Here is a 72,089-nt window from a genome sequence, read left to right on the forward strand (position 1 = left end):
TAAATTTTTACTGGAGTGTAGGTGATTTACAGTATCACGTTAGTTCCAGGTGTAACCACAGAGTGAATCAGTTACACACATACATACATCTACTCTTTTTCAGATTCTTTTCCCATATAGGTTATTACAGAGCATTGAGTAGAGTCCCCTGTGCTATACACTAGGTTCTTGTTGACTGTCTATCTTATATATAGAGGTGTGTATACATCCACTTGACTAAACTTTGGACAGACTTCTCCCAGGCTCTAGGCCCCTCCACCTCTGATTTTAAAGAGCATTTCCTTTAGAAAAGTTGTCGTTTCAAATTCCTCCTCTGCTCCTTTGAGATGTAGATCTTCTCCCGTCCTCTCTCCAGTTTTACAGCCCAGGAATGGGAGCCATCCCACTTGAGATGTCATCAGCAAGAAAGACAGGGACCCAGTCTCCCAGGCTCTGTGGAAGGTCAGGAGCCTGGCTTCCAAGAACAGTGAGCAGGAACAACTGAGCCGTCACCGTGGCGGTCTCCCCACTGGCCTCACCCAGCGCTTCTCCACTGCACGTAAACCCTCTCGCCTTTGTTTCCGTGGCGTCGAGTTCAGCCTTTCTCCTCTGGTGCAGGAGTCTTTTTTTGAATTGGAGTACGGTTGATTTACAGTGTTGTGTGAGTTAGGTGTGCAGCAAGGTGATTCAGTTATACACACACACATATATCCTTTTCCAGATTTTTTTCTGTATAGCTTGTTACAAGGCATTGAGTACAGTTCCTTGTGCTATACAGTAGATCCTTGCTGGTTATCTGTTTTATATAAAGTAGTGTGTGTATGTCAGTCCCAAGCACCTGATTTATCCATCCACCTTCCACATTTTCCCTTTAGTAACTATAACTTTGTTCTCTATGAGTCTGTTTGTGTTTTGTGAATAAGTTCATTTGTATCATTTTTTAGATTCCACATATAAGTGATATTATATGATATTTCTCTTTGTCTGACTTCCTTCACTTAGCATGGCAATCTCTAGATCTATCCATGTTGCTTAAAATGGCATTATTTCATTCTTTTTTATGGCTGAGTACTATTCCATTAGACGTATGTACCACACCTCCTTTATCTGTCAGTGGGCATTTAGGTTGCTACCGTGTTTTGGCTATTGTAAATAATGCTGCTATGAACATTGGGGTGCATGTATCTTTTAGAATTAGAGTTACTGACTTTTCCAGGTACGTGCCCAGGACTAGGATTCCTGGATCATATGATAGCTCTACTTTTAGTTTTTAAAGGAGCTTCCATTCTGTTGTCCATATTGCAGTAGTCTTGAATGAAGTCTTCCTTGTTTGTTTAACTCTATCTGTTCACAACTCAACAAAATATTATGTTTATTTTACATCTCCTGAATGATAGAGTAACTTAGAAGAAAACTGAGTTATTTTTCTCTCTGCACATTAAAGATATTATTATTGAAAACAGTATAATCTAATGCTATTTAAGTGTTTTGAAGCAAATGCCTTTGGGGACACAGATCTTTAAAATATTTAGAAACTGTGGTAGAATACGCATAGCATTTCAGTCATCTCTGTGTGTGCACTGCCATGACATTAAGCCTGTTTGTACCGCCGTGCAACTACCATTGCCGGGATCTTTCGTCCGCCCACACTGAAGCCTCGCCCCCACTGAGCTGTGCCTCCTCGTCCCCGTTTCTCCCGGCCCCCGGCAGCCGCCATCCTGCTCCTCCTCGTCCCCGTCTCTCCCGGCCCCCGGCAGCCACCATCCTACTTTCTGTCTCTGTGAATTTGACTACTCTAATTATTTTATAGAAGTGGAATTACACAATATTTGCCCTTTGAAAGTGAAAGCGAGGGTGTTAGTTTCTCAGTCGTGTCTGACTCTTTGTGACCCCATAGACTGTAGCCCGCCAGGCTCCTCTGTCCATGGAATTTTCCAGGCCAGAATACTGGAGTGGGTTGCCTTTCCCTTCTCCAGGGGATCTTCCCAACCCAGGGATCAAACCTGCGTCTCCCATATCGCAGGCAGATTCTTTATCGCCTGAGCCACCTGAGAAACCCCATGTATCCTTTAGGGTCTGCTATATTTCACCTAGCTTTAATGTCTTCAAGGTTCTTTCATGTTGTGGAGTGTCTCAAAATGTAATTCTCCATTTCAAATTCTTCTGTATGTATACTCCATTCTTTTTACCCGTTCCTTCTGCAGTAGAAATTTGGATTGTTTCCACTTTTGTCTACTATAAAAAACACTGCTAATGAACATGGACGTACAAACATTTCTTTGAGAGTCTGCTTTTCAGTTCTGGAATTTATGTTCAAAAATGGAATTACTGGGTCATATGGTAACTCTGTGTTTAATTTCTTAAAAACTTGTCATTATATTTTCCGCAGAAGCTGCACTATGCTACGTTTCCGTCAGTACTACATGAGCTCCAATCTCTCCACTCTTGGCAGTACTTATTTTATCTCTCTCTGTGTTTAATAAAAACCATCTTAATGGAGTGGTGTCTCCTGGTAGTTTTGATTTGCATTTTGCTAACGATTAGTGATGTTCAGCATCTTTTTATGTACTTACCATATGTTATTTTCTTTAAAAAATATATATATATATAAGTCTTCTGCCCATTTCTAAATCAGATTAAGTTTTTATTGTTGAATTGTAGAGGTTCTTTTTTTAAACAACATCTGTGTATATTTGTTATTGAAGTATAGTTGACTTACAATGTTTCAGGTATAGAGCAAAGTGATTCAGTTATACAAATACACATACATTATTTTTGAAATTATTTTCATTATAGATTATTACAAGATATCAACTACAGTTCCCTGTGCTAACAGTAAACCTTTGTTGCTTGTTGCATATCTATTTTTTAACTAGAAACCTAGCATTCTATTCATGCGAAGTCAAACATGTGGAATCCAATGTCATAATTCATACGTTTTCTAAAATATATGTTATACATATTTATGTATCTAAAAGCTTTTCTACTACACTTGATAAAGGCTTAAGAAAGAACATCAAAAAAAAAGAAGAAGAAAAGAGAAAAGATGGAGAAACTGGAGAACAGAAGTGAAATGGGAGCACTGAATATGAGACAGAAAAAGTGAAACAAACTAGAAAAAAGTCAAAGATCATCATATAGTCCAGTTGTTTTTAAGCACGACTGTTCACTGGAAACATACCTGGAGCTCTGGAGAAAAAAGCGATACCTGAGCATTTGTATTTTTCAAAAAGTTTCAAGATAATTCTGATATGCATCTGAATTTTAAACAGTGATTACGTTTTTCTATTAGATCCTAGTTTTGGTGATATAGAGATCTATTATTTTTCTGTTGACCAATCATGATACAAAGGTATTAAGTGAGTAATAGTTACATAATCACAATAGTAAAAGATGTTTATCAGTTTACAAAATCAATAGCCAGACAAAAAATAACAGATAATGACAATTGCAAGGCATAATGGGAACATGATTAGCTTAATAATATGAAATAATTACATACAGCTTGGTGAGGGGGAGTCAAGCAGAGTGGTGTGGTGAGTGGAAGTGCCTGCATGCACGTAATTTCATCCACCCAGCCAGCCTATGTCTTTTGATTGCATTTAATCCATTTACATCTAAAGTGATTATTGATATGTATGATCCTCTTACAGTTTTCTTAATTGTTTTGGGTTTATTTTCTGTAGGTCTTTTCCTTCTCTTGTGTTTCCTGCCTAGAGAAGTTCCTTTAGCATTTGTTGTAAAGCTCATTTGGTGGTACTGAGTTCTCTTAACTTCTGCTTGTCTGGAAAGCTTTTGATTTCTCCCTCAAATCTGAAGGAGAGTCTTCCTGAGTAGAGTATTCTTGGTTGCAAGTTCTTCCCTTTCATCACTTTAAATATATCTGGCTTGTAGAGTTTCTGTTGAGAAATCAGCTGATAGCCTGATTTCCCTTGTATGTTAATTTTTGTTTTTCCCTTGTTGCTTTTAAATTTTCCCTTGTTGTCTTTAATTTTTGTCTGTTTGGTTACTGTGTGTCTTCGTGTGTTCTTCCTGGGGTTTATCCTGCCTGGAACTTTCTGTGCTTCCTGGACTTGGTTGACTATTTCCTTTCCCATATTAGGGAAGTTTTCAGCTATTGTCTCTTCAGATATTTTCTCAGGTCCTTTCTCTCTCTCTTTTCCTGCTGGGACCCTTATAATGTGAATATTGGTGCATTTAATGTTGTCCCAGAGGTCTCAGGACGTCTTCATTTCTTTTCATTCTTTTTTCTATATTCTGTTCCATGGCAGTGATCTCCACCAGTCTGTCCTCCAGGCTATTTATCCATTCTTCTGCCTCGGTCATTACGCTGCTGATCCCTTCTGGTGTATCGTCCATCTCTGTTTGTTCATGACGCTGCTGATCCCTTCTGGTGTATCATTCCTGTCTGTTCATGACGCTGCCAGTCCCTTCTGGTGTGTCGTCCATCTCTGTTTGTTCATGACGCTGCTGATCACTTCTGGTCTATCATTCCTGGCTGTTTGTTCATGACGCTGCTGGTCCCTTCTGGTGTATCATCCATCTCTGTTTGTTCTTTATTTCTTCTAGGTCTTTGGTAAACATTTCTTATACCTTCTCAATCTTTGCCTCCATTCTTTTCCTGAGATCCTGGATCATCTTTACTATCATTATGCTGAATCCTTTTTCTGGAAGGTTACTTATCTCCACTTTATTTAGTTGTTTTTCTAGGGTTTTACCTTGTCCCTTCAACTGGGACATGACTTTCTGCATTTTCATCCTGACTAACTTTTGTAATACGGTTTTTGTTTTAGCTGCTGTGAGATTGTGCTTCTTGCTCTCTTCTTCTGTCTGCCCTCTAATGGAGGAGGCTAAGAGGCTTGTGTAAGCTTTCTTATGGGAGAAGCTGGGTCTTGGTCTGGTGGGCAGGGCCTTGCTCAGTAAAGCTTTGTTTTATTTTTATTTATTTATTTATTATTATTATTTTAATTTTAATTTTTACTTTATTTTACTTTACAATACTGTATTGGTTTTGCCATACATTGACATGAATCCACCACAGGTGTACATGCATTCCCAAACTTGAACCCCCCTCCCACCTCCCTCCCCATAACATCTCTCTGGGTCATCACCGTGCACCAGCCCCAAGCATGCTGTATCCTGCGTTGGACATAGACTGGCGATTTGATTCTTACATGATAGTATACCTGTTACAATGCCATTCTCCCAAATCATCCCACCCTCTCCCTCTCCCTCTGAGTCCAAAAGTCCGTTATACACATCTGTGTCTTTTTTGCTGTCTTGCATACAGGGTCGTCATTGCCATCTTTCTAAATTCCATATATATGTGTTAGTATACTGTTTTGGTGTTTTTCTTTCTGGCTTACTTCACTCTGTCTAATTGGCTCCAGTTTCATCCATCTCATCAGAACTGATTCAAATGAATTCTTTTTAACAGCGGAGTAATACTCCATTGTGTATATGTACCACAGCTTTCTTATCCATTCATCTGCTGATGGACATCTAGGTTGTTTCCATGTCCTGGCTATTATAAACAGTGCTGCGATGAACATTGGGGTACATGTGTCTCTTTCAATTCTGGTTTCCTTGGTGTGTATACCCAGCAGTGGGATTGCAAGGTCATAAGGTAGTTCTATTTGCAATTTTTAAAGGAATCTCCACACTGTTCTCCATAGTGGCTGTACTAGTTTGCATTCCCACCAATAGTGTAGGAGGATTCCCTTTTCTCCACACCCTCTCCAGCATTTATTGCTTGCAGATTTTTGGATCGCAGCCATTCTGACTGGTGTGAAGTGGTACCTCATTGTGGTTTTGATTTGCATTTCTCTAATAATGAGTGATGTTGAGCATCTTTTCATGTGTTTGTTAGCCATCCATACGTCTTCTTTGGAGAAATGTCTATTTAGTTCTTTGGCCCATTTTTTGATTGGGTCATTTATTTTTCTGGAATTGAGCTGCAGGAGTTGCTTGTATATTTTTGAGATTAGTTGTTTGTCAGTTGCTTCATTTGCTATTATTTTCTCCCATTCAGAAGGCTGTCTTTTCACCTTGCTTATATTTTCCTTTGTTGTGCAGAAGCTTTTAATTTTAATTAGATCCCATTTGTTTATTTTTGCTTTTATTTCCAGAATTCTGGGAGGTGGATCATAGAGGATCCTGCTGTGATTTATGTCGGAGAGTGTTTTGCCTATGTTCTCCTCTAGGAGTTTTATAGTTTCTGATCTTACATTTAGATCTTTAATCCATTTGAATTTATTTTTGTGTGTGGTGTTAGAAAGTGATCTAGTTTCATTCTTTTACAAGTGGTTGACCAGTTTTCCCAGCACCACTTGTTAAAGAGATTGTCTTTACTCCATTGTATATTCTTGCCTCCTTTGTCAAAGATAAGGTGTCCATATGTGTGTGGATTTATCTCTGGGCTTTCTATTTTGTTCCATTGATCTATATGTCTGTCTTTGTGCCAGTACCATACTGTCTTGATGACTGTGGCTTTGTAGTAGAGCCTGAAGTCAGGCAAGTTGAATCCTCCAGTTCCATTCTTCTTTCTCAAGATTGCTTTGGCTATTTGAGGTTTTTTGTATTTCCATACAAATCTTGAAATTATTTGTTCTAGTTCCGTGAAAAATATGGCTGGTAGCTTGATAGGGATTGCATTGAATCTGTAGATTGCTTTGGGTAGTATACTCATTTTCACTATATTGATTCTACCAATCTATGAACATGGTATATTTCTCCACCTATTAGTGTCCTCTTTGATTTCTTTCATCAGTGTTTTATAGTTTTCTATATATAGGTCTTTAGTTTCTTTAGGTAGATATATTCCTAAGTATTTTATTCTTTTCGTTGCAATGGTGAATGGAATTGTTTCCTTAATTTCTTTTTCTACTTTCTCAATATTAGTGTATAGGAATGCAAGGGATTTCTGTGTGTTGATTTTATATCCTGCAACTTTACTATATTCATTGATTAGCTCTAGTAATTTTCTGGTGGAGTCTTTAGGGTTTTCTATGTAGAGGATCATGTCATCTGCAAACAGTGAGAGTTTTACTTCTTCTTTCGCAATTTGGATTCCTTTTATTTCTTTTCCTGCTCTGATTGCTGTGGCCAAAACTTCCAGAACTATGTTGAATAGTAGCGGTGAAAGTGGGCACCCTTGTCTTGTTCCTGACTTTAGGGGAAATGCTCTCAATTTTTTACCATTGAGGATAATGTTTGCAGTGGGTTTGACATATATAGCTTTTATTATGTTGAGGTATGTTCCTTCTCTTCCTGCTTTCTGGAGAGTTTTTATCATAAATGGATGTTGAGTTTTGTCAAAGGCCTTCTCTGCATCTATTGAGATAATCATATGGCTTTTATTTTTCAATTTATTAATGTGGTGAATTACATTGATTGATTTGTGGATATTGAAGAATCCTTGCATCCCTGGGATAAAGCCCACTTGGTCATGGTGTATGATCTTTTTCATGTGTTGTTGGATTCTGATTGCTAGAATTTTGTTGAGGATTTTTGCATCTATGTTCATCAGTGATATTGGCCTGTAGTTTTCTTTTTTTGTAGCATCTTTGTCAGGTTTTGGTATTAGGGTGATGGTGGTCTCATAGAATGAGTTGGGAAGTTTACCTTCCTCTGCAATTTTCTGGAAGAGTTTGAGTAGGATAGGTGTTAGCTCTTCTCGAAATTTTTGGTAGAATTCAGCTGTGAAGCCGTCTGGACCTGGGCTTTTGTTTGCTGGAAGATTTCTGATTACAGTTTCAATTTCCGTGCTTGTGATGGGTCTGTTAAGATTTTCTATTTCTTCCTGGTTCAGTTTTGGAAAGTTGTACCTTTCTAAGAATTTGTCCATTTCTTCCACGTTGTCCATTTTATTGGCATACAACTGCTGATAGTAGTCTCTTGTGATCCTTTGTATTTCTGTGTTGTCTGTTGTGATCGCTCCATTTTCATTTCTAATTTTATTGATTTGATTTTTCTCTCTTTGCTTCTTGATGAGTCTGGCTAATGGTTTGTCAATTTTATTTATCCTTTCAAAGAACCAGCTTTTGGCTTTGTTGATTTTTGCTATGGTCTCTTTTGTTTCTTTTGCATTTATTTCTGCCCTAATTTTTAAGATTTCTTTCCTTCTACTAACTCTGGGGTTCTCCAATTCTTCCTTTTCTAGTTGCTTTAGGTGTAGAGTTAGGTTATTTATTTGACTTTTTTCTTGTTTCTTGAGGTATGCCTGTAGTGCTATGAACTTTCCTCTTAGCACTGCTTTTATAGTGTCCCACGGGTTTTGGGTTGTTGTGTTTTCATTTTCATTAGTTTCTATGCATATTTTGATTTCTTTTTTGATTTCTTCTTGATTTGTTGGTTATTCAGAAGTGTGTTGTTCAACCTCCATATGTTGGAATTTTTAATAGTTTTTCTCCTGTAATTGAGATCTAATCTTAATGCATTATGGTCAGAAAAGATGCTTGGAATGATTTAGATTTTTTTTAATTTATCAAGTTTAGATTTATGGCCCAGGATGTGATCTATCCTGGAGAAGGTTCCATGAGCACTTGAGAAAAAGGTGAAATTCATTGTTTTGGGGTGAAATGTCCTATAGATATCAATCAGGTCTAACTGGTCTAATGTATCATTTAAAATTTGTGTTTCTTTGTTAATTTTCTGTTTAGTTGATCTGTCCATAGGTGTGAGTGAGGTATTAAAGTCTCCTGCTATTATTGTGTTACTGTTAATTTCCCCTTTCATACGTGTTAGCATTTGTCTTACATATTGCAGTGCTCCTATATTGGGTGCATATATATTTATAATTGTTATATCTTCTTCTTGGATTGATCCTTTGATCATTATGTAGTGGCCTTCTTTATCTCTTTTCACAGCCTTTGTTTTAAAGTCTATTTTATCGGATATGAGTATTGCCACTCCTGCTTTCTTTTGGTCTCTATTTGCGTGGAATATCTTTTTCCAGCCCTTCACTTTCAGTCTGTATGCGTCCCTTGTTTTGAGGTGGGTCTCTTGTAAGCAGCATATAGAGGGGTCTTGTTTTTGTATCCATTCGGCCAGCCTTTGCCTTTTGGTTGGGGCATTCAACCCATTTACATTTAAGGTAATTATTGATAAGTATGATCCCATTACCATTTACTTTATTGTTTTGGGTTCGGGTTTATACACCCTTTTTGTGTTTCCTGTCTAGAGAATATCCTTTAGAATTTGTTGGAGAGCGGGTTTGGTGGTGCTGAATTCTCTCAGCTTTTGCTTGTCCGTAAAGCTTTTGATTTCTCCTTCGTATTTGAATGAGATCCTTGCTGGGTACAGTAATCTGGGCTGTAGGTTATTGTCTTTCATCACTTTAAGTATGTCTTGCCATTCCCTCCTGGCCTGAAGAGTTTCTGTTGAAAGATCAGCTGTTATCCTTATGGGAATCCCCTTGTGTGTTATTTGTTGTTTTTCCCTTGCTGCTTTTAATATTTGTTCTTTGTGTTTGATCTTTGTTAATTTGATTAATATGTGTCTTGGGGTGTTTTGCCTTGGGCTTATCCTATTTGGAACTCTCTGTGTTTCTTGGACTTGGGTGATTATTTCCTTCCCCATTTTAGGGAAGTTTTCAACTATTATCTCCTCAAGGATTTTCTCACGGTCTTTCTTTTTGGCTTCTTCTTCTGGGACTCCTATGATTCGAATGTTGGAGCATTTCATATTGTCCTGGAGGTCTCTGAGAATGTCCTCATTTCTTTTAATTCGTTTTTCTTGTTTCCTCTCTGATTCATTTATTTCTACCATTCTATCTTCTATTTCACTAATCCTGTCTTCTGCCTCTGTTATTCTACTATTTGTTGCCTCCAGAGTGTTTCTGATTTCATTTATTGTGTTATTCATTATATATTGACTTTTTTATTTCTTCTAGGTCCTTGTTGAACCTTTCTTGCATCTTCTCAATCCTTGTCTCTAGGCTATTAATCTGTGATTCCATTTTGATTTCAAGATTTTGGATCATTTTCACTATCAACATTTGGAATTCTTTCTCAGGTAGATTCCCTACCTCTTCCTCTTTTGTTTGGTTTGGTGGGCAACTCTCCTGTTCCTTTACCTGCTGAGTATTCCTCTGTCTCTTCATCTTGGTTATAGTGCTGCGTTTGGAATGGCCTTTTTATATTCTGGTAATTTGTGGAGTTCTCTTTATTATGGAGCTTCCTCACTGTGGGTGGGGTTCTATCAGTAGCTTGTCAAGGTTTCCTGGTTAGGAAGGCTTGTGTTGGAGTACTGGTGGGTGGAGCTGGGTTTCTTCCCTCTGGAGTGCAGTAGAGTGACCAGTAATGGGTTATGAGACATCAAAGGTTTTGGAATAACTTTGAGCTGCCTGTATTTTGAAGCTCAGGGGAGTGTTCCTGTGTTGCTGGAGAATTTGCATGGTATGTCTTGCTCTGGAACTTGTTGGCCCTTGGGTGGAGCTTGGAGGCATTTGATGAGCTCCTATTGCTTAATGTTCCCTGAATTCAAGAGTTCTCTAATGTTTTCAGGCTTTGGACTTAAGCCTCCTGCTTCTGGTTTTCAGTTTTATTTTTACAATAGCCTCTAGACTTCTCCATCTATACAGCACCGATGATAAAACATCTAGGTTAAAGATGAAAAGTTTCTCCACATTGAGGGACACTCAGAGGTTCACTGAGTTACAAGTAGAAGAGAAGAGGGAGAGGGTAATTAGAGGTGACTGGAATGAGATGCGGTGAGATCAAAAGAGGAGAGAGCAAGCTAGCCAGTGGTCACTTCCTTATGTGCGCTCTATAGTCTGGACTGCTCAGAGGTATTTACGGAGTTATACAGGGAAGAGGAGAGGGAGGAAGTAGACAGAGGTGGCCAGGAGGATAAGAGAGAGGAATGAGAAGGAGAGAGACAAATCCTGCCAGTAACCAGGTCCTTAGGTGTTCTCCACCGTCTGGAACACACAGAGATTCATAGAGTTGGATAGAGAAGAGATGGGGGAGGAAAGAGACAGAGGCCACCTGGTGGAGAAAAAGGAGAGTCCAAAGGAGGAGAGAGTGGTCAAGCCAGAAATCTCACTCTCAGGTAAAATTGGGTAGTGAAGTTTGGGTTTTTAAATGTACAAAATTGACAACAAAAACCAAAGAGCAAAGATTAAAAATCTAGAGTAGAGGTTGGATTTTAAAAAATACAATATTAAAGAAAAGAAGCAGAAGGATAAAGGAAGAAAGAAAAAAAAAGAGAGTAAAAACAAACAAACAAACAAAAGAATTATTAAAACAAAAACAAAAAACACCAACAACCATCCAAAGACTATATATGGTGTTTGCCTTAAAAAAAAAAGTAACAGTAGGTTATAGAAATAAAAATTAGCAGAGAAATAAAAGACTTAACAATAAAAAAAAGTTAGAAAAAAAAAAAAGAAATGATTTTAAAAATAGTAAAGATATTTCTGGCCCTTCTCTGATGTGGGCAGTGTGGGGTCACTTCCAAGGTGGTTCCCTCTGTTTAACTTCTTCTGTTTGCTGGTTTTTTAGGCTCACTAGTTCAGTCGCGCTGTGGGGAGGGGGGATGCTGCAAACAAATAGCACTGTCGTGTGCACACAGTGTCTCAGCCCCGCTGGACCTGTCCCTTCTCGCAGCGCACAAACGCTCCGGCTCTACGATGCTCAGCCGGGAACCGTCTGAGGCCGGCCCTAGGCTGCGTGCACTTCCCTGGTCTAAGCCGCTCAGGTTCGGCGCTCAGGTAGCCCTCAGAGGCACAGATTCAGGTGGGACTGCGTTTTGTGCCCTTCCCAGGTCCGAGTAGCTCAGGCGTTTGGCGAGCGCGATCGCTACGACTTGTCGCCTTTTCTGCCTCTGCTGCTCAGTTTTCTGGGTGGACCGCTGGCGCCCCCCGTGAGGCAGATTGTGATTGTCCAGCACCCCCAGAAGACTTAGCAAAGAAGCCTGCTTGCAGTTAGGTAAGTAAAGTCTCTCCGGGTCTGCAGTTGCCCCTTTCCAGTCTTTATGGCTCTGGCTGCCTGTCCCTGGAGGGGGATGGTCTGCAGCCGGCTTTTTCTGTTCCGTCCTTTGTTCTGTGCTCGGTCCTGGCGGTGTCTTGTGTTTGAGCTTTTCCTGCGGTAGCTCTCCCACAGTCTGGTTTGCTAGCCCAAGTTAGATCGTTCTGGTTGCGCGTGGGGCGTTCCTGCCCGATTGTTACCAAGCACTGCAGCCCGCGCCTCCCGCGCCTCCCTGCCCTGCCCCCACTAGCTTGTGGCAGATGCAGGCGTCTGTGCTGCTTTTCTGCTGGGGGAGTTACTGTTGGGCTTGCAATCTGTTGGTTTTAATTATTTATATTTTTTTCCCTTCCTGTTATGTTGCCCTCTGTGTTTCCAAGGCTCGCCACAGACTCGGCAGGGAGAGTATTTCCTGGTGTTTGGAAACCTCTCTTCTTAAAATTCCCTTCCCGGGACGGGCTTCCCTTCCCGGGACGGAGCTCCCTCCCCACCTCCTTTGTCTCCTTTTCCATCTTTTATATTTTTTCCTACCTGTTTTTGAAGACAATGGTCTGCTTTTCTGGTTGCCTGATGTCCTCTGCCAGCCTACAGAAGTTGTTTTGTGGAGTTTGCTCAGCGTTGAAATGTTCTTTTGAGGAATTTGTGAGGGAGAAAGTGGTCTTCCCGTCCTATTCCTCCGCCATCTTTCTCCGCTCAGTAAAGCTTTAATCCAATTATCTCCTGATGGGTGGGATATTATCTCCTGATGGATGCCCTCCTTCCCTGGTAGTTTTTTGGCCTGAGGTGACCCAAAACAAAATCCTGGGGTCTAGGGGCTCTGTGGTAGGGTTAGTAGCAAACCCCAAGAGGGTTTACACCAAGGGGGACCTTCCAGTGCCCCCGGCCCTGTGGTGAGCTCCTGCCGGCCCACGCCTCCACAGGAGGCCCTCCAACACCAGCAGGTGGTTTTGGTTCAGTCTCAGTGGGATCACTGCTCCTCTCCTCTGGGTCTTGGTGTGCACAAGATTTTGTTTGTGCCCTCCAAGACTGGAGTATCTGTTTCCCCCAGTCCTCTGGAAGGCCTGTAATCAAATCCTGCTGACCCTCAAGGCCAGATTCCCTGGGGATTCCCAGTCCCTTTGTCAGATCCCCAGGCTGGGAAGCCTGACGTGGCGTTCAGAACCTTCGCAGCAGTGGGAGAACCTCTTTGCTGGTATTGTTCTCCAGTCTGTGGGTTGCCCACCAGCAGGTATGGGGTTCGAGTTTATCGTGATTGTGCCCTTGCTGCCACCTCACTGCGGCGTCTTTGTCTCTGGATGTGGGGCGTCTTTTTCTGTGGGCTCCAGCGTCCTCCTGGAGTGGTGGTGATCAGCAGCCAGTTGCAGTTCTGGTGCTCCTGCAGGCGGAGATGAGCACATGCCCTTCTCCTCTGCCATCGTGTCCTGCTGTAGAAGTTCTTTGTATATTCTGGATATTGACCCTCCATTAGATAGGTGATTTGCAAATATATCCTCATGATTTAAAAGTTTTTATTGACCTGTAATAGAAACTTCTTGGGCAGAGGTAGAACAAAATAAATTGCACCGATAGTATTTCAATCAAACCAAAATAAAAGTCATTCCAGAACGTGCTGCACATATGTAAGTCTTAAGGCAGGAACCACTGAGTGACTGACTTAGTCACTTAACATTTTCTGAATGCATGTCATATATCTTGATGTTAAAGGTCTGGTGATTCAGAGTTGGGGGACAGTGTTGCTGTCTTTAAAGACCTCATAGTAACCAGGCAACCTAATGATAATGAGGCAAAGGAGAATATGTACTATATGTTTGTTTAATGTGGCACCAACATACTTCTCAAGTCTAATCTTTCTTTCAGTCTGTACTTACAGCCATGCTTCTGTTCTTGCCTGGCCTCTGCACAGCTCCCATACTTAAAATTTCCCCATGTTTCCCTCCCAGACACTATCCTAAACATGTAATTCCAAATCATTTCTTGGGCTCTAGTTTTAAAGGTCATTTCTTCAGTGAGTTCCCTGCTGCTGCTGCTGCTGCTGCTGCTGCTGCTGCTGCTAAGTCGCTTCAGTCGTGTCCAACTCTGTGCAACCCCATAGACGGCAGCCCACCAGGCTCCCCCATCCCTGGGATTCTCCAGGCAAGAACACTGGAGCGGGTTCCCATTTCCTTCTCCAATGCATGAAAGTGAAAAGTGAAAGGGAAGTCACTCAGTCGTGTCCGACTCTGTGCAGCCCCATGGGCTGCAGCCCACCAGGCTCCTCCGCCCACTGACCTTCCAGTTCTTCTGGTAGAGTCTTCCCAGCAGATCTTATGACCCTGTTTTGACTTTCATCACATTCATTCCTTCTTCAGTGTCTGTTTCCCTCTCCCAGTTCTGGATTCTTTCCAGTCGAGGAATCAATTTACTGTCGTATTTGCTCAGCTGCATCTCACTCTTCCATTTCATTTTAATTTTTTTGGCTGCAGCGCATGTGGGATCTTAGTTACCCAACCAGGGATCAAACCCATGGGCCGTGCATTGGAAGTGCAGAGCCCTAACCACCAGATCGCCAGAGAAGCTCCTCACGCTTCCATTTCCGAACATAGGCAGTGGCTTCGGGGTGGACCAGCTGGGCCGGACTGAACCGCGTGTCCTGAAATCCCTCTGCTGCATGCTTCTCGCTGAGGAGGACTGTTAGGGAGATTCTCCCACTACAGCCGGAGCCTGGGGAGGAGGCTGTAGCCACTTTGCGCGCAGTTTGCTCATCTTGTTGCTGCTGACTCCTGGCTCCCCGCCATGGTGCGAAGCATCAGCTGGGCCAGATGCGCGTGGCTCAGCCTCGGAGGGTCCTGGCTTCCTCAGGGCTCTCTTACCATCAAGTCAGAGGCCACGAGAAGAGACATGTGTTCCCCTCTGTCCTTGTAGGGCCCCAGCCTGCTCCCCATCTCCCCTGCCTGCCTGCCTGCTGTGCGACTGCAGCCTCAGACGTGACGGCAGCATATGTATCTCCCACTGGTTCTGCTTCTCTGGCCGAGCCCTTACTGAGATAGAGCAGATTTTTATTTTCCTTCACAGCTCACATAAATAGCATGTTGGCTTATTAACTTATTTATTGGCTGCTTCTTCCACTAGAAGAAATACAACATAGTGGTTAAAAGCACAGATTCAGAATGAAAATGGTTATAGTTCATCTTGGCTCAACCCCCCACCAGCTGTAATTTAGTTCCCTCATCTATAAAATGGAAATATTCATAACATCTACTGATAAAGTTGTTATAAGGATTAAAGGAAGTATTATTTTATAGATCAATGTCTGGTACACATAAGCAGCACATATGACTTTGATAAATAAAAATATAAGAAAAAATAACGGGCTGTGAAGCTTTTCAGGAGAGCAGGCATCTTTCCTCTTGTTCAGCACCTGTGTTCTAGCACCCTGAAGAGTGTTAAGCGCACAGTAGGTGCTCAAGAGGAGAGTGAAAAGGTTGGCTTAAAGCTCAACATTCAGAAAACAAAGATCATGGTATCCGGTCCCATCACTTCATGGGAAATAGATGCGGAAACAGTGGAAACAGTGTCAGACTTTATTTTTTGGGCTCCAAAATCACTGCAGATGGTGATTGCAGCCATGAAATTAAAAGACACTTACTCCTTGGAAGAAAAGTTATGACCAACCTAGATAGCAAATTCAAAAGTGGAGATATTACTTTGCCAACTAAGGTCTGTCTAGTCAAGGCTATGGTTTTTCCAGCAGTCATGTATGGATGTGAGAGTTGGACTGTGAAGAAGGCTGGGCACCAAAGAATTGATGCTTTTGAATTGTGGTGTTGGAGAAGACTCTTGAGGGTCCCTTGGACTGCAAGGAGATCCAACCAGTCCATTCGGAAGGAGATCAGCCCTGGGATTTCTTTGGAAGGAATGATGTGAAAGCTGAAACTCCAGTACTTTGGCCACCTCATATGAAGAGTTGACTCATTGGAAAAGACTCTGATGCTGGGAGGGATTGGGGGCAGGAGGAGAAGGGGACGACAGAGGGTGAGATGGCTGGATGGCATCACTGACTCGATGGACGTGAGTCTGAGTGAACTCCGGGAGTCGGTGATGGACAGGGAGGCCTGGCGGGCTGCGATTCATGGGGTCGCAAAGAGTCAGACATGACTGAGCGACTGGACTGAACTGAACTGAGGTGCTCAAATGGTTGAATTTCAGAATAAAACAGTCTCGAAGACCAACACTTTTAATTTTTTTTTTGCCAAGGTGTGTGGCCTGTGGGATCTTAGTTCCCTGACCAGGGGTCAAACCTGCACCCCCTGCAGTAGATGTGTGGAGTCCTAACCACTAGACTGCCAGGGATGTTCTGAGGACTAACACTTATCCTATATTGAGTTTTTCTGTTTCTCAACTTTCTGTCCATTCAAGCTGCCAAAGAAGTATACCACACCCCTTCCAGTCCCGGTAGGCCACAAAGGCAACGGATCCCCCCAACGCAGATGATTCAGAATCCTAGGATCTGGGGTTCAGGAGGCAGAAGTTGAAAAATCTCCCTGGGTGATGCTGTGTACAACTTCGTGCAATTGTGCCCTCCTATGGGATGGTTTCTTTGTTCCAAGGTCAAGGGTATTAGACTTTCCACAAAGAAGTAAGTATTGTAAAAATAATTTCATCAGTAATGAAATGTAAACATATCCTCTTTAATACTCATTGGAATGCCCTATTCAATAAAGATGAGAAGTTAAAGTCACAGGTGCCTATACTATTAATATTATTGTAACTAGAAAGTGATGTATTTAGTCAATAATTCTTATCCCTTAAAATCTTCCTCTTTTTTTTCCTGAAGGTTTTTAGCTTTTCAAAGTTTGTCTTGAGTTTGTTTCCTAACTACAAGAAAGCAATATATGAGTGTCTAAATTTCTCCAAAATCAACCAGATGCAAGTCATCTCTGTCCTTCTGGTAGCTTACTTTCATCCAAAGGCTCTTTTATTACTAATTAAGCATGCTAAATCAGTTATTTGCATAAACTGTTTTCCACTCTTGTAATTGAGTTTAAAAATGACAGCCTTAACAATATCCAATACAGAGAAACTAATTTCAATTTCAGTGTTCCCTCATAAGCCAAAATGTCATCTAAATAAACAAAGTCACTTGACTATAGTCAGTCACACAAAATATTTTCTCATTAACCTTTTAAAAGTTGCTGCTCACTTTACACCCAAGAAATAGAGAAGTCTGATTTTCATTTGTAGCCTGGTTATTGTTCAGATGCTAAGTCGTGTCTGACTCTTTGTGACCCCAGGGGCTGCACCCTGCCAGGCTTCCCTGCCCTTCACCATCTCCTGGAGTTTACTTATACTCCTGTCCATTGAGTCAGTGATTGAATAGTCTAGTGCTGTCTTAAAGATTTTTTTTCTTATGAAGTGAAAACTGAAGCTGCTCTCTGGAGATTCCCATGCCTGTTCTCAGCAGTTCCTGACTGGGGCCTTACTGGGTAGCTACGGTCACTCAGTCATGGCTCTGCTCCTGGAGTTGTGGAGAAATCCTAACCAGATTCTAACCTAATGGGAAGTGTCTTTATCTCTGGTGTTAAATCATCTGGATTCGGTTCCTGCTCATCCACGTGGAGCAGGCCTGCTTTCTACACTCGCTGCAGCAAGCCGGTGTCCTCAGACCTTTTCTCTGCCGTGTTTTCCTGGCCGTGCTCTTTCTGCTTCCAGCTCAGGAAAGTAAATCTCAGTTTGATATTTGCCTAGAGCAAAGACAAATAGGAGAATAAACCTGCTTAACTAAAGCAAATACAAATTATTTGCAGATGATCTGTTGGTTTGTGTTATATATGGCCTTCCTTCCCTCTATTAGCCCAGCTAATTAAATGGACTTGCTTGAAGGCCTTCTTGAATCTTTTATTTCTCTTGTGCAGCTTCCCAGTTCTATTCATTAGAAACTAAAGGGGATGCATTTGTCTTGGTTTTGTCTTCAGCTGGAAGATTACTTATTTCCTGGACACTTCAGGGGAAGAGTATTGGATACAGGAATCTAGACCAAAAGAGGGCGGTTCTTTGACTTAAACGTGGACATGTCATTTATCTGTATTTTTTTCTTTTTTTTAACAAAACAAATTCTAAGTAGTTTTCAATCTGCTTCTAAAGGAACAGATGGCAGTAGCCACTGGTTCCTCCTCAAAGCAGCCACGAACCCCGAGACTCCTGCTGAGTCTGCGGACGTGAGCTGCCTACCGGTGGTCAGGGTGCCTTTCGAATCCCGTTTCTTAGGTCAGTTCCCCCAAACAGATCCTGGGATGAGATTTTGTGTGCCAGTTTTTTATTATAAGAAGTGTTTGAGGGAAGCTAGGAAAGGAATAGGGCTTGGGGCGGAAAGCAGAAGCTAAAGAAGCGGACTTGGATCACAGAGGAGAGCTTGGCCTCAGCCCTTTGGCAGAACGCTGGGGTATGAGATCCACAAACCAAGGCAAAGAAGGCGGGCGAGGGCAAACTCACCCCTGTCTGTCACCGGCTTAAGTCTAGTCCAGGTGAACATGGGCACTGAAGCCCCTCTCTACAGGCCAAGTGGTCCCTGTGACCCCAGGGCCATCCTTCTCCTGCAAAGAGATACAGCTCCTACTTACCAAAAACACCCCACTTGTGGTGTGGAGTACACAAAAATGGCATAACATAGATGTGAGAGGATCTGAGCGGAGCCCTGACTCTCTCCACCGTTCCAGGGCAACACAACCTGGGGCTTGAGCTGTGGAGGCGTGACCATCCCTCTTTCGCTCTTCCCATTTTTGTCATCTCAGAGAAGTCCCATCATGGAAAAAGGACCGAAACGTTTCACTGGGATGCTCAGATACTCTTCCTGGTTTTGACTTCCCATGGTCCTGATTGCCGTCTGCTAAACAAGGTGGGCCTGTGTAGGGGCCTGTTTCCTATATCCCTGGTATGAAGTCAGTCCTGACCCCAATCATATTTACGGACTTAAGGCTCCCTAGAATAGGGTCCCTTTTCTTTGCTGCTTTTTGACTATGAGAAATATTTTTTACAAGCAGACTCCTTTTCCCATATTCAAAAGAAAATATATGACTGAAAATATTCGGAGATGGAAACTGGGTTAAACCTGTTCCCAAGTCCTTATTAAGTAAGGAACCAATAAAGCAAAAGATATTATGGAACTTAACATTAGGAAAGACTATACGCAATTTCGACGGGAGGGAAAGAGAAAAACAGACCAAAATAAAGTCAGATCATTTACATTTTCAGCCTTTAATTATGCACATAAAACTGTACTATTTTGTATATTTCTCCATGAACTTTTTGTGAAATTCTGATCACATTGTATAATTTTCAAATCTTCTGTCTTCTGATCATTTACACCTTTTGCACAATTTGTGAAAACAACATCATCAACCCCTCTTTAACTTTGAAGTTGGCTTGAAGCTGGCATGGACCAGTAAGGTTAAAGTGAGGGTTTCTACTCAGAATGTTTTCTGTGAACCTTTCTTCTTCAGCCTTTTGTTCTTGTTCTTTCCCGGCCTGTTCTTAAAGAAAGAAGAGAGATAGCACTAAGTCGTGTCTGACTCTTGCGACGCCATGGGGTGTAGCCCGCCAGGCTCCTCTGTCCATGGGATTCTCCAGGCAAGAAGCCTGGAGTAGGTTGCCATTCCCTTCTCCAGGGGATCTTCCTGACCCAGGTTGAACCCACATCTCCCATGCTGCAGGCAGATGCTTTACCTACTGAGCAATGCAGGAAGCCCCAGCCTGTTCTTAAACTCTTTCTTTAAAAATTTTTTTTTCCAGCTCAGCAATAAAAATCGTGGTAATATCTGTTGTTCTCTTTCTGACTTACTTCCCTCTGTATACAGGCTCTAGGTTCATCCACTGCACTACAGCTGACTCAAATTTGTTCCTTTTTATGGCTGAGTAATATTCTGTTGTATTTATGCACCAAATCTTTATTCATTCATTGTGTGTAGAATAGATAACTAGTGGGAAGCTGCTGTTTAACACAGGGACCCTAGCCTGTGTCTCTGTGATGATCTAGAAGGGTGGGATGGGAGTGGGGAGGGAGGCTCAAGAGGGAGCTCATATATGTAATTATGACTGATTTGTGTTGTATGGCAGAAGTTAACACAGCATTGCAAAGCAATTATCCTTCAATTAAAAAAAAGAACTGCCATGCCATCACTTTCCTCTTAAAAATCCACAGAAGTTCTTGAGGAACAGATACATATTCCCTGAACGAGGAGTGTCCAGTTTCAGCGACCTTCCCATTCAAATGCTTCAGGTGCTGGGGGCTGATGGAGCTTTTGGCTTCGAGGAGCTGCACAGAGCTTGCAATTGAGCCTGGCTGTATGACTGGTTCCCTCCCTCAGCTCAGAAACCATCCTCTGATTTCAGACGTGCTCCCATAGCCCGAGGTCACAGGCACCTGGAGAATTTCTATACTCTCCCCGTGGTGTGAACAGGGAGCAGGTTGATGTTATCAGCTGTGAACGGTTCAGTACTATGGCTGGCCTCCTGTTTAATTGTTTGGCATCCAAATGGGGCTGAGTGCCCATGTTGGACCATTTGTGAGATATTTGGATTATTATGCTTCATCCACAGTGACTCTTGACGTCTTTTGAGATGGAGTGCTTTTAATGAATTATTATTTAAAAAGTTACTGTTATATATCAGAATATTTTCGTTGTAATCAAAATAAGATTACAATGGCAGGACTTACCACTGCATGATTTGACAAGAGTTTGCTCAGGCCTCAGTGGCTTTGCAGGACAAAATCAGTATGGTGAAATGGCCCCAAGGGGCTGGGAACTGGGGATTCTCACTAGGGGTTTATGGTGCACTCCAATAACCAGAAGTTTTCCCTATCACAATTCTCTCATTTGAACTTACTGCAAATGAGAAATGAATAACAACTGCTGTGTTTGATTTGTTACTTTTTTGTGTTTTAACAGCTGCTACTGCTGCTGCTAAGTCGTTCCAGTCGTGTCCGACTCTGTGACCCCATAGATGGCAGCCCACCAGGCTCCCCTGTTCCTGAGATTCTCCAGGCAAGAACACTGGAGTGGGTTGCCATTTCCTTCTCCAATGCTTGAAAGTGAAAAGTGAAAGTGAAATCTCTTAGTCGTGTCCGACTCTTCGCAACCCCATGGACTGCAGCCCACCAGGCTCCTCTGTCCATGGGATTTTCCAGGCAAGAGTACTGGAGTGGGTTGCCATTGCCTTCTCCCATGTTTTAATAGCTAGTCTTGTCCTAATAAATAGGCAATACTTTCTTCCTCTCCTTTGGATGAATCTTGTGGAGGTTAAGTCTTGCCAAGTATGTCAACCAACTGATGAGGCATTGTGTATCCAGAGCGCAAATATGCCAGGCAAAAAGGTTTTGATTAGTTCCCTGTTCTTTTCTCTTTTAGCTGCTAGAAATGTATTCTGCTTCTCAGTAGTATGTTTCAGCCAATCTCCAAAAGTTGCTTTGCAGGAATTGGCACAGTGTACTGTAGTATTTAAGATTTTTGTTTCCACAAGATGGCTGATGCTCTTTTTTTTCACTCTTTGTCCCAGAATAATAATCACCTTCTCACATTGCAATCACAGGTTAAGGTCTTCAGAAGTCATCTCTCACTTCAGTAGTCAGCCACGTTAGCTTATGACCTGCTCTTTTTCAAGACAGTCTCTTTAGACTTCAGCATTTTATGTTTGGAGTTAATCAAATATGGAGTCCTTTTGAAGAATACTATATGCAGATTGAATGTTCTGTGGAAGTTGAAAATGTCTGCTTTAAAATATTACAGTCCATTGGTACATTCTCAAAAGGAATGATCTCTAACAATGTATGTTTATACCGGTGGGTGAGGAGAACACAAGGTTCTGGCCAGGGTCATTGGAAAAGTGTCAGAGTGGGAAGCAGACTGCAGAATAGATGGCTGCGGGCCCAGAACTTGACATTGTCCTGCGAGAGCGCGGCACGTGGAGGCCAGGAAGGAGGCGGTGCAGGTCCAAGAGCCCACATCTCTAGTGCTCCATGCTCCTCGTCTCTCTTTCACATGAAAGTTGCTCTCTCTCACGGCACACTGGTGAAAATGAATACAGCTCCCCTGTCCAGTCCTCCTTAGAAAAATGTTAGACACTAAACCAAAGGTGGGTTCTGCAGACCAAGTACCTCTGTGCTGACTTAGCTTAGACTCTGTCCAGCAATAGTCTTCCATCTCGGAGACAAAGCAACACAGTCTAAATCTTCCATTGGGATGTGTAAATAACAGGTTAGAAAAGAGAGCCAAGTCCCTAACCTCACGGTGGATTCCAGCAGTTCAATTCAGTCGCACACTCGTGTCTGACTTTGCCACCCCATGGACTGCAGCACACCAGGCCTCCCTGTCCATCACCAAATCCTGGAGCCTACTCAAACTCATGTCCATCGAGTTGGTAATGCCATCCAACCATCTCATCCTCTGTTGTCCCCTTCTCCTCCAGCCTTCAATCTTTCCTAGCATCAGGGTCTTTTCCAATGAGTCAGTTCTTTGTATCAGTTGGCCCAAGTATTGGAGTTTCAGCGTCAGCATCAGTCCTTCCAGTGAATATTCAGGACTGATTTCCTTTATGATGAACTGGTTAGATCTCCTTGCAGTCCAAGGGACTCTCAAGAGTCTTCTCCAACACCACAGTTCAAAAGCATCAATTCTTCAGCACTCAGCTTTCTTTATGGTCCAACTCTCATATCCATACATGACTAATGGAAACACCATAGGTTTGACTAGATGGTCCTTTGTTGGTAAATTAATGTCTCTGCTTTTTAATATGCTGTTTAGGTAGGTTGCTGGGAGCCAGCATGAGGAACTCCACCCATGGCAAAGGTCATGAGGAAGGAGGCATCGGCATATACAAAGGCGGGATCGAGGCTCAGGAAACCCCCTGTTCCCGAGCATCTACCCCCAAAACCAGAGTCTACCTATTTTACTGTTTCATGCTCTCACCTACACCTCTGACTTTATGGGGGGCTGTTCCCCACCGGCTCTCTCGGAGAAGGAGTAAACTTGCAGCTCCAGTCAATAAAAATTCCTGGGCGTGACAAGGGTGTCTCTGGTCAAACCTCTCTGCTGGCAGACTAGCTTGTATGACAGGATTATCCACACTCCTGGCATTACACACATGATTGTTTACTACCTCTCAACCATATACAGCACAGAGAGTTAGGAGTCTTTTGAAAATCTTAATTCAGTTCAGTTCAGTTCAGTCGCTCAGTCGTGTCCGACTCTGCGACCCCATGAATCACAGCACGCCAGGCCTCCCTGTCCATCACCAACTCCCAGAGTTCACTCAGAGTCACGTCCATCAAGTCAGTGATGCCATCCAGCCATCTCATCCTCGGTTGTCCCCTTCTCCTCCTGCCCCCAATCCCTCCCAGCATCAGAGTCTTTTCCAATGAGTCAACTCTTCATATGAGGTGGCCAAAGTACTGGAGTTTCAGCTTCAGCATCATTCCTTCCAAAGAAATCCCAGGGTTGATCTCCTTCAGAATGGACTGGTTGGATCTCCTTGCAGTCCAAGGGACTCTCAAGAGTCTTCTCCAACACCACAGTTCAAAAGCATCAGTTCTTCGGCGCTCAGCTTTCTTCACAGTCCAACTCTCACATCCATACGTGACCACAGGAAAAACCATAGCTTGACTAGACGGACCTTTGTTGGTAAAGTAATGTCTCTGCTTTTGAATATGCTATCTAGGTTGGTCATAACTTTTCTTCCAAGGAGTAAGCGTCTTTTAATTTCATGGCTGCAATCACCATCTGCAGTGATTTTGGAGGCCCCCAAAATAAAGTCTGACACTGTTTCTACTGTTTCCCCATCTATTTCCCATGAAGTGATGGGACCGGATGCCATGATCTTCGTTTTCTGAATGTTGAGCTTTAAGCCAACTTTTTCACTCTCCTCTTTCACTTTCATCAAGAGGCTTTTTAGCTCCTCTTCACTTTCTGCCATAAGGGTGGTGTCATCTGCATATCTGAGGTTATTGATCTTTCTCCCAGCAATCTTAATTCCAGCTTCTGTTTCTTCCAGTCCAGTGTTTCTTATGATGCCTATAAGTGCATAGAAGTTAAATAAGCAGGGTGACAATATACAGCCTTGACGTACTCCTTTTCCTATTTGGAACCAGTCTGTTGTTCCATGTCCAGTTCTAACTGTTCCTTCCTGGCCTGCATACATATTTCTCAAGAGGCAGGTCAGGTGGTCTGGTATTCCCATCTCTTTCAGAATTTTCCACAGTTTGTTGTGATCCACACAATCAAAGGCTTTGTCCTAGTCAATAAAGCAGAAATAGATGTTTTTCTGGAACTCTCTTGCTTTTTCCATGATCCAGCGGATGTTGGTAATTTGATCTCTGGTTCCTCTGCTTTTTCTAAAACCAGCTTGAACATCAGGAAGTTCACAGTTCACATATTGGTGAAGCCTGGTTTGGAGAATTTTGAGCATTACTTTGCCAGAGTGAGATGAGTGCAGTTGTGCAGTAGTTTGAGCATTCTTTGGCATTGCTTTTCTTTGTAATTGGAAGGAAAACTGACCTTTTCCAGTCCTGTGGCCGCTGCTGAGTTTTCCAAATTTGCTGGCATATTGAGTGCAGCACTTTCACAGCATCATCTTCCAAGATTTGAAATAGCTCAACTGGAATTCCATCACCTCCACTAGCTTTGTTCATAGTGATGCTTTCTAAGGCCCGCTTGACTTCATATTCCAGGATGTTTGGGTCTGGATGAGTGATTACATCATCGTGATTATCTGGGTTGTGAAGATCTTTTTTGTACAGTTCTTCTGTGTATTCTTGCCATCTCTTCTTAATATCTTCTCCTTCTCTTAGGTCCATACCATTTCTGTCCTTTATCGAGCCCATCTTTGCATGAAATGTTCCCTTGGTATCTCTAATTTTCTTGAAGAGATCTCTAGTCTTTCTCATTCTGTTCTTTCCCTCTATTTCTTTGCATTGATCACTGAGGAAGGTTTTCTTATCTCTTCTTGCTATTCTTTGGAATTCTTCATTCAGATGCTTATATCTTTCCTTTCCTCCTTTGCTTTTCACTTCTCTTCTTTTCACAGCTATTTGTAAGGCCGCCCCAGACAGCCATTTTGCTTTTTTGCATTTCTTTTCCATGGGGATGGTCTTGATCCCTGTCTCCTGTACAGTGTCATGAACCTCATTCCATAGTTCATCAGGCACTCTATCTATCAGATCTAGTCCCTTAAATCTATTTGTCACTTCCACTGTATAATCATGAGGGATTAGATTTAGGTCATACCTGAATGGTCTAGCGGTTTTCCCTGCTTTCTTCAATTTCAGTCTGAATTTGGTAATAAGGAGTTCGTGATCTGAGCCACAGTCAGCTCCTGGTCTTGTTTTTGTTGACTGTATAGAGCTTCTCCATCTTTGGCTGCAGAGAATATAATCAATCTGATTTTGGTGTTGACCATCTGGTGATGTCCATGTGTAGTATCTTCTCTTGTGTTGTTGGAAGACGATGTTTGCTATGATCAGTGCATTTTCTTGGCAAAACTCTATTAGTCTTTGCCCTGCTTCATTCCTCATTCCAAGGCCAAATTTGCCTGTTACTCCAGGTGTTTCTTGACTTCCTGCTTTTGCATTCCAGTCCCTTATAATGAAAAGGACATCTTTTTTGGGTATTAGTTCTAAAAGGTGTTGTAGGTCTTCATAGAACCGTTCAACTTCAGCTTCTTCAGTGTTACTGGTTGGGGCATAGACTTGGATAACTGTGATATTGAATGATTTGCCTTGGAAACGAACAGAGATCATTCTGTGTTTTTGAGATTGCATTCAAGTACTGCATTTCGGACTCTTTTGCTGACCATGATGGCTGCTCCATTTCTTATGAGGGATTGCTGCCCGCAGTAGAAGATATAATGGTCATCTGAGTTAAATTCACCCATTCCAGTCCATTTTAGTTCACTAATTCCTAGAATGTCAACGTTCACTCTTGCCATCTCCTGTTTGACCACTTCCAATTTGCCTTGATTCATGGACCTGACATTCCAAGTTCCTATGCCATATTGATCTTTACAGCATCGGACCTTGCTTCTATCACCAGTCACATCCACAGCTGGGTATTGTTTTTTCTTTGGCTCCATCCCTTCATTGTTTCTGGAGTTATTTCTCCACTGACCTCCAGTAGCATATTGGGCGCCTACTGACCTGGGGAGTAGCTCTTTCAGTATCCTATCATTTTGCCTTTTCATACTGTTCATGGGGTTCTCAAGGCAAGAATACTGAAGTGGGTTGCCATTCCCTTCTCCAGTGGACCACATTCTGTCCAACCTCTCCACCATGACCCACCCGTCTTGGGTTGCCCCACGGGCATGGCTTAGTTTCATTGAGTTAGACAAGGCTGTGGTCCTAGTGTGATTAGATTGACTAGTTTCTGTGAGTATGGTTTCAGTGTGTCTGCCCTCTGATGCCCTCTTGCAACACCTACCGTCTTACTTGGCTTTCTCTTACCTTGGGCGTGGGGTATCTCTTCACAGCTGCTCCAGCAAAGCGCAGCTGCTGCTCCTTACCTTGGATGAGGGGTATCTCCTCCCGCTGCCCTTCCTGACCTTCAACGTGGGATGGCTCCTCTATGCCCTCCTGCGCCTGCACAGCCACCACTCCTTGGACGTGGGGTTGCTCCTCCTGGCCGCCACCCCTGGTGTTGGGCGTGGGGTTGCTCCTCCCGGTCGCCGCCCTGGCCTCGAATTCGGGGTGGCTCCTCTTGGCTGTTGCCCTTGACCTTGGATACAGGGTAGCTCCTCCTGGCCGCTGCCCCTGGCCTTGGGCATAGGGTTGCTCCTCCCGGCTGTTGCCCCTGGCCTCAGGCACTGCCCCTGGCCTCGGACGTGGGGTGGCTCCTCTCGGCCGTCGCCCTTGACCTTTGATGCAGTGTAGCTCCTCTAGGCCGTCGCCCCTGACCTTGGACACGGGGTAGCTCATCTCAGCCACCACCCCTGACCTCGGACGTGACATAGCTCTCAGCCACGCTTAGTGTGACAGGTGCCACGGGCGCCGCCTGCACTTAGTGCTTAGTGTGCCGAAAATCTTAATTAGCATAGGACTTTTCTTATTGTTGAGTCAGTGATTGCCACCAGGCCTCCATATCCTTAGGCACCTGGGAATATATTAATGTGTTTGGAATATAGAAAAGGAAATACAGTAGTTTTTGATGTTAGCAATACTAGACTTTTTGAGTTAATGAATTTTCTCTTTTGTTATAGATCACGGTTCAGTTCAGTTCAGTTCAGTCGCTCAGTCATGTCCGACTCTTTGCGACCCCATGAATCGCAGCACGCCAGACCTCCCCGTCCATCACCATCTTCCGGAGTTCACTCAGACTCACGTCCATCGAGTCCGTGATGCCATCCAGCCATCTCATCCTCGGTTGTCCCCTTCTCCTCCTGCCCCCAATCCCTCCCAGCATCAGAGTCTTTTCCAATGAGTCAACTCTTCGCATGAGGTGACCAAAGTACTGGAGCTTCAACTTTAGCACCATTCCTTCCAAAGAAATCCCAGGGTTGATCTCCTTCAGAATGGACTGGTTGGATCTCCTTGCATCCCAAGGGACTCTCAAGAGTCTTCTCCAACACCACAGTTCAAAAGCATCAATTCTTCAGCGCTCAGCCTTCTTCACAGTCCAACTCTCACATCCATACATGACCACAGGAAAAACCATAGCCCTGACTAGATGGACCTTAGTCAGCAATGTAATGTCTCTGCTTTTGAATATGCTATCTAGGTTGGTCATAACTTTTCTTCCAAGGAGTAAGCGTCTTTTAATTTCATGGCTGCAGTCACCATCTGCAGTGATTTTGGAGCCCCAAAAAATAAAGTCTGACACTGTTTCTACTGTTTCCCCATCTATTTCCCATGAAGTGATGGGACCAGATGCCATGATCTTCATTTTCTGAATGTTGAGCTTTAAGCCAACTTTTTCACTCTCCTCTTTTACTTTCATCAAGAGGCTTTTTAGTTCCTCTTCACTTTCTGCCATAAGGGTGGTGTCATCTGAATATCTGAGGTTATTGATCTTTCTCCCAGCAATCTTGATTCCAGCTTCTGTTTCTTCCAGTCCAGCATTTCTCATGATGTACTCTGCATAGAAGTTAAATAAGCAGGGTGACAATATACAGCCTTGACGTACTCCTTTTCCTATTTGGAACCAGTCTGTTGTTCCATGTCCAGTTCTAACTGTTGCTACCTGGCCTGAATACATATTTCTCAAGAGGCAGGTCAGGTGGTCTGGTATTCCCATCTCTTTCAGAATTTTCCACAGTTTATTGTGATCCACACAGTCAAAGGCTTTGGCCTAGTCAATAAAGCAGAAAAAGATGTTTTTCTGGAACTCTTTTGCTCTTTCCATGATCCAGTGGATGTTATAAATCACTGTGTCCTTGCTATGTAAAAATGTAACTTTATCACTATCTTAAGACTAAATAAATCATAAGAGAAACATTGGTGAAGGGTTTTCATTTGTTGGGCTGATGTATGCTGCTAAATCTCCATATTCCCTGCCCTTATAATGAATATAACTAGCATATAGGAGAAATAAGTATTAACCTTTAAGATTAATCATGTTAACCTTAGGTTAAATGAATTCCTTTCTTAGCTGTAACCCACTACACCCTCACCCTTTAGGAATGCAACTTTATCTGGTACCTTCAGAGGGTGATGCCTAGTTTAAGAAAAAACATCCTTGGAAAAAATAAGTGTTCTGGTTAACTGACCATTATCAGAAAGAAAGGGTCATAAAATCTCAGCAGACCTCATGGCTAGAAGATGATGTAAAACCCCTAAGACCTTTTTTTAAAATATATTTATATGAAGCACTTGATTTTGATAAAGGTCAGGACTGCTGACCCCCATGTGACTTTGAAATTTCCATTTGTCTCTATGTGTAACAAAAGGTATATAAGCAAACCTGAAAATAAAGAAAACGGATCAGTTTCTGCAAAGACTGATTCCCCCATGTCGTTTTCTTTCCCCTTCTGGCTGAATTCCCATCTGGAGCATGGATACTCGGCAAACTCCTTGTCTTGGAGTTTTATTGGTATTCAGTTCTTTTTCTCCACTAATATTTCCTGCTACACTATTCTTTTCTAATCTCTCTTTATATATCAGTAATTAAATAGCTTTTTCCTAGGACGCCGATTCCATCTCCCCTTTGAATAACCCTGGATCCACCGGGGCTGGACCCCGGCAGTTGGTCATAGCTTTTCTTCCAAGGAGCAAGTGTCTTTTAACTTGATGGCTGCAGTCACCATCTCCAGTGATTTTGAAGACCCAAAAGTAGAGTCTCTCACTGTTTCCACTGTTTCCTCATCTATTTGCCATGAAGTGATGGGACCAGATGCCATAATACTAGGTGACCACAAATAAGAGATGTCCACTACAGATCGCAAGTGATCTTATATTATAGGGGAGAATTCCAGTAATACTATTATAAATGAAAATAAAACTAGTGATAGTAGTTTGGAGAAGGAAATGGCAACCCACTCCAGTATTCTTGCCTGGAGAATCCCATGGACAGAGGAGCCTGGCAGGCTACAGTCCATGGGATCGCAGGAATCAGACATGACTTAGTGACTAAACCAGCCAGCAAATAATAGCAGTTAGCATTTATTAAGCATTTCCTTTGTTTTAGATACTGTGGTAAATTCTGTACACACTTAATCCAGTTTTATAGTTAAAACAACACTGAGGATGTTTTAAAATTCATTTTAAAGAATAGAGAACCAAACCTCAATGAGATTAAGAAATTCATCAAGGTCAATGATTCAAATCCAGGTTTGCCAAATGCCAGCAGCTATGCTGTGCTCTCTTCTTGTTCTTTTTTTAAATTTAAAGGCAATATTTCTAAGAATTTGCTTAAAGCTTCTTTAAAAAACAAGAATTCCCATAAAGCATATGGTGTATTAGACCAAATCATTTGGCTCATTAAGACTGTGCTGAAATCTGTATCCTAATAGCCTTTAAAGTGTGTCTACATTTATCTCAAAACTATTAATTAGATGAATTTGCCTTTTTCAGAAAATGAACATTCCCCATTATTTGGTGGTTTTTTTCCCCCAGCCCCAGATTTCCAAATGGTTTTCCCTCTTACTTATCTTCTGTCCTCTTCTGGACTGCTAACACTTTCCGTGAGAAGGCTGTAAATTCCTCTGCAGCCATTCTTTGAGCATTATCAAGTGAGGGGATAACACATTCTAATTCATTTTGACCTTATTGCTTTCCTAGACATGTGCTATATTGTTTGAAAAGCACAGTTTTTCCAAGAAATGAAGTGGTCTATCTCAAATAGGGTAGAAGGAGATGCGTGGAGAGTAGAGGTGGAGAAGTATGAAGGAAGGGACACAAAGCCCTGTGTTTGGAGGAAAGAAAGCAGGAAATGGAAGAATGTGGTTGCACTCTGTGTGTGCATGTGATGGTGAGTCAGCGATCTGGCAGGTCCCATGTCGCCGTTTGTATTCTGTTTCTGCAAGTGTTAAGTAAGTGTAAGTTGCTCGGTCATGTCCGACTCTTCGTGACGACATGGACTGTAGTCCGCCAGGCTGCTCTCTCCATGGAATTTTCCAGACAAGAATATCTTAGTGGGTAGCCATGCCTTCCGCCAGGGGATCTTCCAGACCTAGGGATCGAACCCGGGTCTCCTGCATGGCAAGCAAGTTCTTTTCAGTTTGAGTCACCAGAGAAGCAAGAGTGTTATTGAAGTATAATTTATGTACTATAAAATTCACCTATTTTAAGTGTACGATTCAGTAATTCTTAGTAAGTTTTTAGAGTCGAATTGTGCAAACATTGCCAGAATCCAGTTTTTAGTTCTCATTCTAATCCTGGCCCCAGGTAACCACTAATTTGCTTTTGATTTGCCTTTTTCTGGATATAATATATATAGTTTTTTGTGTCTGGTTTTTTAAAAATTTTCCTTTGCATATTTGTTTTTGAGTTATCATATTGTAGCATTTATCAGTACTTTGTTATTAATGAATGGTGCCCCACTGTATGGATGTATTGCATTATGTTTAACCATTTTCTAGTTCATGGATTATTCAGGATATTTCTAATTGTAGATTATTCTAAATTATGTGTCTATGAACATAAAATATAAAATTAATACGATATATATCTCCATTTCTCCTGGGCAGGTAGCTGGGTAGAACTCCTAGGTAATATGATAAATTTAGGCTTACTTCTAAAGAAACTTTCAAACTACTTTCAAAAGGGCTGTACAATTTTATATTCCCATCAACAATATATGAGTGTTCTAGTTTTTCTACAGCCATGCTAAGACTTGTTGGCCTTTGATTACAGTCATTATGTTGGGTGAAAGTGATAACTTACTGTAGTTTTAATTTGCATTTCCCAAGTAACTAATGATGAACATTTTTCATCTGTTTCTGAGCCATTTATATACCATTTTTGAAGAAATGTATATTCAAATAAAATACACCATATTAACAGAATAAAGGATTGAATTTTAAGAGTTCTTTTATATTTTGGATTACGAGTCCTTCTAAGACATGTAGTTTGAAAATATTTTTACCCAATCTGTGACTTGTCTTTCATTATTTTAAGTGTTTTTCATGGAACAGTTTTTAATATTATTGAAACCCAACTTATTAATATTTTCTTTCACAGATTATGCCTTGTTGTTGCACCTAAGAAGTAAATATAAAACCTAAAGTCACCTAGATTTTCTCCTGCGTTCTCTAGAAGTTTTATATTTTGAATTTTACTCTGAAGTCTATCATCCATTTTGAGCTTATTTTTGTGGGAGTTGTAAAATCTGTGCCTAGATTCATGTATTTTTTTGCAGGTGGGTATCAGATTGTTCTGGCATCATTTATTGAAAAGACTATGTATTCTCTATTGTGCTGCCTTTCTTTGCTCATTTGTCAAAGATCAGCTGACTTTATTTATGTGAATCTGTTTCTGAGCTGTCTGTTCTAATACATCCACTTGTCTTTTCTTTTTCCAATACTCTTGATTACCATAGAATTACAGTAAGTCTTAAAGTTGGGTAGTGTTCATTCTCCAATGTTATATTTCAATATTTTGTTGGCTATTCTGGGTCTTTTGCCCCTCCATACAAACTTTAGAATTACTTTGTCATTATCCACAGAATACTTTCTAGGATTTTGGTTGGTATTGCATTGAATATACAGATCGAGTTGGGAAGAACTGACGTCTTGAGTTTTACCTGTGAGCATGAATTGCAATGGCACCCCACTCCAGTACTCCTGCCTGGAAAATCCCATGGACAGAGGAGCCTGGTGAGCTGCAGTCAGTGGGGTCACGAAGAGTCGGACACGACTGAGAGACTTCACTTTCACTTTTCACTTTCATGCATTGGAGAAGGAAAGGGTAACCCACTCCAGTGTTCTTGCCTGGAGAATCCCAGGGATGGGGGAGCCTGGTGGGCTGCCGTCTATGGGGTCTCACAGAGTCGGACATGACTGAGGCGACTTAGCAGTAGCAGCAGCAGCAGCAGCGTGAATTATCTCTTCAATTTTTCATTCTTTGATTTCATGCACCAGAGTTTTATAGTCCCTCTGATAGATGTTGTACATATTTTATTAGATTTATACCTAAGTATTTCATTCTTGGGAGTGCTAAGGTAAATGGTATTGTGGTTTTCTTTTTTCTTTTATTTATTTTAAAAGATTGACTCACCACTCTAGGACTGATCCAAAAGTCCAGCATGATTCTTTTTTAAATTTATTTGGTTATTTTACTTTTAAATTTCTGCTTGCGCTGAGCCTTTGTTACCATGTTCAGGCTTTCTCTAGTTGCAGTGAATGGCGGGCTGCCCTTCCTTGTGGTGCATGAGCTCCCCATTGTGGTGGCCTCTCTTATGGTGGGGCCTGGGCGCTAGGTCCTCAAGCATCATTAGCTGTGGTGCTTGGGCTCAGTAGTTGTGGCACACGGGCTCTAAAGCATGGACTCAGTATTCGTAGCATGCAGGCTTAGCTACTGTACGACACGAGGCACCTTCTCAGACCAGGGATCGGACCCATCTCCCCAACACTGTTAGGGACATTCTAAACCACTGGACTATGAGGGAAGTCCTGGCATTGTGTTTTTAAAACTTGACTTGTTTGTTGCTGGTATACAAAAACATCATTGAATCTGTGTATTAACCTTGTATATCAAAAAGCTGCTATAATCATTTATTAGTTTCAACAGCTTATCTGTTCTTTCACATCTTATACAAAGGTGATCATGTCATCCAGGATCAGAGGAGACAGCTTTGTTTCTTTCTTCCCAATCTATATATTTTTTATTTATTTTTCTTATCTTATTGCATTAGCTAAAACTTCCAGTATGATGTTGAAAGGCAATGGTGGAAACATCTTTGTCTTATTCCTGATGTTTGGAGGAAAGAATTTATTTTTTCTATTTTTACATAAATATGATTTCAGCTATGTGTTTTTATAGGTATTCTTTATAAAATTAATGAAGTTCCCTTTTATTTATAGTTTGCTAACAGTTGTTATCATGAATGAGTATTAGATTTTGTTCAATGCTTTTTTACACATCTGTTGATATCATCATGTAATTTTTCCTTCTTCATTCTGTTGACCCAATAAAATATATTAATTAATTTTCAAATGTTGATTCAGTCTTGCATACCTGGGATAAATCTCACCCAGTCATGGTGTTTAATTCTTTTGTTGAGTTTGATTTGCTAATATTTTTTTCTTTTCTGAAAGATTTATTTTATTTATTTTTGGCTGTGTTGCTCTCCATTGCCGTGCTTGGACTGTCTAGCTAGGCGAGTAGGGGCTACTCTCTAGCTGTGGTGTGCAGTCTCCTCACTGCGGTGGCTTCATTCATTGAGGGGCATGGGGTTCTAGGTGCCTGGGCCCAGTGGTTGTGGTTCGTGGGCTCTGGAATGCTGGCTTGTAAGTTGTGGCTCGTGAGCTTAGCTGCCCCATGGCGTGAGGGGTCCTCTCGGACCAAGGATGGAACCTGTGTCCCCTGACTGGCAGGTGGACTCTTATCACCTGGACCACCAGGGAAGCCCCTTGATTTGCTAATATTTTGTTGAGAATTTTTGCATCTGTGTTTGTGAGAGGTATTGGTGTAAGTTTTCTTTCTTGCAGTGTCTCTATCTGATTTTGCTTTGAAGGTAATGATGTCCTCATAGAGAGAGTTAGGACGTGTTCACTTTGTCTCTGTTTTGGGGACGAGACTGTGGAGAATTGGCATAATTTCTTCTTTAAATGTTTGTTGGAGTGCACCTGAGGAATCGTGAGGGCCTGGTGCTTTCTTTTTCTGGGAGGTTTTTAATTATTAATTCAATTTCTTTACTAAATATAGGCCTCCTCAGATTATATCTACATGTGTGGGTTTCAGCACGTGTGTTTCTAAGAAAATGGTTTATTTTGTCCGTCATCACATTTCTGAGCATAGAGTTGTTCGGAATATTTTTTCACTATGCTTTTAATGCTTGTGGGGCCAGGAATGATGGTCTGTCTTTCGTTTCTGATACTAGTGATTTATGTCTTACCTCTTTATTTTTTAGTTTGCCTGATTAAAATTATCAGTTTTATTCATCTTTTCAAAGAACAAGTGTTTGGTATCATCCATTTTCTCTTCTGCATTCTAGTTTTCAATTCCACTGATTTCTGTGCTTTGTGATTCTTTTCATCTTTGTGGTTTGAGTTTATGTCACTACTATTTCTCTATGGTGGCAGCTTAGACTGTTGATTTTGTGTCTTTCTTCTTGTCTAATATGCGCATTCGTTGCTGTGATTTACTTCCAGGTCTGCTTCTGCAGTGCCATACACATTTTGGATAAGTTTTACCTATATTTTCATTTAGTTTAAACTATATTTAAAAACTGAATCTTCTTCTTTGAGTTATGTATTTGTTTCATATATGTTGTTTCGTCTCTAAATATTTTGAGATTTTCCAGTTATCTTTCTGTTACTAATTTCTAGTTCATTTACTTGTGGACCAGTTTTTTTATGATTCCACTTTTTAAAGAATCAAGTTTGTTTTATGGCCTAGAATGTCATCTGTTTTGATGAATGTCCTATGTGAGCTTGAGAAGAATATGTATTCTGCTGTTGTTGGATGAAATATTCTACAAATGTCAATTAAGTCAAGTTGATTGATGATGCTGTTCAGTTCAATGATATTTTTACTGACTTTCTGTCTGCCAGTGCTGTCAATTACTGATTGAGATATGTTGAAGTCTCAACAGTAATAGTGAACGTAATTCTTTCTGCTTTTGTTCTGTATGATTTTGTTTCACATATTTTATGCTCTGTTGTTGAGTATATGCACATTAAGGATTACTGTGTCTTCTTGTAGAACTGGCTTCTTTATGATTATGTAATATCCTCTTTATTGCTTATAATTTTCCCTTTTTTGGAGTATGATTTTTTCTGAAATAATATTTTTACTCTGGTGTTCTTTTAATCAGTATTATATATCCTTTTCCATTTCTTTTAGCCTATCTTGCTTGATATTTAAAGTGAATTTTTTGTAGACAATGTATCTTTGTGTGGTTTTTTTTTTTTTCCTCTAAATACACTGTCTTTAAATTGGTGTGTTTATTTGTAGCTGTTTTCTGTTTATTCCACTTTGTTTGTTATCTACTCTTCTGTATCTTGCTTTCTCTGGTTTGGTGTGTTTATATGATTCTATTGTTTTCTTCTTTCTCAGCATACCAATTTCACTTTTTAAAAAATTTTTAGTAGTTGATCTAGAGTTTGAAACGTACATTTACAACTAATCTAAAGTTCACTTTTAAATAACACATGCAACTCTGTGGGTAGTCTGGTACCTCATAACAAAGGATTCCTTATTTTTCCATTCTGTTTCTTACGTTGTGCTCATTCATGTAGCTAATCTATAAGCTTTTTTTAAAAAAATTTTATTTTACTTTATTTTACTTTACAATACTGTATTGATTTTGCCATACATCAACATGAATCCGCCACAGCTGTACACGTGTTCCCAATCCTGAACCCGCTTCCCACCTCCCTCCCCATACCATCTCTCTGGGTCATCCCAATGCACCAGCCCCAAGCATCCTGTATCCTGCATCAAACCTGGACTGGCGATTCGTTTCTTATATGATATTATACACGTTCATGTAGCTAATCTATAAGCTTTAACCACTTAATTGCTGCTGCTATTTTGAATACTTATATATTAGATCAGTTAAAAGCAAAATAGTAATAAAGTATTTAATTCATCTATTTCTTTTCTAATGCTTTCCTTTCTTTATAAAGATCCAAGTTTCTAGTTTATGTGATGTTTATTTTCTCTGAAGAATTTTCTTTAATTTTTCTGTGATGTAGGTCTGCTGTTGCTGCCGCTAAGTCACTTCAGTCATGTCCAACTCTGTGCGACCCCATAGACGGCAGCCCACCAGACTCCCCTATCCCTGGGATTCTCCAGGCAAGAACACTGGAGAGGGTTGCCATTTCCTTCTCCTATGCATGAAAGTGAAAAGTGAAAATGAAGTAGCTCAGTCGTGTCCGACTCTTAGCGACCCCATGGACTGCAGCCTACCAGGCTCCTCCATCCATGGGATTCTCTAGGCAAGAGTACTGGAGTGGGGTGCCATTGCTTTCTCCAGATACAGGTCTACTGGAGATAAATTCCCTCCATTTTTGTTTGTCTGAAGAAGTCTTTAATTCTTCTTCACTTTTGAGCGATACTTTGGCTAGGTACAGAATTGTAGGTTTGTGATTTTATTTCTTCCAGTATGTTAAGTATCTCAGTTCACTCTCTTTGCTAGCATAGTTTCTGAAGAGCCAGTCAATGTGATTCATATCTTTTTTCTTCTGTTGATAATGTGTTCTTTTCCCTTTGGCATCCACTTCTTTCAAAATTTTCTTTTTCGTTTTCTGCATTTTGATATGATATGCATAGGTGTAGTTTTATTTTTTTCCTCCAGTATTTATCCTGCTGGATATTCTTTGAGCTTCTGAAATCTGTGGTTTGATGTCAGTCATTTATTTTAGAAAGTTCTCAGTCATCATTTAAACTCTGTTTTTCTTGTCCATCTGGTGTTCCCATTACACATTAGGTACAGTTTTTCTAGTTGTCTAACTGTCCTTGGGTGTTTTGTTTCATTATGCTTTTGTTTGTTTTGTTTTTTTTCTTTCTTTTTTTGAATTTCAGTTTTGGAAGTTTCTATAAACTTACTTTCAAACTCACTGATTCTTTCTTTCTTTCTTTTTTTTTTTTTTTTAGTTTTTTATTTTTTAAATTTTAAAATCTTTATGGCACCAGGGGTCAAATACTTTGCTCTATCAAAAGGGGAAAGGATGGGAAAAAAATCTTCACATATTGAGGTATGGGAATGTCATTCTGGCTTTATATATGGCTTAACTTGACTGACCAGAGTGGCCTGTTTTGTGGCTTATTAAACATACATTGCTGGGCTTCCCTGGTGGTCCGGTGGTTAGGGTTGCTCAGGCCAGTGCAGGGGATACAGGTTCAGTCCTTGCTCTGGGAAGATCCCACAAGCCTCGTGGCAACTACGCCCATGTACCACGCCTACCGAGCCTGCGCTCTAGAGCCCAGGAGCCTCTACTGAGCCCACACTCCCCAAGTACGGAAGTCTGAGTGCCTTGAGCCTGTGCTCTGAAACAAGAGAAGCCACCACAAGGAGCAACCTGCGGGCTGCAGCTGGAGAGTAGCCCCTATGTGCCACGGCTAGGGAAAAGCCTGTGCACCAGCGGAGGCCCAGCGCGCCAGAATCAAAGAAGCATTTTTTAAAAACCCATACATTGTACATCTGGTTTCGCCATTGAGGAGAAGGACGCATTTACCAATCAAAACAGTCTTTTGTTCAGACATCCACGGCAAAAGAAGGTGGCTGTTGTGGACGTGATTTCAGACATGATTGTGTATGGCTGAGAACCTGAATCTTCTGAACTGTCCGGGACTTACAGATGCCGGCAGCCATTCTCAAGACAGCATCTGCTAGCAGCTGCCAACTGCAACCTTGCTGTCTGAAGGTCTCCTCTTATCATCACGAACCTTTTCCCTTAACTTTAGGAACAGTAGTGACAAGAGAGCTCAAACTATAGACTCTTAGCAGAAGGCACCAGATTCTTTGGGTATATATCAATATCCCTGGAAAAAGGGAAACCCAAATAAATAGAGTAATTCATTGCATTACAAGACATTTCTACAGAGGACCCTCTCCATAACTTACTGTCCTGGGTGCCATTCTTTCCTCAGCCATGTTTCATTCATTTTCAACCTTTGAGTCCATGAAAGACATTCTTGAATGTCCATGAAAGACATTCTTCATTTACCTGGCAGTGTTTTCATTTTCTAGCATTTTCTTTTGAGTCTTTCTTAGAATTTTTATCTTTCTGGTTACATTACCTATCTTTTTTTAGATATTGTCCACTTTTTCCATTAGAGTCCTTAACATATTAATTGTAGTTATTTTAAATTCTTGGTCTAATAATTAAAATTTCTCTGTGCTAGCTGAGTTAGTTTCCTGATGCTTGGCGTGTGTCTTCAGTCTGATTTTTCCTTGCCTTTTAATATACCTTGTAATTTTTTATTGAAATTCAGACATTGTGTATTAGAAAACGAGGTGAGTAGGTGTTTGGATGATGTTCTGTATGTATATGACTAGTAGTTAGGCTGTGTTTATTGTAGCTATAGTGTAAGAGGCAGGCTTCCCTGGTGGTTCAGTGCAAAACAGCCTGCCTGCCGTTGTAGGAGATACGAGTTCGATCATCTGGGAAGATCCCCTGGAGAAGGAAATGGCAACCCATTCTAGTATTCTTGTGTGGGAAATCCCTTGGACAGAACAGCCTGGTGAGGTACAGTCCATGGGGTTGCAAAGAGTTGGACACAACTCAGCAACTGAAGAACAGCATCAATAGTGAAGTTCAGTTCAGTTCAGGATGCTTCTGTTTACTCTGGTATCCTCATTTTTGTCTCCTCTGTTGTCCTTGAGTTTCCCTAGAAACTCCTTACATAGTCTGATTCTTGAAGTTCACTCAGTTGTGATTTATTGTTATTATTCTCCATCCCTGTTAATGTGGAGAAGGCAAACATTCCATACTCTCATGATTTAATCTCTGTTTAAAAAGTGGATCAGAATTCCTGGACTATGACCTCCAGGAGAAACTGGCTGTGGGGAGTAGAGTCAGCTCACTGCCCTTCTAGAGATAATGCTCCAGTGAAGTCGTTTTCCTTAAGATCGAGTCTTTGTTTTGGAGAGTTGTATTTTAAGGTGGTTCCTTTTTTTGTTTCATCTTCTGCAAAGTATATGGGCGCTTTCTTCCTGGTTTTCATGAGTGGGAATCTGGTGGGGTTCTTGGAGGTAAAACTTACAAATGTATCGAGGCTCCCTGAAGACTGGGTCCTCGGGAGTTTTCAGGCTAAAGCGTCAGCGCTCACCCTCCAGCACTGTGTCAGTGTAGGCAGCGCTCACCCTCCAGCACCGTGTCGGTACAGGCAGCGCTCGCCCTCCCGCACCGTGTCGGTACAGGCAGCGCTCACCCTCCAGCACCGTGTCGGTACAGGCAGCGCTCACCCTCCAGCACCGTGTGGGTCTAGGCAGCGCTCGCCCTCCAGCACCGTGTCGGTACAGGCAGCGCTCGCCCTCCCGCACCGTGTCGGTACAGGCAGCGCTCACCCTCCAGCACCGTGTGGGTCTAGGCAGCGCTCGCCCTCCAGCACCGTGTGGGTCTAGGCAGCGCTCGCCCTCCCGCACCGTGTCGGTACAGGCAGCGCTCGCCCTCCAGCACCGTGTCGGTACAGGCAGCGCTCACCCTCCAGCACCGTGTGGGTCTAGGCAGCGCTCGCCCTCCAGCACCGTGTGGGTCTAGGCAGCGCTCGCCCTCCCGCACCGTGTCGGTACAGGCAGCGCTCGCCCTCCAGCACCGTGTCGGTACAGGCAGCGCTCGCCCTCCCGCACCGTGTCGGTACAGGCAGCGCTCGCCCTCCCGCACCGTGTCGGTACAGGCAGCGCTCGCCCTCCCGCACCGTGTCGGTACAGGCAGCGCTCACCCTCCAGCACCGTGTGGGTCTAGGCAGCGCTCGCCCTCCAGCACCGTGTGGGTCTAGGCAGCGCTCGCCCTCCCGCACCGTGTCGGTACAGGCAGCGCTCGCCCTCCAGCACCGTGTCGGTACAGGCAGCGCTCGCCCTCCAGCACCGTGTGGGTCTAGGCAGCGCTCGCCCTCCAGCACCGTGTGGGTCTAGGCAGCGCTCGCCCTCCCGCACCGTGTCGGTACAGGCAGCGCTCGCCCTCCAGCACCGTGTCGGTACAGGCAGCGCTCACCCTCCAGCACCGTGTCGGTACAGGCAGCGCTCACCCTCCAGCACCGTGTGGGTCTAGGCAGCGCTCGCCCTCCAGCACCGTGTCGGTACAGGCAGCGCTCGCCCTCCCGCACCGTGTCGGTACAGGCAGCGCTCACCCTCCAGCACCGTGTGGGTCTAGGCAGCGCTCGCCCTCCAGCACCGTGTCGGTACAGGCAGCGCTCGCCCTCCCGCACCGTGTCGGTACAGGCAGCGCTCACCCTCCAGCACCGTGTGGGTCTAGGCAGCGCTCGCCCTCCAGCACCGTGTGGGTCTAGGCAGCGCTCGCCCTCCCGCACCGTGTCGGTACAGGCAGCGCTCGCCCTCCAGCACCGTGTCGGTACAGGCAGCGCTCACCCTCCAGCACCGTGTGGGTCTAGGCAGCGCTCGCCCTCCAGCACCGTGTCGGTACAGGCAGCGCTCACCCTCCAGCACCGTGTGGGTACAGGCAGCGCTCACCCTCCAGCACCGTGTCGGTACAGGCAGCGCTCACCCTCCAGCACCGTGTGGGTCTAGGCAGCGCTCACCCTCCAGCACCGTGTGGGTACAGGCAGCGCTCACCCTCCAGCACCGTGTCGGTACAGGCAGCGCTCACCCTCCAGCACCGTGTGGGTCTAGGCAGCGCTCACCCTCCAGCACCGTGTGGGTCTAGGCAGCGCTTGCCCTCCAGCACCGTGTCGGTACAGGCAGCGCTCACCCTCCAGCACCGTGTCGGTACAGGCAGCGCTCACCCTCCAGCACCGTGTGGGTCTAGGCAGCGCTCGCCCTCCAGCACCGTGTCGGTACAGGCAGCGCTCACCCTCCAGCACCGTGTGGGTCTAGGCAGCGCTCGCCCTCCAGCACCGTGTCGGTACAGGCAGCGCTCACCCTCCAGCACCGTGTCGGTACAGGCAGCGCTCACCCTCCAGCACCGTGTCGGTACAGGCAGCGCTCACCCTCCAGCACCGTGTGGGTCTAGGCAGCGCTCGCCCTCCAGCACCGTGTCGGTACAGGCAGCGCTCACCCTCCAGCACCGTGTCGGTACAGGCAGCGCTCACCCTCCAGCACTGTGTGGGTCACAGTGTTTGTGTTCCTACCAGTTTCTGGCTCCAGTACCTTCTGCTCTTGATAAGCTGTGATTCTCTGTGTTGTTCCCCTCCAGTTTTCAGGGCAGTCCCCTGGAGAAGGAAATGGAAACCCACTCCAGCACTCTTGCCTAGAAAATTCCATGGATGGAGGAGCCTGGCGGGCTACCATCCATGGGGTCACAATGAGTTGGACACGACTGGGCAACTTCACTTTTCAGGGCAGTAGTTTTCTTTGTGACCTCAATTCTTTGATGAATCTAAGGACAGTTGTTGATTTTTAGTTTTTCAACTTTCTTCTCGTTATGAAGAGGGGAATTAAAACTTCTAATCTCTTCATATGTTGTCATGAGAACTGGAAATACCATTTATTATTATTATTATACTTTTCAACTCCAGAATTTTCTTTTTTAAAAACAGTATTTATTTATTAGTAGTCTCTATTTGATGAGTCACTTTATCATCTTTCTCTTTAATTTATAGAAGTGATTTTCATTTGTTTCTTGAATCCATTTGTGATAACTGTCTTTTTGTGCTAAATGGGACATCTCGGTCCTCTAGTAGACACTTTTTAAAAACTGCTTTTTTCCTTGTGTACAGGTAACACTTCTGTGTTTCTTTGTATAGTATTGGTTTTTTTGAAAACTGGACATTTTAGGAAATATGTAGCTTGTGCTCAGTTGCTCAGTCATACCTGACTCTTTGCAATCTCATGGACTATATAGCCCGTCAGGCTCCTCTGTCCATGGGAATTTCCAGGCAAGAAGACTGGAGTGCGTTTCCATTTCCTACTCCAGGGGATCTTCCTGACCCAGGGATTGAACCTACGTCTCTTGTATCTCTTGCACTGGCAGGTGGATTCTTTACCACTGTGCAGCCTGGGAAGCTCCTAATATGAATCATAGCAAGTATGAATTTGATTCTTCTTTGATGTTGTTCTGTTTATTGTTAATGATTTGTTTGGACTAATTCTGTGGAGTCTTATCTTTCCCCACAGTTTGTGACCTCTGATGTCTCTGCTAAGGCTTTCTTTTTCATTATTACTTTTATTTTCAAACCTAATTTCATAGGGGATGCTCCCATGTCAGAACTGCTTAGTGATATCTGAAAAATTAGAGATTGCTTCCATCTACCTTGAGCTATGATATCTCACATATATGTTTCATATATATATTATATATCATATATATATAAGATATTACATCTTAATATGTTATATTAGGCGTCTCCCCATGTTCATGGATCTGTGTGTGAGTTGGGAGACACATGTAAATTTCAGACAGTTCATCTGTTTCTCCTGGCTTCTACCTTCTGCTAGCACAAGCCTCACATCCATCCAGGGACAGAGAGAGAGCTGCCTTTTCTAGTCTCTGCTAAGAACATGTGCAGCCTTGCGCCTGCACACTGCCTTTGGGATCCAGGGCCACGTGGGGGCCTACTGAGGCCTCCTCTGGCTGTTTCATGCCTGCTAACTTTATGCCTACTCTGACTGCCACAACCTCAGCCTAACTGACATCGGCCTTTCTAATTTGTCACTAAAATTGCTGCTGTTTCTGACAATGCCCAGGCATATGGGAATTCCTCCCTGTTCTGATGGCTATCAAGTTAGCTCTTAGCCCTCCTGGCTCAGAAGCTGGTTTTCATGGTTTACACCAACCCAGAACATAGCTAACCACAAAGGCAGAGATGGGGTGAGTGGCAAGGTTGGGACCATAGCAATCCCAGGATACAACGCCACGGTGAAACCCCTGCCTGAACTGCCTCCACACACACGTTGCGTAAACCATGACTCCCACTACACAGTCTAGTCTTGTTTATTTCATGTCTTTCTACTGCTTCTAGAGTCCTGAAATTTGGGGGTTTGACAGTTTCATCCGGTTTTATCATTGCCTTTTGGAGGGAGGATTTGGAGTTACTCACTCTACAAACTCACATACGCAGGTGATACCACCCTGATGGCAGAAAGTGAAGAGGAACTAAAGAGCTTCTTGATGAAGGTGAAGGAGGAGACTGGAAAAGCTCGCTTAAACCTCAGCATTCAAAAAACTAAGACCATAGCATCTGGTCCCATCACTTCATGGCCAACTGATGGGAGAAAATGAAAACAGTGACAGGCTTTATTTTCTTGGGCTCCAAATCACTGCAGATGGTGACTGCGGTCATGATGCTAGACACTCCCAACTCCAGTGGAGGCAGTGGTGGGCTAGACAGTCATGGTACCGTGTCAAGGGGCACCTTGCTACAGTCCCATTCCACAGCCGCCACTGGAGTGGAAGAACCACTGGAGGGCAGGCAAGAAGCCGCCTGAGGGTGTGTGCCAGGACTGGCTGCTGGTTCGACATTACTTTGCCGACTAAGGTCTGTCTAGTCAAGGCTATGGTTTTTCCAGTAGTCATGTATGGATGTGAGAGTTGGACTGTGAAGAAAGCTGAGCACTGAAGAATTGATGCTTTTTGATTGATGCATTGATGTGGTGTTGGAGAAGACTCTTGAGAGTCCCTTGGACTGCAAGGAGGTCCAACCAGTCCATTCTGAAGGAGATCAGCCCTGGGATTTCTTTGGAAGGAATGATGCTAAAGCTGAAACTCCAGTACTTTGACCACCTCATGCGAAGAGCTGACTCATTGGAAAAGACTCTGATGCTGGGAGGGATTGGGGGCAGGAGGAGAAGGGGACGACCGAGGATGAGATGGCTGGATGGCATCACTGACTCGATGGACATGAGTTTGAGTGAACTCTGGGAGTTGGTGATGGACAGGGAGGCCTGGCGTGCTGCAATTCACGGGGTCGCGAAGAGTTGGACACGGCTGAGCAACTGAACTGAACTGAAGAATTTGGGATCAGAAGCTGAACTGATGTAGCTGTGGCCTGAAAGCCTCAGAAGAGCCAGTTACTTGCCATCAACCCATGTTCCTAGCTCCTTCAGATGGATGGTGATGGGTATTGAGTGTAGTCGACTGTTGTGGGGATTGGAATATCCATGTGACTGGAAAAGTCACAAGCAGAGAATGGAGTCAAGTCCTAGCCTTTGATTTTTAAGGTTTTACTTCCATTTTTCCCTTCACGTATTGGCAAAAACAATAAACACAAATTTAAAAAGTAACAGTGTACCCTCCAGGCTCGTAGACGTAATAGTCCGGTCTTGCTCTGAGCCAGGAGGCAGGCTCGGTGGCCTGTTGCAGCCCTTGGGACCCAGTTCATATCTTTGACCCTGGTGGCTCTGACTGCAGTGGAGACCCTGTGTGCAGTGGAGACCCTGTGTGCAGTGGAGACCCTGTGTGCAGCAGAGCCCCAGGCGAGATTTGTTCTGGGAAAAAATGACTCGTTTCGTTAGAAAGTTTTACAAGATGGTTATTAAAAAATGTGATGGCTAATGAGTAAACAGCTTGACAAGATTATTTCAGTATGAGTGTGGGCTAAGTCTCTTTGGTTGCATCTGAGTCTTTGGGATCCTATGGATTGTAGCCTGCTAGGTTCCTCTGTCCATGGGATTCTCCAGGGAAGAGTACTGGAGTGGGTTGCCATTTCCTACTCCTTATTTCAGGATGTTGGCCCTTAAAATGTTTTCATTCTTAAAGCTGGTTCACTTGGGATTTAAATAAGTGGTGGATTTAATCATTTGACCGAATTGTTTATCATCAAGATGTTCCTTCCGCTCTGCCTTTCACCATTCAACACGTCGACCTGGCATCAGCAGGTGTTGCCATGGAACAGATGGGGGCCCCTGCGCTATACCCTCGGTGACTAACTCACTTTCTTTACTCATTGTGGATTGATCATTCTAGGCAAGGGACTCTTCAAGAAAGCGTGTAAAGCAAAGCTATGAAACCAATGTGTGGTTTTCCTTTTTTTGCGAAAAAAATCTTGGTTTGTCTTTAATGGACCTGATCAGTGACTCTGTATGAATTCAGGCTCTATGGACTCAGGTTCTGTGTTGTTTGAGCTTTTAGAAAAAAATTTTAAAAATTAAAGTCTGTTTTTTTGCTTTGATTTCTATGGAAACTAGTTTAATTATGGATCATTAGCTACCTCACTTCAATTCTAGTTTCATCAAAGTTTCTTGATTTTTTAATTGGAAAATTTTCTCATGGAATAAATGTCTCTTGGAACATTCTTATTCTGCCTATCATAGCTTCTGATGATGGGGCCTGAAGCCTAATCAGAGATAACGGACCATGAAATGCTGGTATTTTTTTTAACAACTGATAAAATAGTGTAATTTTAAAAAGACAGTTTGTAAGACATTCATTTAAAAATAATTAAATAACTTGTTACCTCTCTTACACACACACACACACACACACACACACAACTATGAACGGTGGTCCAGTGGTTTAGACGTCTATGTTTGTGATAAACAAGTAACACGCTATTTCACAGGCTCCCTGACTGGGGCAGCTGGCCCCGACTCTGCCCTGTGTGCCCCCCAGGACTGGGAAAAGAATAAGAGCATCCAGTCCCTGCAGCCTCTCCTCTATCTTCTCAGTTAATGCTTCCACTTTTTATTTTAGCTCTTTTTACTGTATTCTGTTAGTCTTGGAACAATTTACTACTTTCTCATGTATTTTTAAATTTTTATTTATTTATTTATTTGGTTGTCCTGAGTCTTAGCTGCAAACTCTCAGTTGAGGCATGTGGAATCTAGCTCCCCAACCAGGGAGTGTGGATTCTTAACCCCTGAACCACCAGGAAGTTCCCTCCCATGTAGTTTTTATTATGGTTCTTTATAGCAGTGAAATTCCTCTCTCTCCTTATGGAAAATGCCTTTTCTCCTTTGACCTTGAGAAAGGTCACTGGCTTCCTGTATGTTTCCATGCTGTCTCTACCTGGTTGAATACATTTCAACTCTATCTCATTCTGTAAGAGTGACTGGGGAGTGTAACAGATACAGGGTGTGGAGAGAACCTGTCTTTCTATGTCTGGGTGAAGAACATTTTAAATGGACAGAGATAAACTATTTTATTCTGAAGATGATTATTATTATTTTATCTTAAAAGATACAAAGTTTTATTAAACAAACCTGGAATCAATGGTATCATTCCATAAATTAGACAGCAGTAGAATCTTCCCAGGGTGTGTATATACACACACAAATCACAGTGATTTTCATTGTGCAAGGAATGGAGAGGTGTAGATACAGACTTTTTTTTTTTCTTTCTTTCTTTTTAAACCACATGAGAAGCCGAGATAATCAGGGAAGGTGGCAGGCACACCAGCCCTGGATGCTTCATCCCTTGAGAGAGAAGGAAACTCCGACCGCCCTACAGAGTCTCAGGAAGCCAGGAAAGGCAGCTGGTGAGCCAGGAAAGGCAGCTGGTGAGCAGAGACGCTTCTGATCCCAGTTGCAAAAAACACATGTGCCATGAGTTTTATTTAAATAACACAGGAGTCCACCGTGGAAGAGCAAAGAGAACATCAACAGAAAACGTCTCCAGACACAGAAACTTGGAGGGAACGGTTCCAGAATATTTCCTTTTTGATTATCAAGGGTTGGGTGTGGTGGTGACCACACGGGGTTAGCAGGAACAAGCTCGGTGTGGAAACGTGATGCTTGGTGGAAGCATTGTCCCTCCACTCGACCTCCACCAAGACAGACACACACACAGACTCAAATATACTACTTAAGACAATCGTACATGTGTTTTTTCTCTTTGTTCTTGGTGAGTCAGCAACGCCCACACAAGTTGAACTGATTAGTCAAAACCAGATAAAGAACGGAAGATTAACCTTTCAGGGCGTTCACAGTGACTTTGGGAGGTAAATATTGTTAAAAGTGGTGTGACTTTACACCTTTTGTGGAGCCTCCAGGTGGTACATAGAATCAGTTATTCTCATCACTAACAAGGAAAGTCCTCTCCCCTAAAGTGCTAAGCATATTGAGATTAAATCTGAGAGAAATGCATGCCACCCCGTTCAAAAGATGAGAGGAAAAGAAACATGTTATGTATGATTTTCCTTCAGCTAAGACCACTTTCTTCATCTGCAAAATAGCAGGGTTGGATTTGATCAGCGCTTTTTTTTTTCCCTTTGATTTTTTTAATGTAACTTTGGAACCGTTTCCCAAATGGAAATACTGCCCTTAAACTGAATGGAAAGGTGGCAGTTTTAACATACGGCCTCAGGGTCTTTGGCAGTATTTTCATTGAGGTTAGGGTCTGTGTCCTCTTCCCTTGAGTGTGAGCAGGTTTGTGATAGCTTCGCCGTCAAAATATGGTGGAAGAGACCCTAGGCGACTGCTGAGGCAGAGTGATAAAGCCCGTGCAGCTTCCGGCTTCTGCTCTGGGACCCTTGCTTTAGAGGCCGTGACCACGAAGAGGTCAGAAGCTCCATTACCCTGCGGCCACCACGCTGTGTGGAGGCCCAGGCCACCTGCAGGGGGCGCTGCGGAGACGCTGGTGCACGGTCCCCGTCAGCAGTCCTGGCCCGGGCTCTGGGATCCCACCCCGCATCCGCTGGGCTCACTCTCCGCTGTGCAGTTCTCAGCTGAGGCCCCACACACCAGAGACCAGGCGCATCCCGTCCCTGCTCCGCCCTGTCTGAATCCACCAGACTCAGAATCTGTGAGGATCATAAACTTGGTGGGTATTTTACAAGTTATGTTGACTTTTGAGGTGGGATAGTTAAGATGCAGTGCATGACCAAAACAAAATTACAGAGGTTGTATTGGAGTTTTTCAGGCTGAAGTCAAGGACCTGTGGAATTCTGGAAACTGCTCCCCTGAGAACGCTTATGATATCTGGCACCCATGAGAGAAACAGGGCTAGTGGAAGCCTTTTGTGAGCTCACTGTAACCTGTGTGACCTGAGCCATATTCCAAATATTTCAAAATGTTGACTGTTAAAGTAATTAGCCTCCAAGTAAAATAAATAAATTTAAATTAAAAAATACTAAGCATTCCCTGGAAATAGAGTTTGATTCCAAAAGACCTTTGGTGAGAAAGCTCAACATTTAACATCCCATGATCTGAGGTTTTAGAAGGCACAATTCTACATGGGTGGTTTGGGGTACCTTTGAGGCCTCTTCTTACTGTTGTGGAAATTTCCACTTTGTTATTGACTCCATGTTTCAATGTCAGTAGGAGAATTTTATCAAATTTCTCTACGAGTTCGTTCACATCCAGGGAAATGGCACTGCCTTTATTTATAGCTTCCGCTTAGAATTTAATATTTAGAAGAGTTCAGTGACATTTTCATAGTGATATGACATGAGGGCAATACAATATTACAGAAGCAGAGAAAGTTCAAATGTACTTTGTTTCCACTGATGACACCCATATGTCACAAGGGAGAATGGTGAGCTGATTCATTAAAATCAAGAAGAGCAAAAATTAGACAGCCTCTGAAACAAAGCAAAACTGTAGATTCCTCTTGGGACCCCAAAGCTCTTCTCTTGTTTCCTTTCACCCCTGGTGTGACATAAAGTCTTCCTTCTCAGTTATTGAGGCAGAAAATAGCATTGCTGAAAATCTAGGAGACCAACAGTGGACCTTTTGGCTGTATTTTTTCCTTTTTAAAATTTATCTAACAGCCCAAGGTGGGCTTGTCGTGGGGTGGCCCTAGTCATAAAGAACCTGCCTGCCAGTGCAGGAGACATAAGAGACATGGGTTCTATCCTTACATCAGGAAGATCCTGCAGAGAAGGGCATGGCAATCCTGGAGAATCCCATGGACAGAGGAGCCTGGCAGGCTATGGTCCATAGCGTTGCAGAGTTAGACACGACTGAAGTGACTTAGCACGCACGCAACAAACCAAGGCATATTTTGAAAATGGGGGAGTGGTATAGTGTTGGTGATATGGTGGGTAAAAGATGGATTGGACCAAATATGCTCCCTTTAGTTTTGTTGAGACAATTTCTTTCATTTTGTGTTTCAGTTTTCTGAGACTGTTTTAACTCAGTGCTTCCCAGTTTTTATGTGCATAACAGTCTTATTTAGATCATGTTAAAATGCAGATTCTGACTCAGTAGACTGAGGCCTTGGTTTAGTGGGACCTACGAGTCCACATTTCTAGTGAATCTGAGATGATGCCTAGGGCCACTCTTACAGTAGCGAGATTGTCAATAGCTAGTAGCAGATCCTGGCAGCCGCATGTGGCAGCCTTAACTCAGCCTTTCATACAAGCAGTTGAATTTCAATGGAAATGTAAAATCGGTACATAGGGCCAAATTATTCAAATCAGTAAGTACTTGAACCTAGTCCCTAAGTGACTCTGGAACTTTCTTGTAAGGGACACACTTCTAAAAATGATATTCTGAAAATTTGGGCGTTGTTATAGCTCACTCAATTATGAATACTGATTATTTTATTTCATATAAAAACTCAAGGCAGTGGCTCCGAGCAGGTACAAACTGAGAGTTTGCATGTAATTCTTCTTCTTTAGCTGTGTTTTCCAGAATCAAGGTGTGTGTTTCCCAGCAATTTAAAAAAAATGGTTGTACTTCTTCCTAACTAACTATATTCTGAAAGTGTTGTCACTGATTTAAGATTTTAATGCAGATGTGGTTTTGACATTTTATTTTCCAAGACAATTTGACATGGCAGGTATAATTCTTGGATGGATCATCAAAGGAACAGTCACCCAATAGAATCTTCTAATAGAGTAGAATTGTTAGCATTTATAAAGGTTTGTAGATCATAGGAACAGGGTTCTGAGCCAGTGCAACTTTTTTCTCCCTCAAGGAAGATGAGCAGTAGTTTGACAATTTTGATTGATATCATATGAATGAGTAGCATTTGAAGTGTAGTTATATTTCATAGAGGCTTACTTTTTCCTGAAATACAATGAATAAAGAGATGTGAACTAAGGTTATGGTAATCTGACTTTCAGAAAAGTTAGTGTGCATGACAGCGAAAGGTTTTTTTTAAATTTCTCTTGGTTTTCATGAATCTACTCATACAGGCACTAGAGCGTGTATAGGATCTTTCCAGTAGGAGGTTGGAGGAGACTGGCTGAAAAATCCAGTGTCTGAAACACCTGGGATGTTGAGCAACAGATGAATCCCAGAGCCAACCTGCCTTCTGAAATACGCTCATGTAGTTAAGCACGTCTCTGATTAGTCATTACAGATGTTTTTGGTGTCTTTGAACTCTCTTTCAGAGACACAGTTACAGCCCATTAATAAGGTACCTGTAGATGGAGATGCTTTGGTTCCCTGTGTAGTGTGACAAGCTGGGGAAAGCGGCAAAGTGGCTGAAGAACTGATTCTGCGTTATGTCTCCATCTGTGACTAGGAACCTAACCTCACCCTCTGTTACAGAGAAGAGCAGTTCAGAGAAGGAGGCCACACAGGGTGCCGAGGGCCCGGAAACCACCCTGCCATGCATCTGCCCTGCCCCTGCCCCTGCCCTGCCCTGAAGCAGGAGGGGCGGTAGGAGTGATGGAGATAATGCGTGTAGAGGGTTTAGATCTCTTCTGGGTGAGCCCAAAGCAGCGGGGCCAGCCCAGAGCTTCTTGTTATTGTTATGACTTTTCCTCTAACCTATGATTTTTTCCACATTATGCAAGCTTGTCAATTACCCACCTGTGTCCTGTTCACGCCACCATGATTTTATTTCTCATTATTGAAGTTTGTGCTTCTGATTGAGAGATGTTGCTGTTTTTTCCAGATCCGTCCTGGCAGATTAATACCCAGCAAGAGTCCTGCTGTCAGTGGGCATTTGAATGGTATGTTTAAAGCCGCCTTTGATGGCAAGGATGCCAAATTATGCGCTCCGCGACAGCTGTTTGGTGCGTCTTTGTGAGCTGCGTGATTGAGAGCTGCAGAGCTCTGGTATCCTCTCTGACTGTGTTCGTTTGGTGAGTGGGATCTTAGATACATTATACCTCTTGCAGTTCATCTTCTGAAGCCATTGAGAGAACGTTAAAAGAAAATTAAAAAATAAAAGAGTATCCCTGAAATTGTGCTCCTGGAAAAGTCACCATTTCAAGTCAGACTCTGTTTTTGAGTAATTCCTTAGGGTGCAGAGCCTTCTGATGGTGCAGCTGGAGTTGAGGTGTATGGGGTGTTAGGGGGAACGTTTTTGCCTCCCCAGGCACTCAGTTCAGTGAGAAGTCAAATCCAGAAGATGAATCCATCTGTATGCTACCAGGGAACAAACAGCGTTGTTCTTTTTAAAATGAATTAATTTCTTTTAATCGGAGGCTAATTACTTTACAATCTTGTGGTGGTTTTTGCCGTACATTGACATAAATCAGCCACAGGTATACGTGTGTCCCCCATCCTGAACCCCCCTCCCACCTCCCACCCCATCCCTCTGGGTCATCCCAGTGCACCAGCCCTGAGCACCCCGTCTCATGCATCGAACCTGGACTGGTGATCTGTTTCACATATGATAATATACATGTTTCAATGCCATTCTCCCAAATCGTCCCATCCTCTCCCTCTCCCACAGAGTCCAAAAGTCTGTTCGTTACATCTGTGTCTCTTTTGCTGTCTTGCATACAGGGTCGTTACCATCTTTCTAAATTCCATATATATGTGTTAGTATACTGCATTGGTGTTTTTCTTTCTGGCTTACTCACTCTGTATAATAGGCTCCAGTTTGATCCACCTCATTAGAACTGATTCAAATGTATTCTTTTTAAAGGCTGAGTAATACTCCATTGTGTATATGTACCACAGCTTTCTTATCCATTCATCTGCTGATGGACATCTAGGTTGCTTCCATGTCCTGGCTATTATAAACAGTGCTGCGATGAACATTGGGGTACACGTGTCTCTTCCAGTTCTGGTTTCCTTGGTGTATATGCCCAGCAGTGGGATTGCTGGGTCGTATGGTAGTTCTCTTTGCAGTTTTTTAAAGGAATCTCCACACTGTTCTCCATAGTGGCTGAACTAGTTTGCATTCCCACCAACAGTGTAAGAGGATTCTCTTGTCTCCACACCCTCTCCAGCATTTGTTGCTTGTAGACTTTTTGATGGCAGCCATTGTGACTGGTGTGAGATGGTACCTCACTGTGACTTTGATTTGCATTTCTCTGATAACGAGAGAGCATCTTTTCATGTGTTTGTTGGTCATCTGTATGTCTTTTCTTTAAAAACTTTTATTGGAATATAGTTGCTTTACAATGTTGTGTTAATTTCAGGTGTACAGCAAAGTGATTCAGTTGTACGTGTATCCACCCCGTTTTGATTCTTTTCCCATACAGGTCGTTACAGAGTGTTGAGTAGAGTGCTCTGTGCTGGGCAGTAGGGCCTTGTTAGTTACCTGTTTTATACATGGTAGTACGTGTATGTCAACCCTAATCTCCCAGTTTACCCCGCCCCCCCTTTCCCTGCTGGGAACTGTGTTTTCTACACCTATGACTCAGTTTCTGTTTTGTAAATAAGCTCATTTGTATCATTTTTTTTCTAGAGTCTGCAGTGACTTCCAAATGGAGCGTGCATGAACCCAACATATATTGCCTAACAAAAGGGGATTTCCTTAAGTCTGGTGAACAAGTGTGATCAGTAGGCAAATATCCGCCTTGCTCTGCCTGGCTTCTGATGCTCAGGGCAACTCCGTTAGCCTCTGGGTCCCCATGGTGACATCTTATAAGTGGCTATAGGGCCCTTGGATGGAAATGCAAGCCAGTCTGTGGGTGAAGTATAGGTTATAGCTTTTACATGTTTATATATGTGGTATTCAGGCTCCTATTTATCCTCTTGCCTGGAGTTCCACAAAAGGCAGATGGAGGCCTGTTGGAGGAAAAGCCCACTGAAGAAGATTCAGATGGGACCTCTTCAGAGGTCATTCTTCCGGCCATAGGGCTGAGGTTTACCACCAGCCCTGTAACAATGGGAAACTGAAGATTTGGGTCTTGATGCATATTCTTTAGAATTTTTTATGAATAATCGGTATGTTAAACTCTTTTTTGTCCTCAACATGAAAAACACTCTCAATGCTTTTTTTTTTCTTATGTAAATTCCCAGGATAAGTACAGGTATTCTTATATTTTATTTTTGGATCCTGCCTGCTTGTTAAAGTTAATAATTTAAATTGTAAAGTAAGAGAAACCAGATAATTAAGTTCATGTCAGAAAAGTACCTCAAAAAGATGCAACAACTTTATATGAAATTTTCACAGGTCTTTACTCACAGGAATGGTGGAGAGGCCTGTCTGTGACATTGCTTCTTTATAAATTATGTGGAAACAATTTTCATATCACTTTTTCTTAGAATGACCCTCACAGAAAGTTCAAGTTCATGATAATAAAGCAGAACAAAATGAAAACATGTTTTTAGGAAGTGCTTTCCAAAAGGCTTGCTTTCCAAAGAGTCTAGATGAACAGCTTCAAACAGATATTTCTATGAAGTTTTGAGTATTATCTTACAAAGCTTTACATATTTTATTCTATCCAATAATATAATTGTGATTGATATGTGTATATATTTTTGACAGTGGCTGATATTTTTGTTCAATTATGTTATCAATGTTACATATACTTTATGTCTATAATAAAATAAAATACTAAAGTAGAAGTGTTAGCTCAGGAGCTAGACTCTCAGGGTTAAACCCTATGTTTGCCACATACTACTGTGACCTTAAGGAAGTTACAAAAGCACTCTTTGCTCAGTATTTTGAAACAGAATACTTATCTCAGAGTTTTCAAAATAATTAAATGAATTAATACATGTAATTTTTTTAGAAACACTGCCTGGCACACAGTTCTGGCTCAGTGTATACCAGCTATTATTCTCATTGTTCATTGTTATGTAAAAAGGCCCTGGGAAACAGCAAAAGAGAACAAAACTGAGACAGGAGGGAAAGAGGCAGGGCACGCGTGTAAAGGAAGGACGTGTCCATGGTGCGTGACGAAGGCTGGTCAGAACCCACTAGGTCCAAGGCGGCTTAGGATCCGGCCTCTGGAGAACTTGAGCCTCATCACACGCGCCCTGGAACACGCCAGCATCTACATGGCACACCCACAGGCACCATGACCGTTCTGAGGGCAACGGGAAAAGGCCACCAAGTGGGCGCTGGCCCAGTTTCTGGAAATCTCCATCCCTTTCCCAAAATAATCGTAATAATTCTCTGACTCATTAGCCTAGGAAATTAACCAGCCCATGAAAACTAACCACATCGTATTTCAGGGCCTCTTGCCTTCTGGGATGCCCACACTCTGCCTATGGAGTGTGTTTCTCTCTAAACAAATCTGTTTCTTAGCTATCACTTCGTCTCAGGATACTTTTCCCATGAAGCAAGGTGACCCTTCACCTTCAGGGTCAGAACTACCATCTGTTCTCTCCCATGGGCTCTGTGGGCCAGGATTCCAGGAAGGGCTTCTGTGATTGGTTCTGGTTGGAGGGGCTGTAGCTGAGAGTGTGGGGGTCTGGAGTAGCTGAGAGCTGACTGGACGCCTCTCTTCAAGAGGTCTCTGCATTTCCCCGTCTGTTCTTGCGTGTGGGCAATTTGGGTCTCCTCACCACATGCCTGCTTCACGGCAGTTAGCTTGCATGCAAAGAGGCCCAGGGCTCGATAGCCAGGGGACACAAAGTAGTCTTTTATTCGGGAGCCTCAGAAGTCATGCCAGGTCGCTTCCACTGCACTGTCCTCATTGCGCTGTCGTGAAAGTCCAGCCAGCTTCCAGGGCAGGGAGCATAGATTCCCCTTTTTTAATGGACGGAGTTGCCTTGTGGGGGGATATGTGATTCAGGAGGCGTCATCTGGGCCACCTTTGTGAGATGCAGTCCGTCGCTGCTATTATTGTCTACTGTCTTCCTGACACAGTCACATCCTCAAAGGGATATGTCCTAACTGCTGAAGAAACATGGGGCTAAGTGTATATTTCTTACGAAGTGAAATAAAAGTTTTCTGTCTCAAATAGATTATTGCCTGAGGCTAAAGCATAACTGACTCCATGGAGTTTTCTCACAAATGGAGACATGTTTTCTGTTGATACCAGATGCAAAGATGTCCTAATCCTATTCTGTTACTAATGAAGGAGTCTGTTTGGAGTTATTGCTTCAAAAGAGAATCACCTTGTGTGCCCTGGAAATGCCTTTAGACATTGTATTTATCCACCAATTATATTTTATTTTGATAGCATACTTAATAGACTTGGTTATGGTTGATGCATCTTTGTTTGCCAGGTAAAAATACAATTCAGTGACTACAATGAGTAGTTATTAAATTCTGTGATATGATCAAAGTAATTACAGTTAATGTTATCTATATTATTACAGTTTTTGCCATTAGTGAACAAACACATTTTAGCTTTTCCATTATAGAGGAAATATGTTTCTTTCAGCATACAGTGGCAGTTGGCATACATTAACTTTATTTTGATATTTAATTGTATATGTTTTGGGTGGCATTTTGCATAAATTTGTGAAATTTTATATAAGATTCAAGGTAAGTTTTACTTGGGGCTTCTCTGTTGGCTCAGTGGTAAAGAATCCACTATCAGTGCCTGACATTCAAGAAACCTGGCAATTTTGTCCCCAGAAATCCCTCTGTGGAGAGTAATTAGCTTTTCCACTGTTGACACAAGATTCCGAGAACCTACATTATTCAAGAACACTCAAGTGCAAGAGATCTCTCTGGAGAAAATTCTCTCTGCACTCTCAGATCTTCCTGTCTGTCTCATGCCCTTCTGTCTCTCTGTCTGTTTATCCAAGCTTGGGGCACGTGTTACGGTTTTGAGGCAGTAGGGGCTTATCCTGCGCTCGCAGTCGTCGTCGTGGCTGTTTGGGCTCTAAGTCATGTCTGACTCTTTGCAGCCCCATGGACTGCAGTCGGACCAGGCTCCTCGTCCATGAGACTTCCAGACAGGAGTACTGGAGTGGGTTGCCATCTCCTTCTCCAGGGGATCTTCCCAACCCAGGGACTGAACCTTCGTTTCCTGCCTTGGCAGATGGGTTCTTTACCACTGAGCCAGCTGGGAACCTCCCACAGTCCTTGTTACCAGGAAGTTATTGATGACTGTCAACATCAGAGCTTTACCTTCCATCATCATTTTTTTTTTCCCTTAATTGAAGACTACTGGGAAATAGTTGAAACATAAAAATAAGTATTTATGGAATGAAAATGCCTAAAATCAAAGCAATCTAAAACTGCTTTGTGGGAAAGATAGTCCATATTTCAGAAGCTCTTCTTCTGATGTAGTTTGCTCACATCAAAGGAGAGAAGCAGTCGGTGGCTCATTCTTGGTCCTAGAGGAGAAAGCTTCCAAACGTGAACTGAACAAAAAAGAAAGCATATGAGTGAAACGTGAGTCCCTTGATAGAGTCTGTTACAGCATATTCGTTCTCTCGAAAAGGAATTGTGTGGGTTGAAAACTAACACAACGCACAGACACATAGACGTTGCATAGAACAAACCTGGAAGAATAGAGCACACCAAATTTAAAGGCGCTAAGTAGGTGCCCCTGGAGGAAGGCGTGAAAGTGGAGTTACGAGAGAAGTGGGAAAGGGGATTTTCACCTTTCACTCTCTTTCTGTATAACGTGAACTTTTCTGATGTAAAGAGATTATTTGTGCTTTTATTTTTTTTGTGCTTTTATTTTAAAATAACAAGAATATTCTGTGTATTGCTACTTTTGTTTGTGTTGAAATCAGGGTGTATTTGTTACTAGGTAAAGATGTTTATTTGTCATTTTTTTCCACAGTAATCTTGTTAAAGGGTAAAAGGATATAATTATTTCTATCTTTGAATTTCAGAGCTGAAAACACAGTAGAGAAAATATCACCTCTCAGGCTGTCTCCTATAAACACTTAATTTAAAATCAAATGTATCATTCATCTTTCCCCCTGAAACATTTCTAAAGGCCTCAGACAACTTACTGTTTTCCATGGTTCCGTGAGTTGACTGGATCATTCAGCTGCGGTCACCCTCGTGGCTGCTGCTCACGGTCTGGTGGCGAAGAAGACGGGGCGGCCTCACCAAGGAGCTGGCGCTTGGAGAGGGCAGTCAGCTATGGTGTCTTAAGTCTGCGCCCACATGGCTTCTTTCACCATGGCGTCTCCTCCTGCAGGGCCTCTCCAGTGGCCCCTGGCTCCAGCAGGATGGCTTGGATTTCCTTACAGTGTGGCCAGTGGGTTCAAGCTGAAAGCTGTCTTGGCTTTTCACGGTTAGACTTGGAGCTGGTGCGTGGTTGGTTCCCATTGAATTCTGTTGGTCGAAGGTCAGAGGACCCGTTAGAGTCAAGGTGTGGGGAAGAGCCATTGGTGGGCATCTTTACAGTCTCTGGCCTCACCCTCCACATCCCCTCCTTGCAGGACACCCATCCTGATGCCTCCTGTTAGGTAGCCCGTGGTAGACGACTATACTGTTGTAAAGTGATGCTCAGCGTTGTGTGTGCGTGCTAAGTCGCTTCAGTCGGGTCTGACTCTCTGAGATGCTGTGGACTGTAGTCCTCTGGACAGGCTCCTCTGTCCATGGGATTCTCTAGGAGCTCAGGACCAGATTTCAAAGGCTTAGCGCAATAGACTTGATTTCTTGCTTACATAGCAGGCCGAGGGTTCCTGGTCAGAGCAGCTCTTGTTCTGCTGGTGATTTGGAGGTCCATGCTCCTTTCATCTTCAGCATGTGGTTTCCGGGTTTGCTGTGCCCACAGGCAGTGGTATATGAGAGAGCAAACAGCATGGGGAATCACGCAGGAAAGGTTTTACGGGCCAAGGGTGGGCACAGTGTCCTTCATCTTTACTCACATAACACCAGCTGGACCTCAGTCTCAAGGCCACACCCAGTCACACAAGGACGCTGGGATGTGTACTCTGATGGCTGTGTGTCCAGGGGAAGGGGGAGGGGGACTGGTGATTAGGTAGCAGTCCTGGCCACAAACTACTTCCCCATCCCCCGCAAAGAAAGAAAAACAGAAATAACTTCCTTTGAGAATGGTCATATCCACCTCTGCGATGTCTTGAAACCCGCCTCAGAAACTTGTTCTTTTATTGGATTTAAAAAATAAAAGGAACATGCTTTTTTATTTTTTTGAGTGTGTAGGGGCGTGATGTCTATGAGGGATCAGGGAGATTAGTACGGTGGTACTGAACCTGAATGAAAGCTGATAAATGGAAGTCAGACTTCACCCAGCATCCCTTAGGTCAGAGTGAAACTGAGCAGGACCCTGTGGTCCTGGCACGGTCGCGTCCTCTGCCTGCCTTTTGTCTGTGGCAATATCTTAGCCAAAGAGTAAATTTCATCAGAGAAGTGAGAACTTGCAAGAACAAAGGCAATCAGTCAAAGGAGGGCAAATACCAATAGTTAAGTAAAGTCAGGGATTTCAGCTCCTCCGCAAGGTCTACAGACCATATTCTAGCCACATCCTGTGTGCGTCTGTAGAGACCAGAACCCCTGCAGGCGGAAGAGGTTAACTACATGTTGACCGGCGATGGCACCCACTCCAGCACTCTTGCCTGGAAAGTCCCATGGACGGAGGAGCCTGGTGGGCTGCAGTCCATGGGGTCGCTAAGAGTCTGACACGACTGAGCGACTTCACTTTCACTTTTCACTTTCACACATTGGAGAAGGCAATGGCAACCCACTCCAGTGTTCTTGCCTGGAGAATCCCAGGGCCGGGGGAGCCTGGTGGGCTGCCATCTATGGGGTCGCACAGAGTCGGACACGACTGAAGCGACTTGGCAGCAGCAGCAGCAGCAGCCTAGACTGTGGCCGTGACATGAGCTTCCACAATTCCCCGAGCTGGCCTTAGGAAATGGAAACAATCAGGATGATGCTGGTCAAACCATGAGGACCAGTTTTAAAGTGAGTGTCAGAGCTGACTGTGCTGTTTCTGCGTGTAGTCCCCTCCCTCTGTCTATGAAAGCTCTTGCCCACTGATTGTCAGTGGCTGCCTTTGGACAGGAGTCCACTCCCTCACTCCACCCTACCCCCGTTGCTGGCATCCAAAATGAAGCAAACTTTCCTTTCCACCAACAAGGCTTCTTTAATGACTTTTGAGCAGCTGGATCCCACATTCAGTTACAATAGTTATAAGTGAAAACAGAAAAGAAAAAGAGAGAAATGTTCTTGCTTGTTTCTTATGTTTATCCAGTGGCCTTAAAATGTGATTGTTTATGAAAAATAGACCTTCCCCATTTTCTTTTGTGTGCAGTATAGGTGTAGGTTACAGCTGTCTGAGTAACGGGCACCAAGGCTAGGTTAGATTTACTGGGGAAAATGCTGGTGAGGGAACATGGGGAGAGAGACAGACAGATGGGAGAGAGCTCAGCCGGTGATGTAGGTCTGGTCCTTCTGAGGGCAAGAGGGAAGGGAGGATAGGAGGGAGGTGAGTCGTGCTCTTAGACCGCAGTTCCCTTTTAAGACCATTTCAGCAAGGCTGGCAGGGGCTCCTCCAGCCGAAGTCCTCTGCTCTATGGACTGCCGCAGCGTACCGAGGTGGATCCCATCCCTGGCAGAGAGCTGCCGTGGCAAGTGGCCCGCCCACAGTCACAGCGGGGGTTTCAGGTGCAGCAGCTTGAGTCACAGCCATCTGTGCTTCTTGGAGCTGGAGAGTGGAGAGCTGTATTTTCATGGTTGCTGTAGTGTTATTTCGTTCCTGTGGCCCAATGAGCAGCTGGAGAGTGGTTTAAAATATTTGGCAGTTATCATAAATGCCCTTTGGAATAACTCATTATCTTTGTAATAATTCATCATCTGTTGTTACCTGGTGGCTCAGATGGTAAAGAATCTGCCTGCAATGTAGAAGACATGGGTTCAGTCTCTGGGTTGGGAAGATCCCCTGGAGAAGAGAATGGTATCCCACTCCAGTATTCTTGCCTGCAGAATCCCATGGACCCTAGGAGCCTGGCTGGCTACAGACCATGGGGTCACAGAGAGTCGGACACGACTGAGCGTCTAACACTCTGACTCATTGTCTGTTCTTATCTATCTGCCTGTACCAGAGGGGTAGTTTGAAAAATCTTAGTTGGGTGGGTTTAAATTAATTTTTGTTTTTGGCCTGGAAACTTGCTTCCAGAGCATCGGTGTTATAGGAGAGTGTCTGATGACCACCTCATTTCAAAACAAATAAGAGACAAACCCACTCTCAGTTTGCATCTCAGGAAGCCAGCAGCCCCACTCTGCCTTCTGTTAACTACTGTCAGCTCCATTTCGCTGAATATGAAAAGCCTTCCTTCTCAGACCAAGTTTTAGCTCTGCTACCCTTTGCCTCTCTTACATTATTGCTGTTTGTGTTTTATCAGGATACTGGCAGGAGCAAATAGTCTCAAATATAAACAGGAGTTTCTTAACAAAAATAATTAGTTGGATATGGCAAATTAAGCTAAATTTTGTGCAGTGACTTTTTTAAAATAACACATGTGAAAATGTTTTGTAATGTTGGATTAATAGGCAGTTTTCTTTTGAATTGTTTGTACCAGAGATGATGGAGAAGGGTGAATTCAGAATGCTGTGCCCTTAAATTGCTCTTATTTAATTGTGTTCTGATTCATGTGCTGCTAAAGGGAAAAGACTGTGAAAAAGAGTGAATATATGTTTATGCACATTTGAGCCACTTCGCTGCACACCCAAAACTAACACAACATTGTAAATCAACTGTACTCCAATGGGAAAAAAAAAGAGTTTGAAATTCAGGCGAAGTGTGGAAAAATGTCTTGGTATGTCTATTTTAAAAGGGATATTTCTTTTATTCCCGCCATTAGACCATCAGATGGGTAGAAGCAAGGATCGCAATGGGTTAACAGACAGGCCTCTGCGGTGATGTGGGTCTTGAGCAAATGTGTGCCTGACTGTAGTGCAGGCTTGTGGGAAGGCTGCTCTGTGGGCTCGGTGAGCTGCGCCTGGGCGGCTGAGACGCCTTTTTCCAGGTTCAAGGTGCTGGTTCTGCCACTCCGTAATCTTTTACGTGGAAGGAAAGCCACGCATTTAGTGGGTCTCAGAGTCTTGGAGGAAGATCAGTTTGCCCACTTTTATTGCTTATCTTCCCAGTCATCTTTGTGCTCATGATAGAGAGGATAAATGGATTTAGCAGGAACATGCTTATTGGCAATAGAGGGAGAAGAGCCCACTTAAAATTTCTGATGCTGTAAAAGCTATCACTCTGTGTGAAGACTAGAGTGTTCTGGTACAGGCTGTAAAGAAATGGAGAACAAATCATGGTTATGTGCTAAAAGATACAGGATTCTATGAAGTGATGGGAAAGAAGCGAACATAAAATGCAGCTGGGCTAAAACATATTCATCTGATCATTTCTGCCTTTGCATTTGCTGTTTCAGGCTCTGGGTATACAGCAGAGGACATTTAGAAAGATAAAAGTGTCAGGAAGAAAAAATTATTTGTTACATCCAGGTGTTCAGGCTGATTGTAAAATTAATAGAACCTTTAAGACCCAAATCCTAGAAAAATCAAGATGATAATGGCAACAGTAATGAGTATAGTCACAGCATCATTTTACACACTCAGTGCTAAGCATTGTATATATGCATGATTTCACTTGCCCAGTGACTCTACCAGTGGCACTTTAGTTGCTCTCATTTTACTGGTTGAAGAAATCGGGGCTTAAAGAAATTTGCGGATGTTTCCAGCTCCATTTGCCTTTGGAGAAAAGTGCGCCTAGTCCGCCCTTCATTGTGAGTCGGGAAGAATGAGCTGCTGCTGCGCTTTCACTCAGATTTCCGGGAGCGGCAGTTCAGGTGTCTTTAGTCAGTCCTCCACGTCCAGATCCCTCACAGTGAAGACTGCCTTCGTTCAGATCTTTGAAGATTCCTTCCTCAGCAATAAACGCCGCTCTCAGGGAGTTTCATGAGCCCTGCCTTCTTTTGAATGGCCCTCAGTAAATGTGGTGAGTTCCGGATATACGTCACAGTCCTCGTCTCCCCACTTTGCACTAACTCTGCCTCTGGGGTGTGTGGACTACGAGCTCTGAAGCTCCTTAGGGAATCTTTTCTGGTTTCTCTTCGAGATGCAGCTTGTAAAGAGAAGACAAAAACGGGAAGTTGTGAGCTTGGAGGCGTATGTGTTGGGAGCACGGCTGGGACTTCCAAAGTGGAATATGTAAACGCGAGGACTGTTTGAAGAACAGATCACATGATTATCTGGTTCTCTTTAGCTACAAAAACTGAGCCCAATCTCCGAGACCCCCTCGGGTAATTGTTCACAAGGCAGACACAGAAATCCCTTTCAGTTACAAGATGAGAGTCCATTACCTGCTGCCCAAGACCAGGATTCTAGGGATGGAGGTCACTAAGAAGCTAGTCAACGTTTTATTCATGCTTAATTTAAAAGCAACAATAGAACAGCAGCTACCACCACCACTTCCGAAGTAACATATTCAAAAGAGCCTTATATGGAGATTTAGCAAACAAATTTTATATGTGTGTTGAAATTTCAATTCAAAAATCATATATGATTTAAAGATAAAAAAAATGAAATGTGTGCAGGTGTGTATGTGTGAGTTGTATGCTTACTGTGGGTCAGTGCACCCTGAGCCTCTAATGGTTTCCTTAGCATAGGGAATTAGAATTTGGTATTGCTATTGGAGAGGTGACAGAACGAGATTTTCATGCAAACATCTGCATTAATGTTGATCTTTTACAGTGACCTCGTGTACTCCTGAAGCCGAATCTGGTCTTTTTACCCTGACACTGAATTAAGTCTCAGAGACAGATTTTGGGTGAAGTAGAAAAGAACAGCTTCACTGTTTTCCAGGCAGAGGGGGACACAGTGCATCCCAGAGCTGTGCATCCCAGCCTGGAGGGGGTGGTGAGAGGCTGTGCAGTGATGGCTCAAAGAAGGTGTGCTCAGCGCATGGACATTCTCTGATTGGTTGGTGGTGAAGGAATTGGGAGTCAGCATCATCAACCTTCTGGTTCCAACTGGTGTGGGGTCAGTATGCGTGTGGGCAGGAGACGGTCAACTTCTCCTGCCTGGCAGGGATGGGGCGAGGGGGGCGTTCGGTATCTGCAAAACTGCTTCAAGATACTGTTGTGTGTCCTCCTTGAGGAGGAACCAGAACCCCGCCCCCAGGCTGCACTCTTTCTTTTGACTGTTCCTCCCTTGTCTCACAGTCAAAAGAAAGAGTGCAGCCTCCCTTGTCTCACTGGAGAAGGAAATGGCAACCTACTCCAGTAGTCTTTCCTGGGGAATCCCAGGGATGGTGGAGCCTGGTGGGCTGAGGTCTATGGGGTCACACAGAGTCGGACACGACAGCAGCAGGGACTCAAAACTGGAGAAGGCAATGGCACCCCGCTCCAGTATTCTTGCCTGGAGAATCCCATGGTTGGAGGAGCCTGGTGGGCTGCAGTCCATGGGGTCGCTAAGAGTCAGACACGACTGAGCGACTTAGCAGCAGCAGCAGCAGGGACTCAAAACCGGAGAAGGCAGTGGCACCCCACTCCAGTACTCTTGCCTGGAGAATCCCATGGGTGGAGGAGCCTGGTGGGCTGCAGCCCATGGGGTCGCTGAGAGTCGGACACGACTGAGCGACTTCACTTTCACTTTTCACTTTCATGCATTGGAGAAGGCAGTGGCACCCCACTCCAGTGCTCTTGCCTGGAGAATCCCAGGGACGGGGAGCCTGGTGGGCTGCAGCCCATGGGGTCGCTGAGAGTCAGACACGACTGAGCGACTTCACTTTCACTCTCACTTTTCCTTGTCTCACACCCGCTCTTTTCCCTGATTGACAACTATTGGACCCGCCCTCTGGAATTCCTGGAAAGTCACAGAGGCAGAATAAAGCTTATTTCCTGTAATCAAGAGATGGGCACCACAGAAAGGGCTTTGTGCCCAAGAGCCCAAGGGTCCTGTTTTGTTTTACTTCCGACATAGTAAAAGAAAAAAGAGAGAAAAAAAAAAAAACTACAAGTAAGATAATAATCTACGATGTATTTATCTGGGGATATGTATTTTTCTTTTCCTTTGCTAATTGTGCACACTGGCCTCCTCCCCAGTCTTTTATGGGCAGTTTTATCCTATGTAATGAGTGGCAAGGGTCTTCAGTGCCCTGATCGATAGCTTGAGGTAAAGAAACCATCTGGGTTTCTGAATGACAGGAAGTTACATCAAGTATTATAAAAACGTCTCTGAATATTGGTAAAGAGCCATAGCAGTGAAATGGCGCTTTGGAAAATATTTCTATTTCAGGTCACTTGAGGATAATGGGTGAGTGTGTGCTCGCTTGCTTAGTCCTGTCCGACTCGTTCCAACCCTGTGGACTGTAGCCCATCAGGCTTCTCTGTTCGTGGGATTCTCCAGGCCAGAATACTGGAGGCAAGTAATCTATATAAAATAAGTGAATTACATTTTGATTATAAAACTATTTCTTCATATGTTATTTAGCACATCCTGTCATATTTTTTTCTGGAATCAAATGCATCCAGGAGGTAGCCTGGTAATTTCAGCCATCTAATTAGCTTGACCACCTGTTTGGCCATATTGATTATTAGAGCATCTTTGAAAGGCTCATTCAGTTGAGCACATAAAAAGCTATTCTAATTCCATTTCTGGAAAAAGTACCTGATAAGAAGGACATGGTATTAGACAGACTCTGTACTAAGTGCTTATGTTCTGAAAATCTAGGAGACTTCCATGCTCAGAAGATGGTGTGTTCAGCTGGAGGACTACCTTCTTCTTAGTAGGTATTGGTTTGTCTGAATGGTGATATTAAAGATTCACTTTCTTACTTCTATTAATAAAACATTGATAAATGTCTTTAAGATTCTAATGTTTGAACAGTGTAGAAAGTTTTTGCATTCCTAATAAAGTTGTATATGCTTAAGGAAAGGTCATTTCAGGTTTGTTTAAAATTCTTACAGAGCAGTTTATGAAAATGAGTGGGAAAGGAACCAGTGCCTTTTACTTGACATCATTTTCCCTCTCCTTAAATAGTTAATGACTAGAAAGAATACTTCAAAGTATTCAAAAATACTTTTAATTTGAACTTTGGGCTTTTTTGACACAATTATCCATGAACTAATTTACAAAAACAATTATTTTTTGCTTGACTGATAAGATATTCTCTGAGTTTCTACTATGAGCAGGGTACTCTTGCTTGGGAAACCAAAGAACCAAGAGACATCTGGTTCCTATATTACTATTCTCTTGGAAACTTTTCTTCATCTTTAAATTGATGTGTTTGATATATTAATGTATCACTCTTGAATTTAATTAATGAAACTGGAAACACATTTTTATTTGTATTATTCTAGTTTGTTTTTTCTTAATTGAACAGATTCATTTTCTTGATTTAATGGGAGAACTTTTGGGAAAACTGATTAGGTCTGAATGGTTAAAACTGTTCAGAGCTTCTGTCTTCAACTGTGTAGTGGTGTAACCACCATCCAGAGAAAAATGGTGATAGAGGCTGATTGATGCCCAGTTTCAGGAATTTGCAGACAGACCACAATGGGACTTGCTAAAAAATTGCTATTCTGTAATTTCATGCCTCATTCTTTCAAGGATATTTTGTTATTTTCCAACTTTGAGGTTTTGAGGGCAGTCTGAATAAAAATGAGAATTTTAGGTAAGGACTCTAATCAGAGAGGTAACAGTCAAGTTGGGAGAGTAAAGGGATGAAGCACAACTGTAGGATTTTGTTAAGTTTGCCACCTCCTTTTCTCTCTCTTTCTGATCAGATTCTTGGAGACGTCAGTGGTACGCCAAGAAAACAGGACTCACAAGAGCTGGCCGCCGTTAAGTGGTGTGGACAGAGAGCTGATGGCAAGTGTTAAAATCTCGTAAAAGGGACTGGGAGAAGGGGAGTATCAGGGTAGGAGTCAGGGCGCTCAGAGGTGAAGATCGTGGAGTCTGGAGGCATACGTTTCTTGGTTCAGACCTTGCCCACCCCCATTTACAAATGTGACTTTGGTTAATTTATTTCACCTCTTTGAACTTGGTTTTGTTCTTCACAATTTGTAGGTAGTGATAGTAGCCACCTTATGAAGATTAAAGGAAATAATCCAGTGAGTACATAGCATGTAGTAATCACTAAGCTCACGCAAGATGTTATTACTATTTGTTGTTATGGATGCAGAAATGGCATAAGTATAAAGGAAGGCTGGGAGGAGCAGGAAGAAGGGCTGTGGCTTGAAACGAGAGACGCTTCATCCACCTCGCAGCCATGCTTGAAAGTGCGGTCAGGTTAGAACGTTGCTACAGGAATTGTTTTGTAAGCGATGCTGGAGAGTTGGTCCTCTGGGGCCTTAGGCTGTTAATGGAGTTCACCGCCTGCCGCCTGGCCTTTTGTGCCCGAGAGCTCCCGAGGCTGCGTGGTTGCTCTGCTCTGCACCCTCCGGATAGACCTCCGTCCATGTCATTGGTGATGATGCTTATGGTCCCCAGAGGACTAGACGTCCCTGCACAAGGAAGACTGACAGTGACATCTGGGGACGGTTCACTGCACCTTTAAATAAAGGGTGTTGGGGAAAAGGAATTCCAAAGGACGCTGTAGGATAGGCATAAAGTGGAGGAGGAGAGAGACCAGAGCTGCAGAGGGGCCATCTGATGAGGGGGAAGCCGTGGCCCCAGATGAGGATGAGATGAAGGAGGAGGAGAGGAAACATGGGAATGCAGGCGGGGGTTGATTAGACATTCTTTTCTGGCCCGAGAGAAGGTTTTCTTTAGAGTGTACCAAAGCCAGTGCCTTATTTTAAAACTTCAATAAACATTTCATTTCCAAGTAATTTTAGATTTACAGAAAAGTTACAGGGTAAACCAGGAGCTCCCGTGTGCTCCTGACCGTTTTCCCTGTTCACACCTCCTGCCGTTGGCAGCAGTTCTCACCAGGAAACCACACTGGAGCATGATTCTTACAACTCTTGCTTTCAGAGATCGCCCGTTGTCTCCCAGTGCTCTTCATTTTTTTTCTAATCCAGGATCCCATAGAGAATGTGCCATTAAGTTGGGTTAGTATGTCTCTGTAGACTCCTCTGGGCTGCGGCACTTTCTTGGAGTTTCTTGTGTTTGAGGAGTATTGGTCAGGTGTTTTGTAGAATGGCCCTCAGTTGGATTTTCTCACTGGTAGTCGGAGGCTATAGAATTTTGGGAGGAAGACCATGAGGTGAAACACCATTCTGATCATATCCTGTCAGGGGGGCATGCTAACAGCATGATCTATCACTGACGCTATTGACCTTGACCGTCTGGCTGAGGTGGTGTTTGTCAGGTTCCTCCACTGTCAACTTCACTTTCCCCTCTCCGTATTCTACTTTTTCCTTAAAAATTATTTTGTATTGAGTATAGTTGATTTACAATGTTGTACGACAAAGTTGATTGCAAGGATGTTGTGCAAAGATGTACAACAGTGCTTTTTTATGCATGTACACATATCCACTCGTCTTTAGATCCTTTTCCCATAAAAGTCACTGCGGAGTATTGAGGAGAGTTCTCCGTGCTATATCGTAGGTCCTCATTCAGTTCAGTTCAGTCCAGTCGCTCAGTCGTGTCCGACTCTTTGCAACCCCCTGGACTGCAGCACGCCAGGCCTCCCTGTCCATCACCAACCCCCGGAGTTTACCCAAACTCACGCCCATTGAGTCAGTGATGCCATCCAGCCATCTCATCCTCTGTCGTCCCCTTCTCCTGCTGCCTTCAATCTTTCCCAGCATCAAGGTCTTTTCAAATGAATCTGTTCTTTGCATCGGGTGGCCAAAATATTGGAGTTTTAGCTTCAACATCGGTCCTTCCAATGAACATTCAGGACTACTTTCCATTACGTCCTTACTAGTGGAACTGAAGAAAGATGATCAGAGTATGGTTGATTCACAGTGCTGTGTTAATTTCCCCATGGCGGGGAGTTATGCTTTCCCTCTGTCTGGGCAGAGCATCTACTTCAGTTGTTTAGGACTGCTTGTCCTAACCGATTTCTCTCTTCCCTCCCATTTATTTATTTATCCAGTCATTTGTTTACACAAGTACAGACTTATGGATATTTGTTTTCTGTCTGTTATTTACTTCCCTGCTCAGGTGGCCTCGGCTCTGGTCACTGGGGGCTTTTCAGTCCGTTCCTGGGTCCTTGGGCCATGCCCCCATGTCGTGAGCATTTGCTTACTTTCTAGGGGTACAAAGTGCTCCAGGCTCATCCTCTTTATTTCGTACTTCAACCCTAGACACTGTCATTTCTCCAAGGATGCCTGTTCCTCTTATTAAAGTGTTTGTTTACCCATACCTTGTAGCAGACAGCGTCATCAACCAGAGTGCAGGGCTAGCGTGAGGTTCCTCCTGGCTTTCCTGCTCAGGTGTCTAGTCAAAATTCCACTCTTCACAGTGTTAGATGCGCACTTGCCCCTCACACCCTTCAGTGAGTGTCCGTCACGTGTCTGTGACGTGATTAGACTCTTTCGTCTCGGTATACTCTCTATGCCCCACTTCTGCTCAGTTGCTGAGTCGTGTCCAACTCTTTGTGACCCCATGGACTGTAGCACACCAGTCTCCTCTGTCCATGGAACTTTCCAGGCAAGAATGCTGAGTCAGTTGCCGCTTCCTTCTCCAGGAGCTCTTCCCAACCCAGGGATCTAGCCTGTGTCTCCTGCGTCTTTGGTATTGGCGGGCAGATTCTTCACCACTGCACCACCTGGGAAGCCCATAGTCTATGCTAGCAGCCCCCAGTTTCTTGGTTGAATATTTTAAAATTTTGCATCCATGAAGGTTGCCTCTTTGTTCTATAACATTCTATGAGTTTTGACTCAAGCATAATGCCGTGTGTATGTGTGTGTGTGTGTGTGTGTATGTGTGTGTGTGTGTCCTAGGTCACTTGAGTCGTGCCTGACTCTTTGAGACACTATGGACGGTAGCCTGCCAGGCTACTCCATGGGCTTCTCTGGACAAGAATACTGGAGTGGGCTGCCATGCTCTCCCCCAGGGGATCTTCCTGACCCAGGAATCGAGCCCGAGTCTCCTGGGGCTGCTGCATTGTAGGCAGATTGTTTACACTGAGCCCCTGAGGATGCTATTCTCTCTCTCTCTCTCTGTCTGTATATATATGCATATATGCAACATATGGATACATTCTACCCCCCTAAACAATTCCTATGGCTCTTCTGGCAAACATTTGTCCCTTCCCAAACTTCTGGCAATTAGCTATCTATTTTCTGCACCGATAGTAGTGAGAAAGGATATCTTTGCCTTGCTCCTGATCTTAGGGGAAATATTCCAGCCTCTCACTACTAAGTATGATGTTAGGCATGGGTTAATTACATATGTAAGTATAGGAGCCCCACAGAGATGTGAGACTCAAAGAAATAACCAGGGTTTTTCATAACTTTTAGTCAAATACTTATTTGTGAGAGAACTGACAAGACAAAGAGGTTTGGACTCGGGGTAATAGAGGGGCGAGGAAGTGGCATGGTCTGTTTCCACAGCCGCCTTGGCCCAGAATCCCCTACCTCTGGTGGTGAGGGTTCCTTTTATCCTCCTGGTGCAGGGAGGACACCTTTCACATGGGAGATTTCCTGCTTTCAGGGGTCCAGAGGAGGTCCAGAGTGTCTTCTTGAGCTGGCTGTTTCTCAAATATCTTTAATTCAAGATAATTAATATGCCAAAGTGACCTATTCTGGGTTTATGTTGAATAGCCACCTACCGTGGGCTTTTTCATTCCCAGATTTCATATGACTGTTAAGCTTATTTGAAATTGTGCCAATGAGATTTTGAATCAAATCTGCATAGTTTCTTTAAAAATATTTTTCCGAATACTTAGAGCTTAGTGACTATAAATGACCATAATGCTTTTATAAATTAGGAAAAAAGCTTCATTCGAATCTGTTTGCCGTCATGACTTCTTCCCCTCCATTCAGTTTATCTGTAATCAAGACAAATGTGAACCAGTTAGCAATTCTTCTCCTTAATGCACTGCTTTCAGCCTGCTTGTTTTTTTTTTTTTTTAAAGAGGTGATAGAGTCCACTCCTGAGGTCCTTTGGTATTTCACCCAGAGACCCGGTCTCATCACATTCTTTGATTTCAAGTGATGTGGCTGTGGTTGGTGTCTCTGTGGGTGATCTCTATGACAGGTACAGGCTCTGCCCACCATGTTGTAGCTTTGCTGTGTTACAAAAGCCAATTTCCTCTGAAAACAATGCCTCTGTTTACTTAGGGTTGTCTCTGTAGTGCTGAATCACAATGCTCCTTGGAAGGAAAGCTATGACAAACCGTGACAGCTTATTAAAAAGCAGAGATATTGTTTTGCTAACAAAGGTTCATATAGTCAAAGCTATGGCTTTTCCAGTAGTCATGTATGGATGTGAGAGTTGGACCATAAGTACTGGGGTCCAGCCCCGGTTGGGTCCAGGGTATCCAAAGCAGGACGGCGTCGGCGACTGAGAGATTTATTTATTTAGAGATATAGAAGGAGATAAGAATTTATTTAGAGATATAGATAGAGATAAAGAAAGAATGTTGCAGTTAAGAAAATAGAGGCGAGAGAGGCTGATATTCCTTGGTTTATGCAGAAAGCCAATAAAGCCCCAGGACAAGGGACATGCACCGTTCACGTAGGCCACAGGCGCCCTCCTGGTCTCCCGGGGGAGTGAAGACGCAGAGCGCCTTCCCGTTCAGGTCTTAGAAGCCCAGGCAGATAAGTGAACACGGAGGGCCCCTGTGCTCCAAGGGGTCAGCCTGAAAAAGAGAGCAAGAGAGAGAAAGAAAGAAAGAAAGAAAGAATTGACACGGCGGAGCCAGGCTTTCATGGAACTGGTCCATTACTTTATTTTTCAGGGAAGCTTTTATACTTTTGGTTCTACATAGAGTTAAATGTAAGAAACGGAGTCACGCAGGGTCAGCAGCCCTGACTCTTATCGAGACCAGGCTTTCTTTCTGCGCACCTGTCTGTATACACAGATATTAGGTGATTTACATCATCTTCTGGCCAGGAGGCCTATTAGCATTTTATGGCCCTTTTCTGATAAGGGCCCGTCAACCAGAAAACTTATTTGCCCTACAAGTGTTGTTCTTTCTAAAGTCTGGTGCCACTCTCAGAAAGCACTAAATAAAGTTACATTCTTACATAGCAAGGATACAATGATTTATAACAGAGAAAGAGGAGCACAGGAGTACAGTGATTTCTCTCAACAAGGAGAAAATTCATTAACTCAAAAGTCTAGCATTGCTAACATCAAAACTACTATATTCCTTTTTCTACATCCCAATTACATTGATTAATATCCTCCCAGGTGCCTAAAAGATAAAGGATATGGAGGCCTGGCGGCAATCATTAACTCAACAATGAAACCCTTCACCAATATAATTCTTAGCTCTTTAAAAGGCTCTATATCTTTAAGATGTTTTAAGCTTCCTGTGTCTTTCATTGTTGGGAGGCTGTGAACAATCACATGCGTAGTTGTGAAAGTCCGAATAAACCTGTCAGGCAAGTCAGAGAGCCATCAGAGGGGTTTGAGCTGAGACACTCCTTTTATATGCTGGAGACTATTAGCTGGAGCTCTAAGTTAATTTTCCAAAGAAAGGTGGTCGGGGATAGCCCCCTGTTAATGTCAGAAGAGTATAGTATAGCAAACAGTAAACACACAGATTTTGGTTTCAGGGGTAAATGCTCGAGCCGATCCAGGGGATCCCTTTGAGTCCTGATCTGCCTTGCCCGTCAGGCTCTTCCGCATGACCTTGTCATGGGTGGGATCTCCTGTGCTGGCTCCTGGCACATAAGAAAGGCTGAGCACTGAAGAATTGATGCTTTTGAACTGTGGTATTGAAGAAGACTCTTGAGAGTCCCTTGGACTGCAAGGAGATCAAACAAGTCAATCCTAAAGGAGATAAACCCCAAATACTAATTGGGAGGACTGATGCTGAAGCTGAAGCTCCAGTACTTTGGCCACCTGATGTGAAGAACTGACTCACTGGAAAAGACCCTGATGCTGGGAAAGATTGAAGGCAGGAGGAGAAGGGGACAACAGAGGATGAGATGGTTG

This window comes from Ovis canadensis, chromosome 26, assembly GCF_042477335.2.
Source record: "Ovis canadensis isolate MfBH-ARS-UI-01 breed Bighorn chromosome 26, ARS-UI_OviCan_v2, whole genome shotgun sequence".
In the NCBI taxonomy this organism is placed as follows: Eukaryota; Metazoa; Chordata; class Mammalia; order Artiodactyla; family Bovidae; genus Ovis; species Ovis canadensis.